The sequence below is a fragment of the Jaculus jaculus genome, chromosome 1 (genome assembly GCF_020740685.1).
Source record: "Jaculus jaculus isolate mJacJac1 chromosome 1, mJacJac1.mat.Y.cur, whole genome shotgun sequence".
Lineage (NCBI taxonomy): Eukaryota > Metazoa > Chordata > Mammalia > Rodentia > Dipodidae > Jaculus > Jaculus jaculus.
The window spans coordinates 110,266,690-110,338,778 of record NC_059102.1 but is presented as its reverse complement, the minus strand read 5'-3'; positions in this window follow the sequence as shown (position 1 = coordinate 110,338,778).

Genomic DNA, 72,089 nt, shown 5'->3' with positions numbered 1-72,089 from the left:
TATTTACTTATTTTTTTGTGGTACATTCTCACTCTAGCCTAGGCTGACCTTAAACTCATGGTGATCCTCCTATCTCTTCTTCCCAAGTGCTGAGATTAAAGGCATGTGCCGCCACTCCTGGATTTTTCAGATTTTCATTTCTACAATGTGAGATAATCCTTATGTCCAAAGAGCACTGGGGAGTAAAGAAAGAATCTTCTGGTGTTTCCTAAGGGAGATGGAAAACGTGTCCTGCAGTGGAGCGTTCACATCCCTGAGATCCCCAGGACACTAGCCTAGGTGTCTCTGTTGTTCGTGAGCAAGTCAGTCCTCGGTACCTCACACACCAGTGACCCAGCCCAACCTTACGTACCTCTCCGTGGTGCAAAAGCGCTGCCACAAAGGGAGCCATGAGCTGCTGATCAGAGAGACTTTAGCACTCACCTGATGTCACTTCACAGTGTCTTCTGGGAGGGGGGGTCTCACCTCTCACATCAAATAGTCAATGAAAATATCACTGTGTCACAAAAGTTCTCATCCTGAGAGGTGTTCCAAGAGGAAATATAAAAACAACTTCCCCTATTTTGCCATTTGCTTTAGATTATATCAAACCTGTAGAGCACTTAGCACAATACCTGCAAAGACTAGCGCTCAAAACAAGAGTTTGTTTATTGTTGCAGTGTGAAAGCAAAGCAGCAAGATATGTGCGTTTGATATATCTGGAGTGATTGCACTGCTTAGGAATCCATGTCTTTGTCCCTTAGTAACTAACATTCTGCTCGAAAAGATAGTAGCTTTACCAGGGATGTCCAAGGATTAGTAAATAGCCACCAGCTGCTAAAATCTGCAAGATATGGTCTGGCAGGTAATTTTACTAAACAAAACAATTTGACTCTCATCCTATCTTTTCCAACAAGGAAGTTCCACTGACTCAAATCTCCCACTTCCCTACCTCTTAGTCTCTCAGTGTCCCTCTGCGAGTAGTTACTGATGGCCACAGCTGGGTTAATGAGAATTGTCTTTTGGTGGGCCATCGTAAGTCTGCTCAGGCTCCAGTGATACCTCCACACTCTATATCTGCATAGCTCATTCCCATGATGCCCCACACCAGATATCTGCATAGCTCACTCCCCCACAATGCCCCCACACCTGATATCTGCATAGCTCACTCCCCCATGATGCCCCATACTAGATATCTACAGAACTCACTCCCCCATGATGCCCCCCCACCAGATATCTGCATAGCTCACCCCCACGATGCCCCCATACCTGATATCTCCATAACTCACTCCCCCATGATGCCCCATACCAGATATCTGCATAACTCACTCCCCCATGATGCCCCACACCAGATATCTGCATAGCTCACTCCCCCATAATGCCCCCACACCACATATCTGCATAGCTCACTCCCCCATGATGCCCCACACCAGATATCTGCATAGCTCACTCCCCCATGATGCCCCCACACCACATATCTGCATAGCTCACTCCCCCATGATGCCCCCACACCAGGTATCTGCATAGCTCACTCCCCCATGATGCCCCCACACCACATATCTGCATAGCTCACTCCCCCATGATGCCCCCACACCACATATCTGCATAGCTCACTCCCCCATGATGCCCCCACACCAGGTATCTGCATAGCTCACTCCCCCATAATGCCCCCACACCTGATATCTGCATAGCTCACTCCCTCACAATGCCCCCACACCAGATATCTGCATAGCTCACTCCCTCACAATGCCCCCACACCTGATATCTGCATAGCTCACTCCCTCACGATGCCCCCACACCACATATCTACATAGCTTACTCCCTCATGATGCCCCCACACCAGATATCTGCATAGCTCACTCCCTCACGATGCCCCCACACCAGGTATCTGAATAGCTCACTCCCCCATGATGTCTCACACCCAATATTTGCATAGCTCACTCCCCCATGATACCTCCACACGAGATGTATGCATAGCTCACTCTTCTGTTGCACTGGAGTTAGTGCTAAAATGCTACCTCATGAAGGAATTTTTTTCTGTCAACTACATAGTGATCTACAACAGTGATCCTTCCCACTGTCCCATTATTCTGGGTAGCCACCCCTGGTTTATCTGTGAGGAATATATTTCAAGGCCCTCAGTGGTTGACTGAAGCCCTATGTAGTACCAAAACCGTAGGTAAACTATTTTGTCCCTACATATGACATATGTGATAAAGTTGAACTTGTAAGGTTAGCAGGGTAAGAGAGTAACAACAATAAGTATTAAAAATATAATAACTAAGCCAGGCATGGTGGCGGACACCTTGAATGCCAGCACTCAGGAGGTAGAGGTAGGAGGATTACCATGAGTTTGAGGCCACCCTGAGACTACCTAGTGAATTCCAGGTCAGCCTGGGCTAGAGTGAGACCCTACTTTGAAAAAGCCAAAAGAAAAAAAATCTATCTATCTATCTATCTATCTATCTATCTATCCATCCATCCATCTAATAACTATACTAATAACCTTGAATTAAGTCTATTGACAATTTATGAGTAGTTCATTTCTGGAATTTTCCATTTAATATTTTTAGGTCAGAGTTGACCTCAATGACAGAAACCATGGAAAGTGAGACCTCAGATAAGGGAAGCTCCTGCGTATTGTCTTCATTGCACCTACTTCCAGCTGATGTTTCATGTTGATCTTATTTAATGGCCTGTTTCCTCCAGTATGTTGGCAAGGCTATAAAGGAAGGTAACTTCCTCATCTAGAATATGGCCTGGGTCACAGATATGTAGCCACTAACAGCTGAACAGGAAAAGGGGCATAGGAGAGGCTTGAAAAAGAAGCTGGGGTCTGACTCTGGGCCTGAGTGGTCCTGCTCCATGTCCTTCCTGCCTCTTTCTGCTGCTGCTGCTCCTGCATGGCATGCTCTTCTTTCCCAGCTCTGCTATGGGAGGTTCCAGGGGAGACCCAATAGCCTAAGCTTCCTTAGGCCACTCATTTACTTGCTCTTTGGATTCTATCAAGTGGAGTGCATGTGTGACTCCTGTTCTTACCCAGATAGCTCCTCATGGGAGGGGCCAGAAGGGGATTCGTGTCTGGCCCCTGTCTCAGCATAAAGCTTAGCCCTTAGTAGCACTCGGAAAAGTATGCTTTTCACCAAACAACAGGAAAGCAATTGTTGGTAAGAGCTAATCACCCAGGGCCTAGGGGCTGGGTTAGAATTACAGTGCGGTTTGAGGGCATTCTGAAACCAAGAGCTTTCTGAATTTGAATCCAGCTCTCTCTTACTAGCAATTTGCTTCACCTCTAAGTACGCTGGTTTTCTTATCTGTAAGAGTACCTCCTCTCTCCTAAGATCGTTATGAGATGCATGTTAACCACGATATGGATATGTTCAAAATATAACAAGAAACACAGTATATACCATGTATGTGTATTACTGAAATAAGCAAAAGTCCAGGATGTTGTGTATGGGCAAGAAAGGCCTGAACTTGACAGAGGGCAACATCTGGAAATGCATGTGGGGCTCGGGCTAGACAGTCAAGGCAAGGAGGTATTAAAGTCCAAATCCCCATTCAAACTGAAGAGGAAACTAAGTCCAGGAGAGAAAGAGTCCCCTCTGTTCCCACTATGGCAGGCGAATGCCAACTCTTCACGGCTCTGGCCCCAGCCTAATGCTCCCCCTGCTGTTTCCTCATGGTTTAAAAATGGAAATCAGTAATGTACTTCCCAGAGAATGGTTTATTATTTGCTTTCTTAGTTATTCCCTTCCTAGCTATCTCAGAGCAGTAAGGGTAGCTTATGCAAAGTAGAGAGTGGAAAGGCAAACTACGGATTATGAGAAGAAGATGAAGGAAGGTAGGTACAAGGGGCCAGATGTTTGAGAGGTGGGGAGGAAAGGCCACTGGTGTCGATAAACAGACAAAAAGGTCAGCACAGTTGAAGCTTCGGGATGCAAAGTCAGTTTTGATCTTCCTGGCACTTAAAATGAAAACAGGCACATGGTCAACTGTGTTGAAGACAAAAGCAAAATGTTGTCCTAATTCTTAGCCCTAGAGGAGTTTCTGTTTTGCATGCTTCTAGGGATGGTCAAAAGATGGGCCATCTTGGTTGATGGGTTGTTTAGATTTCTTCTCTGAGGTGGTTAGTTATAACTTCTAGATTTACTTGAAAAACCTTAGATCCTCATTCTGACTCTGCTGTAATGCTGGGGTTCCCCCATCAGCTACATTTGTCTTTCAACCTCTTAGAATGTCATGGTTTTGAAAGGCCTTAAAGGTCCTCAAGTGCAATATTCCCATCCCACTCACCTTCTGATACCTGAACCTTCTCAGCAACAGCTCCATCAAGGGGCCATCCAATTTTGGCTTGAATGCCTGCAGTGATGGGGCACTAACTGTCTTTCAGGTCATCTCATTTTACCTGCCCCTGAAGTTACCTATTCTATGCTGTTAGCATCTTAATCCTGGCCTTAACTGTTGAAAGAGGCATTTCACCACTGAGGAAAGAAATTGAGTCAAATTGGCCAGCAGGAAGAAACTCTTTGGGAATCCTTAGCTTCATTAGAAGTAGACTTTTGTTCAAATGAAGTGTTAAAATTAAAGCAGTATATATCTGAGTGGGGCCAATTGGCATAATCTCATCCCAGCATATGGTGTGCTTCCTTTTATATGCATGTTTAGCAGCTAGTGGGTACCAAACCTCACACAGCTCTCAATTGCGAGCACTAATGAAGGATCTGTTTGCCTTTGGGGATAAAGATGGTATCACTGATTCACAGTTGTTTTTCCAGGAGTGAAGAACAGATTTTCCTCCCTCATTCAAACTCTCCTGCTTGGTCCTTTCTTTCCCAACTCCTGGTGCCCTAATTCAGGCCTCACTGTCTCTTGCCAGGACTGTTCATTTACCTTTTCATCTCCTTGTCTCCAGCTCTGGACCAAGAGTACATTGCCAGAGGGCTCGTCAAAAAGCATGGATCTGCCACTGGTATTATCAAGCTCAAACCCACTCAGTGGCTCCACTTAGCTCCAGCATAGAATCCAAACATTTTAATATCTAAGACAGGCAGGGCCAGATCAGAGGGTCATTTGTGGCCATGCAGTAGGACAAAGCTCACTGTACCCTCATGGAGGGGCAGTTGAGCCTCCAAAGGAATGTGGTGTTCACATTCATAGAGCTGAAAATTTCACGGTTCATTCACCATCAAAATTTACTCTCTACTTAGAAGCAGCAGCAGAGATAGTCACAATACTATTACTAGTAATAGTATTGAACATTTTTGTGACATATATGTATATGTGGGGTGTGTATGTGTATGTGTATGCCTGTATGCATATGGGTGCATGTGCACATGTGTACATGTGTGAATGAAGACCTGAGGTTGATGTCAGATGTCTTACTCAATAGCTCCTCATCTTATCCCTTGAGACAGTGTTTCTCACTTGAACTCACAGCTCACCAGTTTAACTAGACTGGCTAGTCAGTAAGCCTTTGGGATACTCCTGTCTCTGCCTCACCCACACTGAGATAACTGAGTGGGCCTGGGCTCACTTTTATGTGGGTTGTGGGGATTCAATCTCAGGTCCTCATGCTTTCATAGCAAGTATTTTGCCCATTGAGCTATCTCTCTGGCCCAGTATTGATCATTGTTATAGCCACTCACTGTGCACCAGGCTGTGTTTCTAAGCATATTGTTCCAGACTTAATCTATTCATCATAGCAATATTATGGCACTTATATGACACTGGGTAAGAACATTTTGCACCTAAACCCAGGTATGGCAAGGCCTGTGTGACAGTGACATGTAGGACAGCCCTTAGAGTGGCCAGTGTAGCTCACAAAGACCTCCATTGCCCTGAGGGTTGTCCTGGGGGTCCAGGAGGACATTCCCACTACAGGAAGCAGTGGTGCAGCAAGGATTGTAAATCTGGGAACCATCCTCCTATCTCTATGTGTCCTTGGGGGGAGCCATGTGCAGCACTTCACCTCTGAGCCTCAGTTTCCTCCTCTGTACAACAGTAATATTAGCCTTCTCCCTCCTTCACAGGTCCAAGATACTGAGGCAGTGGAGGTCTAGGGCACAGTCCAGCTGGATGCCTGTAGTTTGAGGTGGAGAAGGGGTTGTCCAAGTGTGTGTGAGGTGCCCTGGATAGAGTCATCTTCACTTATGACCTGCTCCAGAAGCTTAGATTTCAACTCACTCTCCTGAGGGAAGACTTCACATCTTATGAAGGAGAATGAGGTGGCTGGCTTGACAAAGGCACCCAGGCCTCATGTCCGTATTAGCTTGCTCATGCAAGATACTTCTGACAGCTTCCATCCTCTCCTTCTAGCCATGAATAGCCTACACCCATAAGAACACAGCCTTCAAACCCAAGCCCCAGCCTCATCTTCTGCCCAGTCTAATAAAATGTCTCTTTCTTCTATGTGAGCTCAGGGCTGTGCTCAAGCCTGCTCATCCTGTCACCTATCCTTTCCCTGGGTCTTTACACATGCTATTTCTATGGACTCGGGACTCTGAGGCCCACCTAAGGACATGGAAGACCCACGCTGGTAACTAGCCAGGACACTAATTGAAAATATTTTGGTTTTGCATGTTAGCTCTGTCAAATCAAGTAAAAAATCATTCTTATCTACCATAGCCAGCAGTTATGCAAATCTGCCCATGGCCTTAATTAAGGGACTTCCTTACTTCTTAGAGCATTTGTCATAAATGAGGAACAGAAACATTGAGGGGCCTGTTTTATTCTCTTCAGCAGCAATAGCAAACTGCATCTGAATTAATGCCTTATGCGGGAAGTCTAACTTAAGGAGGGGGAAAGTTGGTTAATTGAGGGCAAATACTTGATTTCCATATTTGTGCAGAACTGTTTGTTTATTGCAGCTTAAATAGAAGAAATCACTCTCACTCCCGGGTGTGGATGCACCTTCATATTCCTCCCTCATCACCGGACACCTCAAAGCTCAATTGTCCCTTGTGGCAGGCAGGGCAGAAGCCATCTGTAGAGTAACATCTGCCTAGCACCCATTTTTATCTTCACCTCAGCAATGTGCTAGTTATTGCCCCTGGATTGCAGATGAAGCAATATACCCTTCCTTGTTCTAGATGAGGCCTAGATGAAGGTTTTGTAAAGAGCAACCCAGGAAGTATTTCTGCTATTTCAGGCTGTAAGGGCCCGATCTTGACTGCTCAACAAGGAACACTCAGTAGAGAATGCATGAATGGCCATACCTCACACTAGTGAAACTTTTCTCTTTTTTTTTTTCAAAAACAGATGGTGAGCCAGAGTTTTCTGATCTCTGATCCCTGAAATTGTTGAGGTGGGATGGGTGACTGGAGAGGTACATTTGGTGAAAACCTTACAGACTCGGTCAACATTCCTGCTTGTCTGCTGTGACTGGCCAATAAGAGATAGACATGCAGCCCAAGGTGCTGATGGACATCTGAGGGGACATGTCTGTGTGAACCACAATGCTGTAATATGAAGTCCCAGATGCTGAGGGCCACTAGAGAAAGTGACAAGAGTCAGAATTTAGAGCATTTGTAGGCATCAAAAAGGCATTTTCAGAGGAGGTTCAATCTTGTGTGGGCTCAGAAAACACTTGATGGAACATGAAGCCTTGCACATGGGTCTTGGTGGAGCATAACTGCTATAGGGTTGTTGCGATCATGTTTCCCCTCCTGGTTCCACACCCACTAACCAGCAGCCCAGGGCCAGCAATTGGCCAAGCAAAGCCCATGTAGTCACAAAGGGATCACTGAGGGCTAGGGCTTAGGGTGGTGATTTAAGCATGTGAAAAGAACAGAACTAAATTAGGCCAGGTGGTTATGGACAGCAGAAAAGGGGAAACTGGAGACAGAGGCATGCCACAGCATTCAGTCACAAGGAGGGGCAGTTCCAGGGCTGTAACTGCGTAGCAAGTCATAATGCTGCGGTTACAATCCCCAGGCTTGGGCTTGGGACCAGAAGGAGTTCCCCCACACCACTTATAATAATGAAGTCCTGACTTTGAGGTGCTGGGTTCTTTGATCTCAAGTCATGTTCATAGCTGTTACCTGTTAGTCTTCACAATAAATCATCAACCCCATTTTGCAGCTAGGGTATCTGAGGCTCAAAGTAATGTACTGTTATGCCCAAGGATGCAAAAGTAGAGCTGTGTGACCTCAAACCCAATGCCTTCTCACCATTCTGTCCTGCCCGTAGTGCACACCCCAGGGTTAGAGATAGAAGAATAAGTGTGTGTGTGTGTGTGTGTGTGTGTGTGTGTGTGTGTGTGTGTGTGCGTGTGTGTGTGTGTGTGTGTGTGTACATGCATGCGTGTTCTCAGAGCATGTCCCCACCGAGTGGTGGCAGCAGGTAGCCCTAGGGATGCTTTGAGGCTCTCTTGCTCTTTGTCATTGGCTTTTTTTTTTTTATTAATAAGTTTTGCACTCAGTGAATACAGTCAAGTTGGTACCATTGTAAGCCTCCTCCCTGTCCTCCCTCCTTCTCTTGGCCTCTCCTTTTTGGGGTATATGGGTCATGCATTGTGGGGTTAGCCCTCAGTTATGGATAGGAGGAAATGTCTCTGTGTATCATGACCCAACGTGTGGCTCTGACATTCTTTCCGCCCCCTCTTCCACAAACCTGAGCCATGTTGGGTTCATTTTAGGTCTGCTTCAGTGATGAGGTCTTGGGAGCCTCTGTGTCTCAGGATATCTGACTTCATAGGAGTTGATTGTTCTCTGTGTCAATCTCCTTCACCCTTGTGCTGGCACCAGGTTCACCAAGAAAACAGCACCCTTGCTTGTTTTGCCAATTCTTAGTTTCAGCTGGGGTCCTTTTGTGGTATGATGGGGTGGCTCTCTCCTTAGGATCTGTGTCTATCTGAAAAGAGAAGCGGATTCTCCAACAGAGAGTAAAGTTAGCACCAGATAAATGGAATAACCATTATTATTTTTTTTCTTTCTCTCTACTTTTTAAAAACTTATTAATTAGTTTTGTACTCAGTGAATACAGTCATGTTGGTACCATTTTTAGGCTCATCCATGTCCTACCCCCTCCCTTTAGCCCCTCCTTATTGAGGTATATGGGTCATGCATTGTGGAGTTAGCCCACAGTTATGGGTAGGTGAAATGTCTCTGTGTATCATGACCCAACGTGTGGCTCTGACATTCCTTCTGCCCCCTCTTCTGCAAAATTTCCCTGTGCCATGTTGGGTTTATTTTTGGTCTGCTTCAGTGATGGGGTGTTAGAGGCCTCTGGGTCTCTGGATATCTGATTTGGTAGGAGTTGATTTTTCTCTGTGTTGATCTCCTTCACCCTTGTGCTGGTACCCAGTTCACCAAGAAAACAGCACTCTTGCTTGTTTTGCCAGTTGTTCTTAGTTTCAGCTGGGACCCTTTTGAGATATGATGGAGTGGTTCTTTCCTTAGGATCTGCATCTATCTAAAAAAGAGAAGCAGATTTTCCAACAAAGAGTAAAGTTAGCACCAGATAAATAAGATGATCCTTATTTTTTTTAATAGAGAATTTAATAGGTGTAGGCCCTCTTGTAGCCCACGATTAGTGGTAGCTTGATAATGGAGAGTGGGCTTATGTTTGGATTGGTTCTGACTTGTTTCCCAGCTCCAGCTTTGTGTCCTGTTCTGATGAAGGGATCAATTAGCCAAATCAAGAGTAGTTGGTTTCTCACCATGGCTGTGTGCCACTATTGCACTTGTGTGGGCATCACAACAGGTTGTTTGCTGCTAAGTAGGTTAGACCATGAGTTGCTTGGACAGATGTTGGTCATTTTCCCCCACTCGCCCATGTAGCACCTTCTGGCACTAGACACGCTGACTGTCTGGGGACTGACTCTCTTCCAGCTTCCATCCATGTCACTCCATGTTACATGTCAACAGCATATGATGTCTTCAGCAGTAGGCTCTTACCACTAACCTTTGGTGGGTCATCAAGTACTCTGACAGAAATCTGTCATTCTTTTAGGAAACCTTGTAGGTCTCCCTGAACAAAAGCTCATTGTGGATCATAGCCACCTGCTGGTAATGGGAGTTATAGGCCAGTGCCCACAAAGGGGAGGAAGAAAAAGATAAGTAAGCCAGGTGTAGTGGCACACATCTTTAATCCCAGCATTTGGGAGGCAGAGTTAGGAGGATTGCCATGAGTTCGAGGCAACCCTGAGACTATAGAGTGCTTTCCAGGTCAGCCTGAGCTAGAGTGAGACTGAGACCCTACCTCAAAACTGCAAAACAAAGAAAAAGATAAGTAATATAAAAGAGAGAGAAGGGGGGGGGGAGAGAGAGAGAGAGAGAGGGAGAGAGAGAGAGAGAGGGAGGCAGTAGAAGATTAAGGTTAGTCTTCATCGTACCCTCTCCAGGGCCTTGTGACTCAGGTGTTTCCTCTATGGGCCTAGTGAAGGTTCAACCATTTCATTTGTCTTTTAGGAAGTAGAATCTTATGGTACCATTGCCGTTTGGGTCCAGATTTGTGTCCCCACCCTCTCCCGTGCCCCCCTCCTTCCCCACCCACCCTATTGTCCAGTCCTTGAGATGCTTACTGGATATGTCAGCATCTTGGGTATATTCAAGTTAGGTGCTGTAGATGAGTGAGACTATGTGGCGATTATCTTTCTGTGATTGGGTGAGTTCACTGAGAATAATCTGTTCCAGGCTTGACCATCTTTCTTCAAATTTCATTGTGCCATTTTTTTCTTACTGCCTTTGGCTTTTACTTTCAACCTGATCTCTCTGGCTTCTAGCTCTTTCCAGTTAGCCCCTTGGGATCATTTCTCAGGACAGCATTTCTGGGTATGCTTCTCATGCATTCACAGTCAGGCCTCAGTTTCTGTCCAGAACACCTGTAGCCTAGAGTCACATTTTTAACCTGTCTTCCAATGTGTATTTTTTTCATGTGTAGTCATGTGTGTATGCATGTTCATATATGTGTGTGAAGATACACATACCTGTGAACATGTGGAGGCCAGAGGTGGATGCCAGCTGTCTGTCCCAATCACTCTCCACTTTAGCACATGATATCTCATCTGCTCCTAGTGATCATTGACTAGGCTTGCTTAGCTAGCCAATGAGCTCCAAGAGTTTTCACTTCCCCAGCACTGGAATTACAGGCACACAGCAGGACATCTGTCATTTTGTGTGGGTGTGTTGAATCTGGACCAAGGTCCTTCTACTTGTGCAGCAAGCACCTTATCAGCGAGCCATCTCCCCAGCCCTCACCTCAAAGTCCATTTTATTTACTTTTATTTTTATTTATTTATTTGCAAAGAGAGGGCAAGGCAGAGTGAAAGAGAGAGAGAGAGAGAGAGATAAAAGGTGCTCCTGGGCCTTTAGCTGCTGCAAATGAACTCCAGATGTATGCATCATTTTGTGCATATGGTTTTATGTGGGTACTGAGGAATCAAACCACAGTTACTAGGCTTTGGAAACAAGCACCTTAACTGCTGAGCTACCTCTCCAGCCCTCAAAGTCTAGCTTTAACCTCATTTCTAGTCATGCGTCCTCAGGAGAGGCACAGCCAATCCTAGGACAAGACACCTCACTGGGCTGTAAATTAACTAGGACTGGGATACTGGGATGGTATCATTAATGAATTCATTCCTCAAAAGAGAGACAGAGAGAAGAAAAAAGAGGTTTATGATTGTCTTTGAAGAATAAACGTTGCATTGTGTCTGTGATTCTAAAGCCATCATTTAAAAAAGTAAATGTTTAAAGTATATCAGTTTATTTGTTCCCATTTTTACATTTCTTTCTTTTCATTTAAAATGCTAGAAGATTCCAAGAAAGAACTTTCAGAATTTTCTAGATGCCTATGATGACCTGCCACCCTAGAATTCCATGTTCTCCAGGAGCAGGAATCTTGTGGAGAATTCTAGCCCTTGTCTTGTGGCCAGCTTGGTTAGCAGAACAGCTCTCTGCTCAGTGTCCCAAGTCAGAGCCCCCTCTAGTAGGAGCTCTGCCCACACTGCTCTGCCTTCATCTGGTCTTTTCCATTTTTCTCTTGGACTGCTATTTCAACATTCTGGAACGTGATCCTTCTGTTACCAGTTTCTCCCCATCAACTCCACTTTCCACACTGCTATTAAAGCAAGCTCTATAAAAAGCAGAGAATCTGCCCTTCCTGGCTGCAAAGCCCTAGTGCCTTGATTTTGATCCTAGCTTGTTTGGGCGGGGTCTTTGCAGCTGTCATCACCCATGGAGATTTCTCTAGCATCGCAATACGGGATAGCATCCTTCCAGTCCCAGAGAACAGAGATGACTAAAGCCAGTTCCTTCTTGGTGTTCCCCCCTCCCCACACAAACTCTTCTCCAACCTCCAGGGTACCCATCAGCTGCACAAGTATCACTTGATAAGATCCTTTGACACATGGGGGGAAAGACTTACAGGATCATTACATAAAATCTGCTATATGTTTAGTTGTTCTCTTCACAGTCGCACATTTAAAGAGGCCTTACACACCTAACGGAGGTTTCTCTGCCTTTCTGATGCTTTGCCAGTCTCTCTGTGGCACCTCCTTGTCCCCCACAGTCTCCCCTTCAGTCCTTCAGAGTGGTGGCCTCCCCTCATACCTTTGCCCAGGGGCTTGCTCTCTCTGGCTTCTTGCTTCACAGGTATGAGGAACTGTAACTAATTCCTCCCGGGGCTCTGTTCTTGCTTGGGAATGATACTTCAATCCAAAGCAAAGAGAGAAGGTTGTTTCTGGGAGCTGTCTTGCAAGATTAAGGCAGCTTCTTTGCAGAAATATCTCAGACAAATGTCTTTCTCATGTCAGTAAACAGGATCCATCACTGTGGCAAGAAGTGGTGCTTCTGTTCACTGCCTTAGTTTAAATCATGAGAACTGTCTTTTTTTATATAAATTTTTTTGTTAATTTTTATTTATTTATTTGAGAGCGGCAGACAGAGAGAGAAAGGGGGGGGGGAGCGAGAGAATGGGCGCGCCAGGGCTTCCAGCCACTGCAAACAAACTCCAGACGCGTGCGCCCCCTTGTGCATTTGGCTAACGTGGGTCCTGCGGAATCAAGCCTCCAACGGGGGTCCTTAGGCTTTTCAGGCAAGCTCTTAACCGCTAAGCCATCTCTCCAGCCCGGGGAACTGTCTTTAGGTTGAAACTAGAGCCCTCTTCCTCTAAAACAAGTGAGCTTCTAGGTTTTAAAAAATTACCAGGCGAAGGGGAACACATGTTGGGAGATGAATTAAGTGTCATTTCTACAGACTCCTTTGAAGTGAAGTTTGTACATGAAGCAGAGCATCTGAGAATGAAACAATGAAGCGATTAAAAAAAAAAAAGGCTGATTACATGTGGCCAGGTCAGCTTCTCTGATAGAAATGGTGGTGGGAGCATCTCCTGCTCCTCTGTAACTGGGAGAACTGCTAGGTCCAGCTTTTCTGGAGCTGTTGTTGCATTGGATGGTTGGGACTTTCTCCAGGCAGAAGGGGTCTGTATTTGTTGCTCATGGTTATAATAATACCCAGGTGAGGTTCTCAGACCCTTCTAGAGATTGTGTGAAATACCTAATATGATTCATAAACTCAGTTCTACTTACATAAGTTACAATGTTATTTGTTGTTGTTGCTGCTGTTTTCACAACTAAGAGCCCTGACAAATACTGATGGTCTTGATCATGTTTAATGATTAAAAGTTACTTTCATGATAAAGAATGAGGCCTTTTATCACTTTATATGAAGAAGAATCAACATGGGCCTTAAATGAGAAAGTGGTGGTGATGAAACAAAATCTTATTCCATTTTTATTCCATCTCCTTGTCAAGGTCACTAACAACTTACATTTTTTTCCAAATTCACAAGTCACTATCTCCCTTCTTGACCACTATCTTCTCCCGGTTCACTTTGTCCTTTCTTCTAAAATTTATTTATTTATTTGAGACAGACATACAGACAGAGTGAGTATGGTCGTGCCAGGGTCTCTTTCACTGTAAATGAACTCCAGATTCACTTGCCACCTTATTCATCTGGCTGTATGTAGGTACTGGGGAATTGAACCTAGGCCATCAGGGCTTGTAAGCAAGTGCCTTTAACTGATGAGCCATCTCTCCAGTCTTCTTTATCCTTTCTTTAGTAGTCCATGGCTTCAAGTATTAGATGTAGGCCAGTGACTCAAATGGCTATCTTTAGCTAATGACTTAAATTGCTATCTCTGGTTCAAAATTTCTGTTTACCTCTGGATTTGTGTGTCCAGTTTATCAATTTGACATTTTCACTTATGCATCTAATGGATGCTTTACATGGAAATTATTCAAGCGGAACTTTTGTTTTATTCCCTTCTTAGTTTCCTTCAGTGACTCCACTCAGAATGGTACCACCATTCACTTAGTTGTCCAAGCCAAAACCCCAGACTTGTGCTCAATTATTTTTTTCCTAGCTTTTCACATCATCTCTGTCAACTGTCTGCCAGCTCTACTTCCAAAACATGCCTTGGTCCTGTTTATTTTCTTTTCTATGATAGTCACTCTTCCTCATTCTTTGGCCTCAACTCCTTCTGATCCCCTTTTCTCATCACCTCCCATCCTCCTGGAAAGCTTCATGTTCTTTCAACAACAAGAAGATGATGATGATGATGATGATTTTGGTTTTTCAAGGTAGGGTCTTGCTTTAGCCCAGGCTGACCTGGAATTAACTCTGTAGTCTCAGGGTGGCCGCGAATTCACAGTGATCCTCCTACCTCTGCCTCCCGAGTGCTGGGACTAAAGGTGTGTGCCACCATACCCGGCTGAAGATTATTTTTTTATCTGCTGAGTTTTCCCTTTGTTTTGCTTAGAATGATGAAATCTTGGTTTAACTAATTTTCTTCTTGTTCTTAAAGCCTTGGTCCAAATATGACCTTATCATCTACAGAATCAGTCCACCCAAGTCATTTTCTGTCCCCATTGTCAACAAACTTTGTTTTGTCTTCCATTTGTTACTGAGTACTTGCATGAAACAATCTTTGTTGGTTCATTCAACATCTTCTTCCTCCAGACAATGCCATGTGTACCTTGATCACTGGGCATTAACCATACCCAGGAAAGTGCCTGGCACACAACAGTAACTAAGTATATATTTGTGGAGTGATGAATATACTTTAGGAAAGTTGCTTTAGTGGCAATTTGGAAAACAGATTTGAAGGGAAGAAATCTGTGATTTGGAAATTTCTTTCTGGATAGAGTTGCTGAATGTGGATTAGACTTAGAAACCCTCGAGTTTCTTGCATACCAAAGCTGGGGGCATGGTTGGCAAGGTGAAGGATTCAGGATAACACTGGATAGCAATGACTGAGGCAATCCCTTTAGTGACTCCAACAGGTGGACTTCTGTTCCCATGTGGTTGCCTTTAAGTTAAGTATTTAAAATATGGCCAAAATAGCTTCCTGTATTTAAGTTGCTGGTCCCCATGACTCTGTGAAAGTGAAATTAGAAATTTACCCTGTGTTAGCTCCTCAAAAGCATGGACAAGGGCTGGGGAGACAGAGTCATTATCTAAGAGCATCATCTACCAAAGAATTTGCAAGGTGCTGAGCCTGTGGCAGGGTGTCCCTGAGTCAGAGGTCCTTCCAGCTGGCCTAGTGGGAGTGATGTGGAGGCATTTCTTTCCGTCTCTTCGTTACTACAGAAAGAAGCTTATGGAGCTTCACAAAAAAAGAGGTTAGCCAGGCTCTACAACTCTAGTACTCTTTCTCTCTTTCTCCCAGAGCCCGAATTTTCTTCCATTCTTTTCAAAGCACAGTGGAAGTAGAAAGGATGCTTAGAAAAGTAGATAAAAGGAAAACAGAATAGGAATAGGAATAAATAGGAATAGGAATAGGAGTAAACCTGCTAATTATAGTGATCTTTCTGAATTCCACATATTCAGAATTTATATTCAATAAATTTTTTTTTCAGGGCAAATAAAAATGCACTTGAATGACATTTATCTTTTCCCCTTCCCTCTTTTTTACTTCATGAAGTGATTTGAATTCTTAGGACTTCCTTTCATTGTGCCTACTGAGAAATTGCAAACCTCATAATTAGGAGAACTAGGTGACCTGAAAGAACAGACAAACCAGCCTTGAGTTGTTGGCATGGTCCCCACAGATCTGTGTGGAAGCCAAGCCTTGCCAGTCTGTGTGGACAGTCCCTTCTAAAAGGCATAGAATGTTCTACTTAGCAACAAAACATAATAGAAAAGTATATAAGTCAAAGTCAGGAAATCTGGACTGTGGACTTCCCAGGTTTAAGCAAATTGTTTGATTTCCTGAGCATGGAATTTGTTTCTATAATATGGGAGAAGTAATGCTTTCTTCCCCTTATTCAATGCTACTTGGGGAATTAAATTTTATGTGATAATGCTTTGTAAACTAAAGGTTTTTGCATACCTTAGTCACTATTGTGTAGCTTGTCAAATCAAGGTTTTAATCTAGACTGGGCAAATACATTCACAGCAAATGTTCATTCATTAGAATGATTGATAATGACTTGGGATCCTGGATTCAGACCAGAAGACAGAAATAAATCCACTCTTGATCATGTTTTCAACATCGCTCAATTTAACATGACTTAACCATCACTTTAGTATAGAACTTAAGTATTTGATGGGGCTAACAGTAGAAATATAATGGGAAGAGGCTGGTTTGATCCACTCACCATTTCTTTTCTCGATAACTTTTTGGGTGCAGGTGAAGTTCTCTTAGCAAGACATGATACATGCCAAGGACTCAGTGAATACTCACAATGGTTATTGTTGGTGGTGGTATTTATGAAGTCCTGAACTGGATTTTTGGGTTGAAAATATATGAAACTGTGGTTTTGTCCTTTGGAGCTCCAAAAGTAGTGAGGAAAGCAGGCTTGTGAGCCAATAACTATAGGAAAGTGAACTAAGTGGGGGCAATAACTGGAGGCTAACTCCACAATGCACGACCCATTTTCATCAACAAGGAGGGTCCAATGGGAGGGGTAGATCACAGATGAGCCTAAACAATGGTACCAAACTGCCTGTATTTACTGAAAAGAAAACTAATAAATTAAATTTTTTTTAAAAAAGGAGATACTAACTTGGGTCAGCCCATCTTTATTTGACTGGTAACTGCTCTTTTATCGGCAAAGTGACAAGTGGTTAAATCTTTCAAGCTTTATTCCCTTTATCTTTTAAATGTGAGAATCCTAGTATTGTTTAAAGGGGTTGTTATATGAGTGAATGTAGATCATTATTCATTTACTTCTCAGCTATTTATTGGGTGCTATGGCTGGTAGTAAAATATTCCCCCCCAGAGATATCCTTGTTCTAATCCTTATAACAGGAATATGTTAGGTTGTATGACAAAAGAAATTTAAGTTTATAGATGGACTTTATACTAACCAACTGATTTAAACAGGAAGATTATCCTGGATTATCAGTGTGGGCCTAGTAAGATTATAAAATTCTTTAAAAGTAGAAGAAGGGAGGAGAGAACTGAGAGTTAAAGAGAGAGTTGAAGATCCTAAACTCTAGGTTTGAGGAGAGAAATGGGAGCATTAAACATCAGACAGAAAGAATAAGTGGCATCTATAAGCAGCCAAAGACAAAGGAGCATTTTCTCCTAGAACTTCCTGGATAAAGGGGCCCATCAATACCTTGATTTTAGCTAAATGAGACCCATTTTAAACTTCTGACTTCCAGTACTATGTGGAAAATGATAACTTTTTGTTGTTTAACTGGTTAAGTTTGTGATATTTTCTTATAGCATCAATCAATAGGAAATGAATACAAGTGTCTACCATGTGCCCCCAGACTATGTTCCAAGTGCCAGGACTAAGGATACATGTGTGTATGCATTACATGTACACATGCACACACATGCACATACACCCTGTTCATTTTGCAGTTTAAACAATAATAGGGTGGCCTTGAATTCACAGTGAACCTCCTACCTCTGCTTCCCAAGTGCTGGGGTGAAAAGGCCCAAAATGAGGTCAGGGTAAGAGATTGATTAAAGAAAAGGTAGACAGAGGGCTAATCAAAATCTAAGAGGATATAAATAAATCATATCGAATCCTACTTTTTTGGACAATGGAACACTCCAAAGCCATAGATTGTTGCTAGAAAATTTTCAGTGCAAAGGATGGAATACCTTCCAGTGAATCATTGGCCAGGGAGGTCCCTGATGCCCCCAAAACATTATAGGCCATTGCTGAGGCCCTTGGTTTCCCACCAGGAATAGATGGTAAGACCCTATTTCTGAAGCCTCCACCTACTTGGGCTGCAAGGCCACTGAGAAATCCTGCTGGAGCTGAGCTGATAACCTCCTCTATGTAGCTGACAGAAAGCTCGGAGAAGCCATTCTGCATACAGTTCAATGGGAGAGAGAGAAATCACCAGTGAAGATACTCAACAGTGGACACTGCAAGCCTTATACTTGGACAGTCAGGCCAAATGAGCCAATGGGTGCAATAGTGGCATGTCTGTCATGGTGGAAACCAACTTCCCTCTAATTGGACTGGAGGCCCACTCCATGGGAGGGAATACATCCCTGATACCGAAAACTTAAAACAGGGGTAGTCATGAGCCCTAAGGGCATAACATCTGCTGCTGTCTGGCTAAAAGTATATGCTATGCTTATCAAACTTCCCAGTAAGCACTTCTGTTAATGTTCATACCCTTATATTTATGCTACTCTCACTTTTGGCAGAGAATCTTCTCTTTTCAGATGGCAGTGACCTTGGGATGACTCAAAAGGTATCATGGTGCTGGAAAGACGTGACCACAGTGCTCAGTACTGAAATATCTCTATCACACCTTCCAAGGCTCAGGGTCTAATGTGGAAGAGGTAGCAGAAAGAATGTAAGAGCCAAAGGAAGGGTAGGACTCCTTATAAGGTGCTCCCTGCAGACACAAAATGACCTGGATATCCATGACCTCACAGTGCCTGATACTAGCTACACAAGACCATCATAAGAGGAGGAAAAGATGAAGACATCAAAATAAAAGAGAGACTGAATGAGATGGGTAGGGAATATGATGGAGAATGGAGTTTCAAAGGGGAAAGTGGGGGGAAGGAGGATATTACCATGGGATATCTTTTATATAATCATGGAAGTTATTAATAAAAATTTGTAAAAAAAAACAATAGGGAAGAAAATTCAGTTAATAAAGTTCTTGCCTCACAGCATGAGGACCTGGTTGAATCTCCAGTACCCTTATAAATGCTAGGCATCACACACTTGTAATCTTAGTATTAGGAAGCAGGACACAGGACAATACCTAGACACCACTAGCTAGACATTCTAGACAAATGGGTGAGCTCCAGGCCAATGAGAGACCCTTTCTCCAAAAAAAAAAAAAAAAAAAAAAAAAAGAGGATGTAATACCAAGGTTGTTCTCTGGCTTCCATATGCACATATACCAGCACACATACACAACACACATGCAAACATACATGCTGCCCACACACATATATGTATACACATGCAAAAAAAGAATAAATATGTGTCAAAGACTTAAAATTATCTGAAGAAATACATGAAAACAGGGTAAGGGAGCTAGAGAATAAAGTGATTATTGTTTTGCATAAGGGTTAATTATGTTTTTGTAATTACATGGCATTTGTACAGAAATGAATTAAATGAGGACTTCCTACATGCGGGTAGATTGAGGGAAGAACAATCTTGGGTAAGACAATTCCTTTCAAGAGCCATTCTCAAGGAGGCATATGACAAGCCTTCAGCAGCCCAAGCTCCCAGCAGCTAGGGGAATGAATAATTCAATCCTGAAGGGGAATTTGATTAGTGCCTCACAGCATCCACGGCAGGAGGCTATTGCAATAGTCTGGCCAAGAGGTGATGGTAATTTGTACTTGGATGGTTGCAGGAGAGATGGTAAAAAAAAAAAAAAAAAAGATCAGATTCAGGATGTATTTTGAAAGGAAAGCTCATAAGATGATTTTCAAGTGTATTTGATAGAAAGGTTGTGATGGAGAGAGAGGTATCAACGTTGACCCCATGTAACTTTGTTATTTATTGACACGAGGAATACTGGGTGATGGCAACTTGAGGGGAGAGGCATGGAGTTTAGCTTGAGATATGTTCAATTTGAAATGCTTCAGCATCTCCAAGTGGGGAGATGTTTAGTAGAATTCAGAGATTGCCATGGAACAGATCTAACTCACTTTAGGGTGTAGATACAGGAAAAGTGGGAATCAACAATGAGCCCTGGGTCACTTTACCCATTAAAGATTGGAAAGATTAAAGAACCACCTGGAGAAACATAGGCCCTCAGTACATATCCAGTCTAGGTCATGCAGCCATGCAGATTTCCAAAGGCAGAGGGATCTAGGCAGACAGAATTAAGTATTGCTGGTCTTACTCTTCCCGCATTTCTAGCTGGTGCATATTCATCCATGTCTCACCCATAGTCTCATTTTCTCTGCCATAAGATAAGGGTGCCTTTCATTTCTAACACATGTTGTTTAGAAATTGATGGTAGAAAAGAAACAACACTAGTCATATGCACATTTTCTTTAGTTTTAGTTTTCACCATGGTGAAGGGTGCGTAACATAAAATTTATTTTTTTAGTCATTTCAAGCATACAGTTTGGTAACATTAAGTACATTACAAATACTCATTGTTCATTTCCAGAAGTTTCTAATCCTGTATACATCAGACAGTAAGCTTCCATTCCTCCTCCCTTTGGACCATAATAATTCCACTTTGTGCCTCTAAACTTGATTTCTATGCATATCACACACCAGTGAAACCCTAAAATTTTGCTCTTCTGTGTCGTTCTCATTTCATGTAGCATGTTATCTTCACTATCTTATTATGGCCCAAGTTGTAGTATGTGTCATAATTTCATTCTTTTTTAAGTGTGAGTAAATTAATTATGAAGATGTATGATTACAAGATCTACATCAAATCCTAGCTTTATTTTATGAGCTCATATGACCTTGGGTGTGCCCTCTACTTCTCATTTCTTTGTCTTTAAATAGTGGAACAGTACCTACATCACGGATATGTTGGATGGAGCTTTCATACGGATGTGAAACCTCTTTTAAAAGACTATGATGCAATGGTTATTTTTAGCTCTAAGAGGCCACTAGATTGGCTGCCAGGCGTTGATTCTTTTCTCTTGACCACCCTAATTATATCTTTCCAAGCAGTTCCTTAGCCCAGCTGCTGGGTTGATCCAACTCACTGATCATGGCAGTCAAATAAATGGACTTAGTGTTTTCCTGTCAGACTTTCTGAGTATCACATCAGCACAGCCTAAGATGAAGAGTCCCTGCCTGACCCAGACCCTATGGACTTGGGTGTGTTCTTTTGCATGCCAGGGGAAGTGTAATCCCTGAGTCTGGAGCAAAATATTCCTCCTTCAAAGCAACATTAAGCTCTCAGTGTCTGTACCTGACTTCACGAGGTCATCTCATCCTGGAGCAGTTGTAGGGGGATGCCCTAGTGGGAGGTGACACCAGCAGCATGACTAGGTAATCAGGGGGCCTGCGAACCAGCCTGGATCGCCTAGAGGTTTGATACTCTCTTCTGCATAATCAAGGCAGGGTTTAGTGACCTCCAAAATAATGTTTGACTCTGACCTTCTGTAAAGTGAATTATGTGTAAATTTCTCTCCCACTTCCAATCAGTGACTCCTAGCCTTCCCTTTTCCCTAATGTTTCACCTACTTTGCTTGTCCCCTAAAGGTACTTACTTCAGATACAAGATTAAATTTGATCCTTGCCCCTTTCTCTGAACCTTTTTCTCTTCTCCCCTGTCTTTGGTTTGATTCCTCTCTGGTCCAAACTTCTCATGTCTTTGGTGGCCGAGTTGAGAGCATCCACATTCCTTGATGCATGCTGGATAATGAATAGCACATTACGGATTTGACTTTCCCTTCACTTGTGTTTTAGGAGAAAAAATGATACTCGGTCCACCAAAGAATAGCACTTTTACATTAGAATCTAGACTCAGACGGAAAGATAGGTTCAAAATGCAAATAGGGCCAGATTACACAGGCTTTGAAAGGGAAAAGGAGTTTGGACTTCTTCCTCCAACAACAATAAGTGGGTGAAAATGTTATTTGTATCCTTAATAAATCATTCATGCCTCTTTAGAGGAGCAAACTAGTGTGGCAAGAGAGTCAGGGAGATAAGTGAACACATGATATAGATGACAGAACCCAGAAAAAGTGGCAGTAGAGATGAAAAGAAAGAGACCAAATGTGAGAGGTTCTACAAGGAGCAATTGGACTTGGGCTTCAAGGAACCTGAGGATGAAACAGGAAGTTGAAAATAACTCTCAGCAACAAGTATGCAAAACACATTTTGCCACTCTCCCTCACCTCATCTGCTGTGGTATGCCCAGATTTGCTCCTGACACAGGACTCCCTGCATTGGCAGATCCCCCAAGAGGCTTCTTAGACCATTCAGCCTAACACAGTCCCTCTTCGTCACTTGACCCTTTTCACAGACTCAGTCTCTTGTTGAAATGAGCTCATGCATCACTTTCTTACTTCCACTAGAATTTAAGTTTCACATGATAGGAGTCTTGTCTGTCCCTAGCTCCTAGAACAGGTCCTGACTCACAGTAGGTGCTCTTGAATGAAAAGGGAAAAGGGGGGAAGGGAAGAAGAAGAAATTTGAAATTGGTTCTGACTGGTTAGTTCTAAAGATGGCTGCTATGTCATCCCCCATCTTTGCAGCAAGTCTTACTACTCCTTTCATAGGTTGAGTCTTTTGTAACCACTAAGTTTCTTTCTTCTCTTTGTGCTTTTAGTTTGAGGAAGCAGTGGACATTGAGGTGGAGTTGTATAACAGGAATCACCTTGTTTTGTTTTGATTTTCAGATCCTAAATATGAGAGCAAAATACTTTATTTTTTCTTTACTCAGCATGATGCCTTCCATGATCATCTACATTATTGCAAATGGAAAGATTTTCTTTTCTAAGGCTGAGTAATATGCACACCTAACATTCTTTATCTCTTCATTTATTAAAGGATGTTTAGGTAGTTTCCATGTCTAGGTTATTGTGAATAAATCTGCAGTGAACACAGGAGGGAAGATATCTATACAAGGAGCTAATTTCATTTCCTTTGTGATCAGTCCCAGAAGAGTGGTTATATTATAAAATGGATACATTTTTATAAGTCAACGAATCTCCACAATATTATTTATTTATTTATATGCTTATTTATTTAACAGAGAAAAAGGAAGAAAGAGGAGAGAGAGAATGGGCATGCCAGGGCTTTTAGCCACTGCAAACGAGCTCCAGATGCATTTACTCCCTTGTGCATCTGGCTAACATGGGTCCTGGGGAATTGAATCCTGTATCCTTTGACTTTGCAGGCAAATGCCTTAACTGCTAAACCATCCCTCCAGCCCCTCCATAATACTTGACATAGTAGCTGCACATCCTCACAAGTAGAGTATAGGGCTTCCTTGTCTCTATGCCTTTGCCAACAATTACTATTTCTTGTCCATTGACAATATTCCTAACAGAAGTGAAGTGGCCCCTCTTTGTGATTTGGTTTGCATGTCCCCTATGATTAGAGTTGCTGAACAACTTTTCATATACTATTGGCCATTTTTAAGTCTTCTTTGGGAAAATATCTATTAAGGTACTTTGCCTGTCATTTTAATTAGGAGATTTGTTTCCTCAATATGTTATGTTTCTTATACTTTTGGATAGTAGCCCTTGAACAGACATATGTAATATTTTCTTACAATTTACAGGTGGCCTTTTTTAAAATTATTTTTTAATTTATTTGGGAGCAACAGACAGAGAGAGAAAAAGGGAGATAGAGAGAGAGAGAGGGAGAGGGAGAGAGAGAGAATGGGCGCGCCAGGGCTTCCAGCCACTGCAAAGGAACTCGAGATGTATGGGCCCCCTTGTGCATCTGGCTAACGTGGGTCCTGGGAAATCAAGCTTTGAACCGGGGTCCTTAGGCTTCACAGGCAAGCGCTTAACTGCTAAGCCATCTCTCCAGCCCACAGGTGGCCTTTTCATGTCAGTTATTACTTCCTTTACTGTGCTGGAGCTTCATAGCTTTTTCTGAGACCCTACATATTTATTTTTGCTCCTCTTTTTCACTTTGATGTGGTATCCAAGGAATGACTGACAAGGCCAGCATTAAGGAGCTTTCCTTTTAGGAGGTTTATAGATTTGGGTTCTATGGTTGGGCCTTTATTCCATTTTGAGGGGTGTGTGTGTGTGTGTATGTATGCATGCATGTATTTTTGTGTCAGAAGACATGGGTCCAGTCCACTCTTCTGCATGTGAATATCAGGTTATTTTTTTGGAGAAAACCTATGGAAAAGGTTTTCATTCTTATCCATAATACAAACTTTGAACTGAGGAGTATAGCTCCTAGAAGTATACCTATTCATAACCTAGTTCCTTGTTCTCTGTGATTTAAGGGTATTCAGAAATAAAAGTCCCATAAACTCCCAGTGGTAAACGATTATGGTTTGCATTCCTTAAATATGAGCTGTAAAAAATTGGTGTACTTGATGTATGCACATTCCAGAGAAAAGAGGTTAAAAAATGCCTATTCTCACATGCAGGGATTCACAAACATATTGGTTACCTGCTCCCAGATTCTGGCTAGTCTGAAGTCCAACCTTCAGGGAGGATCTGCCAAAGTGTGTAGACAAACCCCTTCTATGGAGAAACTGAGAACTGGGCACTCTGGACCATTCTGCTTGTACAGGGCACACAAAATACAGCATTGGAAGTGTCTGTATACCTGCTTGGAATCCATCTTTGTTCTCTGTGATCTATGGAGACTTGGGAATTTAGAGCCCTGTCCAACCCTAGATCTGTGTGATTACGGAGATGGTCGTCTAGGTGGGAACTATAAACATTAAGGTGTTATCAATGTGGCCTAAACATTTCACTTCTCATGGAAAAGTGTGGAATTGAGAATTGCTTTCTGATTTTAAGATACAGTGTTTGGAGTAGGGTTTTTGACTCAGTGTGCCTTGATGTTTCTTGTCCATTTGTATGTGCATATTTTCTCACTTGCTGACTGAGTAGGAGTCTCTAATTAGTTTCTGGTCTTCTCTCAAAGGAAGTCAGTCTGTGTGCAGATGTTAATTTGGTGCATAAATGAGAGACAGGAAAGTCAGGAATCTCTTTGTCATCTTGTTGATGTCACTTCATATAATATTGTGTGTGTGTGTGTGTGTGTGTGTGTGTGTGTGTGTGTGTGTGTAATTTGAAAAAGAGTGAGAAATTGGGAAGAAGAGAGAATGGAAGCACCAAGTCCTCCAGCCGCTGCAAACAAACTCCAGATGTATGCACCACCTTGTGCATCTGGCTTATGTGTGTACTGGGGAATTGAACTTGGGTCCTTAAGTGATGTCACTTCTAATCAGTATAATCTGAGGTGTTCAGGAACCCACTTTCCCAATGTTGTTATTTATTTATTTACAAGGAGAGAGAGAGAGAGAGAGAGAGAGAGAGAGAAGACAGACAGACAGAACCAGAGTGGGTGTGCCAGGGCCTCCAACCACTGAAAACAGAATTCTAGATGCATGCACCACCTTGTGCATCTGGCTTACATGGGTACTGGGGAATCAAACATGAGTCCTTAGACTTCACAGGCAAGCACTTTAACTGTTAAGCAATCTCTGCCTCTTCTTTTTAAATTTTTTATTTTTTTCCACTTTTGACATTTTCAAACATGTATATATTGTATTTTCCTCTTATTCCTTCCAATATCCATCCCTCTCCCGTTAACACCCTTCTTTCTCCTCCTCTCCTCATAATACCCTTCTCCATGTCCACTAATTCCAATCTTACTTTCATGCTTTTTCTTCTCCTAAGCTATTGAGTTAAATTAGGGTTGCTTATATGCGCAAGGACAGAGGTTATTTACCATGGGGTGGGAACCTTACAAGTGGCTGATGACTCTGACACCCCTCTCTCCTAGAAACTAATGAATGCTATTAGCTATCCTGGGAGTTGCAGGGTCTTATGTCTCTTCCCCCACCAAGGTGATATATTGACAGCTTCATTCTTATGCAGGAAAACACAACTGCTGAGAACTCATGAGTGTAACAGCCGTGCCATATCTAGAAGTTGAGGTTTCGTAGCTTCTTCCCCATCCCCTTGCTCTTACAATATTTCTTCTCCCTCTTCCACAAGGTTCCTGAGTCTTGGGGGAGAGCGTTTGAGGCTGAGCACAGAATAGTCACTTATTCTTGGCAATTCTGTCAGCTAAGTTCATTTACTACTACCCATTGTAGTAAGTAAAACTTCTGTGATTAAAGCTTCAAGCAACACTAACCTATGGGAACAAATATAGATATTTAGAAGGCTAGCTGTCATAATCATAGTAGTAACTTTTCCCTTAGGGCCTATGTCCCTAGCCATAGGTCTTTGGCCAGGTTACAATACCAATCATGAAATCCTTCCTATGGAATTGGCATTAAATTTAATAAGAAGGTGGTTGGTTGCTCCCATAATATTTATGCCACTATTACACCAGTGGTCACATCTTGTATGGAAGGTTAGTTGTGGAATATATAGAGTCTATATCTTAATAAAATTTTTAATGTTTTTCCCCCAGTAGCTCATATACTTCCTTCTGATATAAAAATAGTCAATAGGGAGGAAGCTTCTGGCTCAACTCCAGTTTAGTTTCTCTATGTCCTGAAATGGAAACATGTGGTATCTTTAGCAATGGGGATTTATCACAAGTTTTGGTGGTCAATCAAGAGCAATGGAAGTAGTCTGTATTACTATAGGGGTCTCTATAGCTTCCATGACCAACAACTAATTGGGAGGTATCACATACCTTTCCCAATACTTTATCCCTACTTCATTATGCTTTCCTGACTCCATTTGCCTCTAGCGTTACTGATCTTGCCTAGAGTTACACAACACTTTCTTAGCCACTGATTCCAGGCTACTTTAGTATTAACTAATATGTATCTAGTACTTTTCACTTTACAAGGTAATCCTCCTATTATTATTTCATTTAATCCTCATAGTAACTATATAACACAGGTTTTCTTTTTTAAATGGGAAATGAAAAATCAAACTTAAAGTCACATAGTGAGCTGATAGCAGAGTGAAGGGAAGCTCCAGAAGCCTTTGAACTGAGTCAGCATGCTTCCAACACTACCATATCATTCTAATAAAGCAACTATGTGAGCTTCATGGAAATTATCTAAATAACTAAGAGAATGAATGACCTTTCCTTGAGCCATTCATTGCATATCACTGGATATATAAGATATCAAATAAGGGCAAGGTCTTCACCCATCTTATAATTTAAATAAAACTTTCACACAGATTCCCCCTCTCTTCTAGTTAGTCCTGGCTCCTGGGAAAGGAAATGATTTCACACTTTATAGACAACCTTGGCTTCAAGCACATCATTTGCTCCATTTTTTTTTTCTCCTATGGAATATGAAAAAGCAGATGCAAAATCTTTTCTGTTTCTCTTTAAAGGAAAAAATAGTGGTTGTTTTGCACATTTTAATTTAGCATATTTAAAAGGGTTGAGACTTTATTTTTAATGGAAAGATTTATTTTGGATTAAAAATTAATGTAGCATAAGCTAAGCATACATTTTGAATATCAGAAAGTACAAGATGGGCTCTAGAGATCTCTTTATAACCTTTCAAAAACACCCATTATCTTCTTGTTACCAACCAGGCAGTTCATGACACAGTTACCCATCCCAATATCATAGGCACATGGGCTACCATGAGAATATTTGATATTGTGAGTGCTTCCTAGCCAGGCTTCTCTTCCAAATAGCTCTTTACATAAAATCAAAGACCATACCTGTCTCTCCTTTTCCTGACTCCTACCACCATTTATTTTTTTTTTAAATGCATATATGTGCAGGGTCATGAGAATATGTGCATGTGGAGGATAGAAAACCTCAGGGGTCATCCTCAGGCGCACTGCCCACTTCCTCTTGAGACAAGGTCTCTCATGGGCCTGGATCCAATTATGCTACACTCCCTAGCCAGTGGCGCCCAAGGATCCTTCTGTCTTATCTTCCCCAGTGCTGGAATTATAAGCATGTGCCACCATCCCCAGCATTTTACATGGGTACTGTGGATGGAACTTAGGTCCTCATGCTTGTGAGGCAAGCACTTTACCAGCTGAATTACCTCCCTGACATTTCTCCCATCATCATTTCTTGATTACTCTTAGCTTTTCATTACTAATGATTTCCCCAATTTCTTTCCACTGTGGTTTGGGCCCCTGCTCCTTGGAGCACAGTCCTCCAGCCTCATTTGCTTGCTGCTCCATCTATTGGAGGCTACTCATGCTCCCACTTTCATGCCCCATGGGGCTGGGAAGGAGGTACTATTGCTCTAGACCTTTCCTTATGCTTTGAGATATTACACTGTCTGCTGGTTAAAACTGCTATTTATTTTGACTTTAGACTCTGAGATTGGTCATCTTTTCATTCTCTGAAAATGTTTGGACCTTTACCACTCTCCCTGAGTTCATACACAATTCTCCATATTCCACCTTCCTAACAGAAAGTCACATCTCTTACCCCACTGAGAGAACAGATCCCTATGGACTCACTGCTTTCAACTTTCAGCAGCTGACCATTTATTATCACTTTCCATAGTTCCAGAGGACCTAGTTCCCAAATTCCACTTTCTTCTCTTCCTCCTCCCACACTTGCTGTAGCAGTCAACATGCCTCTTTTCTCTGACATATTCTCTCTCTAGGTATGGAAATGGCCACATTTTTCTCATCTTGAAAATTTCCAAGACTATAACTGTTTCACCCATATTCACCTCTAACTAGGGAGTTCATCTTTATCCACATATCTCTCTTTTCTTCCCTCCCACTCTTTCCTCCACTTTTTGCACTTTGACTTCTTGCCCCAAATGTTTTATTGAAGTAACAGTTGCTAAAATTTATAAGAGCTTCTTCTTTGCCAGCATTAATAGATTTTGTTTGGTTCACATCTGACTAAACTTCTTTGCTGCGTTTTGCATTGTTAGTCATTCTTTTCCTTCTTTGAACTCTGGGTATCCTTGGCATGTAGGATACCCATCCTTCTGATTTTCATAGTATCTCACAATTCTGTCTCTATTTAGGGCACCTCTTCCTCTTCCACACTGAAGGCTCCAGTTTCCAATGGTTATAGTCCTTCTCTACATAAGATTTTCTACTTCTATGACTTCTACTAACACCTGTAAGTCCCTACATTGAGACTGTCTCACTGCCATTCATGCTTGCCATGAGTTTCTGAGGGACAGTTTGAGCTACTGCCTAAACCATTCCAGCTCATACCTCAAATATCAGGTGTCCCAGACCAACTCCTCCACCTAAATTCTGCAATCAGTCATTTTGTCTCAGCACCAGACTAAAATATGGAAGCCACTTCCAACTTCTCTTTCTCTTTTGCACATCCTAGCATTGTAAAATCCTCCTAAATTCAGTCAAGCTTCTCTCTCTCCCTCCCTCCCTCCCTCTCTCTCTCTCTCTCTCTCTCTCTCTCTCTCTCTCTCTCTCTCCCCCCCCCTTTCCCTTCCTCCAAGCTTCTCTGCCTCTCTCTCACTCTCACCTGGCTTACTTCCATGGACAGGAAGGTTTTCCTGCTTTCACTCCTCGTTAATTCTAGTATATCTTTATAGCATAGCCCACAAAATCTAATGACATACAAATCTGATCAGGCCAACTCATGCTAAAAGCATTTAAATATTTCCCTGACCTATACAGGAACACATCAGGGCTCTTCACATGCAGTGGCTTCCATGATCTTGCACCAGAAGGTGACTTCAGCCTCACTGCACAGCTCTCCCTGTCCAACCTTTTCCGTTTCTGCAATGAACTGTACAGAGTCCACACTTACCAACATTCTAGCCAAGCAGGACTCTATGCTCTTGCTCATGGTTTTCCCTTGAATAGAATTCCTACTATGTTTTATATGGATGAATCCATTTCATTCTTTTTTTTTAAATTATTTATTTATTTATTTGAGAGCGACAGACACAGAGAGAAAGACAGATAGAGGGAGAGAGCGAGAATGGGCACGCCAGGGCTTCCAGCCTCTGCAAACGAGCTCCAGACGCGTGCGCCCCCTTGTGCATCTGGCTAACGTGGGACCTGGGGAACCGAGCCTCGAACCAGGGTCCTTAGGCTTCACAGGCAAGCGCTTAACCGCTAAGCCATCTCTCCAGCCCCCATTTCATTCTTTAAGGTTTATCTCAGCAGCCCTCTCTGCGTGCCTTTGTTATTGAACTTAGATACAAGAAAATAGAATTCAAATCTTTTCCCGGGGCTGGGAGAGATTGTTCAGTGGTTAAAAATGCTTGCTTGCAAAGGCTGTTGACCTTGGTTCAATTCCCCAGCACTCACATAAAGCCAGATGCACAAAGTGATTCATGCATCTGAAATTTGTTTACAGTCTCAAGAGGCTCTGGCTCTCTCTTTCCTCTCTGCTTACAAATAAATTTAAAAAAATATAAAAATAAAAATATCTCTAAAAAAGCCAAAACAATCTTTTTATTTCATGCATCATTTCAGTGACACATGTAAGTCATCTTACCTGTTTAGTCACACTTCTTTATTTATACTTTTACTACTCTTGTTTTAAAGAAAATCTGAAAAATCAAATTAGAAAATACATAAATATTCCTTACAAACTGCAAAGTGCTATGAAAATATTAGAATGACAGAAAGACATAGAAAAAAGATGCCTCACAATATTTTGAATCCTGCACAAAATTTGAGAAATTTTGTATTCATTCAAAAAAAAATTACATAAGTGTGGGCTGCTGGTCCAGGTTTGATTCCCTAATAGCTAAATAAAGCCAGATGTACAAATTCATGCATGTGTTTGAAGTTCATTTGCAATGGTAAGAGGCCCTAGTATACCCATACTCACTCTTTTTTTAATATTTTAATTATTTATTTACTTGAGAGAGAGAGAGACAGAGAAAGGAGCAGAAAGAAAGAGAGAGAATGGGCCCTCCAGGGCCTCCAGCCAGTGCAGACAAACTCTAGATGCATGTGCAACCTTGTGCATCTGGCTAATGTGGGTCCTGGGGAATCAAAGCAGGATCCTTAGGCTTCAAAGGCAAATTCCTTAGCTGCTAAGCCCTCTCCCCATCCTCCCCATACTCAATTTTACACTCACTCTCTCTCCTTACAAGTCAATAAATAAAACGTTTTTAAAAATCTAAACAAGAAATTTTGTACTATGGTTTGAATGTTTGTATCCCTAAAAAATCTATGTTGAAGCTGAATATCCAATTCAATAGTATTAATGGCTTTGGAAAAGTGATTAAGTCATGAGAGAGATCTCCACCCTCATGAATAAGTTTGATGTCCTTATAAAAAGCCTTCAGAGAGCTATCTTTCCTTTTTAATCCTGTCCTTCCAGGCAAGCATACATAGAGGGCACAATAAGAAATATATGAGAAAAAAGCTCTCATTAGACTTTGAATCTTTTTTTTTTTTTTAAATTTCAGAGAGAAAGAATTGGTACACCAGGGCCTCAGTCACTACAATCAAATTTCAGATGCTTATGCCACCTAATGGGCATGTGTATCCTTGTACTTGCCTCACCTTTGTGTGTCTGGCTAATGTGGCATCTGGAGAGTTGAACATGGGTCCTTAGGCTGTGCAGGCAAATGCCTTAACTGCTAAGCCATCTCTCCATCCCAGACTTTAAATCTTCTAATCCCTTTCTCTTGGGTTGTGATCAATATTTTTGTATAAATGATGGGATTGTTAATTCTCACTTCAGAAGATTGACTTTTTAAAAATGTAATTGATAGGAATGTAGGTTTTACCAACAGAAATACTGTTTATAGTTAACCTGGCTGGAAAATATCTCTTCTATTAAGTAACTCCTTAGGCATTCCCAGCCCATTGCTGTGCTACCCAAGTTCATTACATTTGTTTGCTGTTAGGAAAATGTTTGAATCCAGGCAAGATCTCATGCTATCACTTTCTTGCTAGTGTATTCTACTTCTCACTAGAACCAGCTGAAAACACAAGCAAGCCTGATTCCCATTGAACTCTGTTGAACAGTCTGTTCCTTCATTCTCTTTATCAAAGAACTAGCCCTGGACACAGAGGCTGAGCCTCTCCAGGGAGAGCCAGGCTGATACTCACTGTCACATCCACCTTATCTGTGTTGTACTAGTTTGTCCCTCTTACACTATCCTTTTGTTGTCCCAGTAGATACTGAGGTGGAGCTTAATAGTCTGTAATCCCCAAGTCCCCTGTGGTATCTTTGAGAAAGACTGGACATACAATAACAATTCCCTAGTTTTGGAAATAGCATCTTTTGGGGCATCCTGACTTTGTTGGCCATTTATTCCAGGTATAGTAGTTTGAATAGATGGCCCTTAATATATTCAGTGTTTGATTACTTTGTAGTTTGCATCTGCAGCCACTTGGCTGGAGGAGGTGTCACTGGACAGATCTTAAGGTACAGTGGTGGATTTGGGATTTCCATATAAAGGTATGCAAAGTGTGCCTAGCTGGAGTTCCTGAAGTGTGCTGTGATGTGTGGCTTTTTGCTTTTAGGCTTGTGCTTCTCTCTGTGTGTTTAGTCCTGTGAAAGCAGGCCAGCTTCTTCTGCCATTATGGAACTTCCCCTGTATCTGTAAGCTTCAATAAATCCCTTCTTCCATAACTGTGTCTGGTCTGGAAGTTCATCTTAGCGAACCTGAAGCTGTCCAGTGAGGAGGTCTTTAATGATTATTGCCAAAATTGAGGATTTATCTTCCTAAAGCAAGCTTTAGTGCATTGGTCAGTTTCCTCTGAAATTTATGTTAGGATTTATTATATGCCAAACCCTGAACCAAACAATGCTGGCGCCTCCTCACGATGAAAGAGACATGCAGTTTTACTTTGAAATGAGACCAGGATCCAGCTGGGAGATGGACATGAACACTAATGAGACAAGTGAGGTTGGGACATGAGAGCAAAGCATGAGCAAAACATGCAAGTTTGCAGCTGCCAGACCTCAGTTTTATGTTGAGGACAGGATACTATCTATTTTTCTGAAGAATGCTTGATAGTAGAGCCCAAGAAGACACAGTCAGCAGATGATCCATTTCAGTGCACCTCTATGGCCTATAAGGTATGGCGTTTCCTTCTTAGTTAAGAGTGGCCAAGAGTGCTAGTTAAAGGAGCTATTTTATTTAAGTGGAAACAGAGCAAACACATAAAAGAAGTCATTAAAGCACCACCCTTAATGGCATAGAGAGGAGATCAAGACAGCACACTGCTAAGGCAATTATGTTTTTGGTGTAAATCTAGAATTCAAGCAAGGATTCTGCTAACTAGCTAATTAATTAATTAATTTTTTTATTTTGCATTTTGTTTTGAGACAGAGATCTCATTAACTCAGCCTCTAATGGAAGACATATATATATATATTTTCCTCAGCTTTGGGAAAGTCATGGAGCTGTCCTTCATGGATAGGAATACATTGGTTATACAGTAAGTCAGTAACCTATGTCAGGTTTTGGGAATCTTGACAAATATTTCCATGACTAAAGAGGATAAGAAAAACAATATGTATGACTCTTGGCATTATTGCTCATTTAAAAAAGGTGGATGGGCATCACAATCAAGGATAAAGAGAAAAATCAAGATTTAAAGAATTTGAATGGTTATTGGGTTGGAACAATTTCCTAACTAGAAGGAGAAATGACTTCTTTTTATATTTTTATATAATTTAGGTATCCATAATGAATTTAGATGCAAAGAATATAAACAAGATCTTTGAAAACCAAATTCAACAACACATAAAAAGCATAATCCAGAACTTCTGGACAAGATGGTGTCAGCCTAACCATGACACACCTCCTGGGGAAGGAAAGGCAAGATGTTCAGGGTTCATTGGGCCTTCTAGAGATGAGCAGACTTAATAGACCTCTAGTGGGAGGGCACGAAGGAGCAAAATAGTGAATCTGCTGATTCCCATACTCTCCGGTAGCTCATCAGTCCCCCAATACCCTCAAGCAGCTGTCCTAGACATAGCCCTAGCCACAGGTTCCTCCTGCACTAACTGTAAGCAAGGAGACCCAGGCCAGCAGGCCAGTGTAGCTCCATGCTCGCCTCCAGTCTCATGAATGTCGTCCCACTCACTGCCAACCCCCACAGTATAGACCCAGGGCAGCAAGCTAGTTCCCCTAGGGGACCCCCATGCGGGAACACTTCCCATTCACTGTCAGCCCTGACCCCAGTGCTGCATCCCAGGTCAGCAGGCCAGAGTTCCTCCTGGGGACCTCCATTTGCAAACACTGTCCCACTTGCTGCCACCCCCCAGCTCCATACATGGACCCAGGTCAGCAGGCTAGCATTCCCTCCACCACCAGGGACCTCCACACACCACTGTCCCCCTGTGTGCAGACCCAGGCCAGCAGGCTAGGGTTGGCTCTCTCACCACAGGGAACCTCTAGCCCCCCCCATATCAGAAGACTAGTGAAAGCAAACATAAAAGGGAATAATCACTGAAGACACTTCAGGGATAGACTACAGCTTCCTCCTAAATTAAATAAGATGCCTACCCTGTGATGGGCAGACCACAATGGAAAAGGAATAACATGAAAAATCAAATAGCAAGTAAACCCAACAAGAATGCCCAGTCCCACAATGGATGTCTCTAATCAAAACACAGAAGAGCCAATAGGATTAGAACAGTAAAATGAAGATACACACTATGCAACCCTGAGCAAGCAAAAACAAAAAAAAAACCTTTCAAGAAAGCAACAAGCCGGGCGTGGTGGCACACGCCTTTAATCCCAGCACTCGGGAGGCAGAGGTAGGAGGATTGCCATGAGTTCAAGGTCACCCTGAGATGACAGAGTTAATTCCAGGTCAGCCTGGACCAGAGTGAGACCCTACCTCGAAAAACCAAAAAAAAAAAAAAAAGAAAGCAACAAAGGGCCAATAATCATATGAATGCTGTCCTCACTAGGTTAGCCATAATAGAAAAGAACCAGGAAGGGTTCCAAAGACAGTTAAATGATATGAAGGAGAGCAAAAAAAAGAGGACATCAATAACCAGCTGGCTAAACTCAATGAAGACATAACGAAATGCAAGGATGAATTTCAAGAGCATCAAGAACATCAGAAAATGATGTGAAAAGAGAACTCTACAGAGACATGGAAACTACACATTAAAAACTAGTAGAAAATACAAACCAAATTGAACTAGCCCAAAACTCTAGAAGCTCTCAAGAATAGAGTCAGCCATGTGGAGGATAGAAATTCAGCAGTAGAAAACAAAACAAAAGAAGCAGTTCGTGAGTACAAAAGTTTCAATAAGTTCAAATTTTTTTGTGAACAGAACATGAGGGGACTGTGGTATATATCCTTAAACGTCCCAACATTTGGATCATGGGAATACCAGAAGGGGAAGAAATCAGACCAAAGGCATGGATAACTTATTCAACAAAATTATTGAAGAAGCTTCCAATCCAAACTACTCTACCCAGAAAAAGTATCCCTCATAATAGATGGTAAAAGAAAAACTTTTCATGATAAAACTCAGTTTTACAACTATATGAACAAAAAACCAAACCAGCAGAGTACTTTAGTTCTCCACACAGAAGAATCAAATAACCAATCTTAAGTGCCTACAATAAGCAGATCAGAATAACCAAACTCAGAGAGGCACAAAAACCCACAAAGTCCAAGAAAACGCCAAACCCCATAAACCACAATAACATGGCAGGAATTGAATCAAACCTCATAATTGTTACTCTAAATATTAATGGCCTTAATTCACCCATCAAGAGACATAAGCTAAAAGGGTGGATCAGAAAATTAGACCCCTCTATCTGCTGTCTTCAAGAAACCCACCTCACCACTAAAGATAGACACCTTCTCAGGGTGAGTGGGTGGAAAATGATATTCTAAGCAAACAGAAATAAGAAGCAAGCAGGAATAGCTATACAAATATCAGATAAAATAGACTTCAAACCAAAAATAATCAAAAAAGACAAAGAAGGCTACTTCTTATTCATCAAGGGAGTGATCCAACAAGAGGATATCAGAATCACCAATCCTTATGCACCAAACACAGGTGCACCACAATTCATAAGACAAAACCTACTTGACAACAAAACAGAAATAACCACCAACACCATCAGAGTTGTAGACTTCAATATTCCACCATCAGCAATACATAGAACCCATCCAAACAGGAAATTAACAGGAAAATGAGAGAGTTCAACAAAACCATAGGATAATTAGACCTAACGGACATCTATACAAGATTCTGCCCAAGATCCACAGACTACACATTCTTCTCAGCAGCCCATGGAACCTTATCTAAAATAGATCATATACTGGGTGATAAAGCCTTCCTTCATATTCTTAGGAAGATTGACATAATTTCCTGCATTATATCAGGCCACAATGCTGGATTGATAGAAATTAACAACAAAAGATGTGCCAGGAATCCCATCAGCTCCTGGAAACTGAACAATACATTTTAAACAATAAGTGGGTAGTGGATGAAATAAAAAATGAAACTGAGACATTTCTAGAAATGAATGACAATGACAATGAGAACACATCCTACCAAAACTTATGAGACAAAATGAAGGTGACCCTCAGGAGAAAATTCATAGCACTAAATGCCTTCATAACAAAGACAGAGAGATCCCAAATCAGTAACTTAACCATACACCTAAAGACACTGGGAAAGCAGGAAGAACCCAACCTAAAAAGCTCCAGATGGAAATAAATAATATCAGAGCAAAAATTAATGAATTGGAAACTAAGGAAACAATTAAGAAAATTGATGAAACAAAGAGCTGGTTCTTTGAAAAAATAAATAAGATTGATAAACCCCTGGCGAATTTCATCAAGAGATAAAAAGAGACACTACAAATTTACAAAACTAGAAATGAGAGAGATCACAACAGACATAAATGAAACTGGGAGCCTCATCAGGACTTATTTCAAAAACCTCTACTCCATAAAAGTGGATAATATGGAGGAAATGGATGAATTCCTGGACACACCACCTACCAAAGCTAAACTCAAAGCAGATTAATCTCCTAAACAAACCTATCACACCCATCAAGATTGAAAAGGTAATCAAAAACCTCCCTCAAAAGAAGAGTCCACTCAGTGGAACAGAACCCATAGCTGGAGCTGGGAAGCAAGTCAGAACCATATCCAAAAATGAACCTGCTCTCCACTATCCAGCTCCCACCAATTGTGGGCCACAAGTGGCCCTACACCTATTAAATTATCTCTAAAATAATAATGGTTATCCCATTTATTTTGTGCTGACTTCACTCTCCGTTGAAGAATTTGCTTCCCTTTTCTCAGATAGATGCAGATTCTGAGGAACGAATAAGCCCATTGCACCTCAACAGGGCCCCAGCTGAAACCAAGAGTAAATGGGGAAAATGAGAAATAGTGCTGCTCTCTTGGTGAACCTGATACCAGCACAAGGGTGAAGGAGATCAACCCAGAGAACACTCAATTCCTACAAAAGCAGATATCCAGAAACACAAAGGCTCCCAAGACCTCATCCCTGAAGTAGACTTAAAAGTAACCCAACAATGCTCAGTGAAATTAATTTAAAAAAAAGCCTTATCCACCTTGATCAAGTAGGCTTCATCCCAGGGATGCAGGGATGGTTTAACAGAAATGGGTCAATGTAATATACCACATAAATAAACTGAATCATCAGAACTACATGATCTCAATTGGTGCAGAGAAAGCCTTTGACAAAATATTCAAATGTTTTCAAATACAATTTTTTTAGTTGATATTCATCTCTCCTCTTCTTCACAATCTTTCCCTCCTTTAAAATCTTATAAAGAGAAGCCTCAAATCATTTCGTGGGGCCTTGGCATACTTTCCACTCGAGTGGCCCACTGTCTCTTTGGTCTTGTATTCAAAACTCTTCTAATAATTGGCTCTTAATAAAGTGCCTTTCTGCATAGCTACTTATGTGTGCTTTTCTTCAGTTCTTTGAATATGATGCCAAGATCCTGGAGATACACAGAGACTACCCATAACACATTTAAAACAGAGATGAACTTTCTTGTAAAAGATTTTTTTCCTTGTAAATAAGAGAGAAGCCAGGGTTGGTGGTGCATGCTAGCAATCCCAGATACTTGAGAAGTTAGGACTGGAGGATTGCCAGTTCAAGGCCTGCATGGATTACATAGGGAGTTCAAAGCCATCCTGGGAAACTTAGTGAAATTCTGCCTTAAAAAATGAAAGGAGCTGGGAATATAACTCAGTGGTGGAGGCTTGCCTAGCATATACAAAGACCCAAGTTCAATTCTAAGGTTCACATTAGGAAATGAGGAAGGATGGAAGGAAGGAGGAAAGAAAGGAAAGAAGAAAGGCAGGAAAAGGGGAAGAGGAAGGGAAAAGGGATGAAAGGAGAAAAGAGAAAGAAAAAATATGTAAGCATTACCCAGTCTCTACCCAGTAAGTAGTACAAATCATAATTATTAGTAACTATTTTATATAAGGATGGCAAGATCATGATGTCCACAGGATATACTCCAATAAAATAATACAATTGGTTACTACTGAGAAACAGTAGCTAGGGGAAGGTGAAAACAATCAGGGGTTGGGCAGACTTCTTACTGCATGAATGAAATGGAATAATTTCTGTGCTTCGATAGTAGAAGAGTGCTATAGCTCGGACATCTACAGAGTTGATGGTAAGATCCTTATACCTACATGAGGAGGTGTTAAGAGTGTTGTCCTTCCACAAGGGACATGCTTGCATGAACATGCATTTGACCTGTGCATTAAGTCTTAAAAAAGGAAAAACAAATATAAATCATGGGAGTCTCCTGCAGTTCATCCATCCAGGTGGTAGAAGTGGAGCCTGACTAGGAAGTAGGATGACAGGTGTTTGAATCTTGAATGTGTATGTATAGGTTAGATCTTTTACCATCGCCTGATGCCCACTGCTCTAGATGATTTGTCCTTTCCTTCTCCCATGATCTAGTCTCTTCTGGTGCTCCACAATTGGCTTTGATGGGAGATGTCTTCATGGGGACTCACTTCTCCCCTCTATGCAAGGTGGACATGTCTGCCTGGATGGAGGAATCAGAGTAAAGATTCTCTATTGAATTGGAATCTCTTTTCATAGAGACCCTTAAGCTCTGTCACCGTCTGTCATCGTACAAAATACCTCTTCCTTAGAAGCAAATGAGTTCCAAAGTCCTCTTGTAATGTGCTTTCTACTATGTACCCCCTACCTTTTCAGTTACTCAATGTGCCACATATATCTAGGATCTCCCAGGAAGCTCCTCAATAACATATAATTCAAAAGGATATGCTAGACACAAGAGTGTCAGCCCTAAACAAACCAGGTTCTGATAAATTCTTACTTGTACTGCAATTATTTAGCCCAGCAGGTCAATGAAATGTTAAACCATATTTTTTTTTTCTGTAGTTAATTATGGTTAGAAAGGAAAGAAAATCTGAGAGATTGAGCTTGTGTTCACAATAGGTGAGGGAATAAATTTAGAGAAAAGATCACTACTGTGAAATTCAAAAGTGTCAGATGTCTCATGAGAATTGGAAGGTCACCAGGTTACACACTGTCTATAAATTGCATACAGTCCTGATGACGAGGAGAAAGTGTTATCTTAATAGATAGGATCTTGAGGCTTTACAGGAGCTCTGTGTGAGCTCAGATCTTAAAAGGGCATGGCTAAAAAACAATGAATAAATATGAAGAATTATAAATACTTGGGCAAATGATATAGGAAAAATCAAAGGTTCAGGATCGACTTTGACTTGTAAAAAATACTCAGAACATCATTCAAAGACATGAACTTCTCTTTGGAGCAAGCTGAATGTAAAATAGCAAAGGCTGTGAGTAGATGCTTTCAAAGCCATTCAAAAACTCTTGACATAACATTTGCTCAGCCAATGAGATTACCTATAAATGGAGAGGCAAAACATAGAATAAAAAGAAAGGAAGATTAAAAAAAAGACCATGGAAGGCTAAACTAGTAGCAGTGAGTCCCCAACTTAAGAAATTATATGTAAGCAAAAAGCCTCCTGTCTCCGGGCCTGGGATCACATATTCCAAAGAACTGCAAGGCTTTGCAGAAGAGGTTACTGAACCATTTTTGTTCTCTTGGAGATGCTGTGAAATGGACAGCATATTGGAAGACTATAGTCAACTAGGGATAAATAGTTACAATATTCTCTCAGGGAAAAGGTAGGTTTTGTAGAGGAATTATGAATATACATGTTTATGAAGACCAGACAATGACTAAAAAGAGTCAAGAATGGCCATGCCCTCTTTGGGAACCAGAGAGTGAAATTTAGATAGGATGTCAGTACTTCTCCAAAGAGTCTAGCTGACAATTAATTAAACCCACACATACAAAAACAAACAAACCAAAGAAATCCCAACAAACTATACCCCAGGTTTATCGATGGATCATTGCTGACCAATAAGAAGGCCAATACATTCTCTTTTTCTGGCCACTTAAGCTTTTAGAGCCCAGAAATGAACTTGGCTATGGCTTGATGCCCCACAGTATGGTGAGAGTAACAACCTCTCCCCTCAGTTATGCCTGTTGGCTGCTAGCACTGAGGCTTGGCAGACTAGCCATGGATGAACTGCGCCTGCCCCCAGGTTTCATTGTAACCCAGCCGCACTTCTTTTATATGGTGTCTCTGGATGCTTCTGCAGTCATTTTCAGAGCTGAGTACCACAATTATGGTATTAAGGTCTAAAAATCTCTTCTTTCTATATAATTTTTTTTTGTTGTTTTCTGATGTGGCAAAGCATCATGTTCATTATCTTAGTGATCTTATTACCCTTGAATAATACCAGATTTGTTAATACTCATGAATAAAAACCTAATGTCTCTATTATAAAATCTGCTGTCAAGCTCTAGATTTTTAAATTATAGATTGAAGCAACTGGTTTAGGGAACCAAAGTGCTAAGTCTGTTACTGCTAAATTTTATCTTGTTTTATAAGGTTTTGTGCAGCGTGCAGATAATTATTATTTCAGCTTTATGTCCAACACACTTTTGAGGCAAGCCAATATTAGCACCCATAATGATTAGGATTCAAAGGTCCTGAGCCCAAATGGAAGCCCACCTAATCAAAGGTAGATGTAACTCGGGGGAAAGCTCAACATGAGGTTCCAGGAGAAATGGTCCAAACTGGGCATGATGGCACATGCCTTTAATCCCAGCATTCAGGAGGTTGTGGTAGGAGGATCACCATGAGTTTGAGGCAAGAATGAGACCCCACTTGCAAGAAAGAACAACAAAAAAGTATCATTCCAAGAAGTTATGTCCAGTATCATTGTGGTTGTCAACAACAGAGTCCAGAGCAAGAGGCCGATCAGCGAGGGAGGGAGTGGATTGCAGAAGCTGACTGAAAGTGAGATCAGTGTGAGAAAAAGAAAGAGTCCTGTTTGTAAAAAGGAGAAGGTTACTTGGAACTCTTTATTCTAAAATAGTATGAGACGGACATGCTAGAAATAGAGGCTGAGTGGCAGGAGCAAACACAATAGCATAGAAGTTCACTGTCTAGGGCTTTTTAATGCGTGTCCTCAATAGCCTATGTGGAGGCTAGAAGGTCATTAAGTTCACTTAAAAAATATTTTTGACTAAAATACAACATAAAATGCACCACCTTGATCATTTTTAAGTGAACAGTTTAGTAGTGTAATATATCTTCATGTTATGGTACAACAGAACTCCAGAACTTTTTCATCCTGCACATCTGAAACTATGCATATTAATCAATTTGCCAAGTCCTTAAATTTCATTTTTTGAAAGGAAAATTTACCAAAGCAACCAAACAGAGACACTATCAGATATTTAGGAAAGAGACACTGTGAAAGCAAAGCCATTAAGAAGGGTGAGATGGGGCTGGAGAGATGGCTTAGCGGTTAAGCGCTTGCCTGTGAAGCCTAAGGACCCCGGTTCGAGGCTCAGTTCCCCAGGTCCCACGTTAGCCAGATGCACAAGGGGGCGCACGCATCTGGAGTTCGTTTGCAGAGGCTGGAAGCCCTGGCGCACCCATTCTCTCTCTCCCTCTACCTGTCTTTCTCTCTGTATCTGTCGCTCTCAAATAAATAAAAATTAAAAAAAAAGAAAAAAAAGAAGGGTGAGATGCATGTTGTTAGACTTATTAAAAATATTATTTATTTAGTTATTTAAGAGAGAGAGAGGGAGAAAGAGGGGGAAGAGAATGGGTGTGTCAAGGCTTCCAGCCACTGCAAATGCACTCTAGACACATGTGCCACCATGAGTATCTGACTTACGTGGGTCCTGGGAAATCGAACCTGTGTCCTTTGGCTTTGCAAGCAATTGTCTTAATGGCTAAGCCATCTCTTGAGCCTATTGTTAGATTTTTCTTTATTGTTCATTGCTATCTTCTTTTTCATTTATGTCTTTGAAGAGAAAGAAAATTATTGCCTTCTGCCATTTGCCTATCTCAGCATTGGAGGCTTCAGGAGCCAGGACTGACTTTTAACACTGGAGGGTCCCAGTTGGTGTCCTACACAGCTATGCCTGTGCATGGGACAAACTTCAGAAGATGTGTTTTCTCTGGTGCATCAAAGGCTTGTTTTAAAAATAACCAGTCCTGAGATAGAGAGATGGCTTAGCAGTCAAGGTACTTGCCTACAAAGCCAAAGGATCCAGGTTTCATTCCCCAGGATCCATGTAAGCCAGATACACAAGGTGGTGCATGTGTCTGAAGTTCATTTGCAGTGGCTGGAGGCCCTGGTGCACCCATTCTCTCTCTCATTGCTGCAGTCAGGTCCATATTGGTACGCATCTGTCTTGGTCTATTCAGTGACTATAACAAAATGCCTTACACTGAGGAATTGAGAAGTTAGAAGAATTTATTTCTCACAGTCCTGGAGGTTGAGAAGGCCAAGATCGAAGTGCCAGCAAATTCTACATGTGGTAAATAATTGTCCTATATTTCATAAGCATTACCTCTTATGGCATGCATAGTGGGAAGGGTAGGATGAGTGAAGAGTTCTCACAGACTTCTCTTTGATAGACTAATCATACACATGAGGGCTCTGCTCTCATTATTTAATCACCTCCCCAATGGTCCCTCTCTTAATATTATTGCACTGGTGATGAAATTTCAACCTATAAAATCTGGGAGAAACAGACCAGAGTAGCACCATATCCACCATCCATCACCACATTATTAATTATTATAAGGCTCCTATGAACTGTCCTAGAAAAATAAACACATGATTTATCTCTCTCTAGTGTGAAGGTTTGTCAGAAGAGGTTTCTTTGTGTCTCAAAACCTTTGCCATCTATGTGTAGCTAGAGTTGGAAAAACCTTTCACATGATGTATTCAAGACATCAGACGGATTCTAGTGTTATCTAATGTTCAAAGCTGTCGAGGTGGGTGCTAAACAGACCTGCACAGCTACTCCAGGGTAAAATTAATTCTCAAACACCCTCTCTGACACTTTACAGTGTCTTCCCCAGCAGACTTTGTGACTGCTGTCGGCCCAGGCTCTGCTAATGGAGGCTTATAAAGGCCTTCCCATTCCTATGGTAACCCAGGAGAAAGGCTGTTGCCATGGGGACTTGCCAAGCCTATATAAACCTTCCATCTCCCTCAGACAGCTGAGAATGAAGTGAGAATGAATTCTTTGCTAGTTCACCTTCAGAAATTGCTAATAATTATCTCTGTTTTTGGAAAAGAATTCATTTCCTTCAGGCTGAAACTCATTCACATTTTCGGCTCAAAACGAGGATTATTCAAAAGCTTGCTTGCTGATCTTGGTGTCAACTAGTCATCCAGAGAATGAAATGGCTGGTGATTGAACCATTCCCAAATCTCTACAGTGTTACCAACCACTGAATAACATTTATCACAAGCATGTGAACTTCACACTGTTTTCAAAGAATGCTGTATTTTGCTGAAGTGAATGAACTCTAAGCATATGTCTATTAATGTACTAACATATCACTTTACAATTGTAGCCCAAAGAATCAGAGATCTGTTTTATTTACTGTTCAGTAGTATCTCCAAGTCTACTGGAAGATACCCAGGTAAAATACAAATGACTATGTGGGATGTTATGTCAGGACACCTTTCTGGTGGTCTTAGCACATGGCTGACTCTTAAACCATGCTTGAATAAATGCCACCAACTTGATAACTTATTTGCTGTTTGGGTTTAGGGGTGAAGGAGTGTGCATACATGTGCTTAGAGACCAGAGTTCAACACTGGGTGTCTTTCTCAATCACTCCTCACCTTATTTTTTGAGTCAGGTTCTCTCACTGAACCTGTAGCTCACCAGTTCAGCTATACCAGCTAGCCAGGAAGCTCAAGGGATCAGCCTGTTTCTCTACTTCCCTAGCACTGGGATTACAGGCATGTGCCACCACACCCAGCTTTTATGTGTGTGCTGGGGACCCAAATTCAGGTCCTCATGCCTATGTTGCAAATTCTGTACTGACTGAGCCATCTCCTAGCCACTAATCCTTCTGAATGCGGTTTCCTTCCCTGTAATCTAGGGAAGAGTAAGTAGCCTGCTTCCCTCACAGCGCTTTTGTAACATGAAACATGAAAATTCTTTTTGTGAAATACATCAGCTGAAAGTTGATACCGTTATTTAGGAAGCTCACTTATTCAAACATAGTTCTTCTGAATCTTTTTCAAATAATGTGCAAACATGACACCTTGGGCCTTTCCCTAAGTTGAGGCTATAGGAGGGCGCATTGTGATGACCTTAAGTAGGAAGAAGGGGTACAGATGTCTATATCTTTCTTGGACCACATCCACTCAAAAGGCAGACAATTAATTTTTTTGTGTTTTTTTTGAAGTGTAATGAATTAAAAGCCCTTAACCCAAAGGTCATACATTGACGGTATAATTGAGATTTGTGGAGGGAAGTAAACTACCAAAAGGCAGATTTTGTTCACTAATAAGTCACTTATTGTTACCTACATGTTTTTAAATTAGCTTTCAAACCCATTTTCCTTTCAGTGCATTTTCATTGAATCTCACCCACATTTCCATAACCATTATCATTGAATATATGTTCTAATTTATATGATCCCAACTACATTTTGGACCCAGAGATGATTTACAATAATATTGTTTAGGAAAGGGAGGGAAGACACAGAGGAAAGGAGAGAGAAATAACCAAAACTAAGTACATGTATTCATAAAAACAAAAAGAATAATACTGCTTAATCTCTAAATATTGGAAATTATAGTCATATTTTTATAACTGATAAATAAATTGATTCCACTATGATCATAAACCTTACTTAAACCAATAATTTGAAATTTATTCTTTGTTTAATACCCAATATATATTAATATTAGTAATTTCTCTGTGCCTTTAAAAGAACATGTGTTTCATCTTTATCTATAATGTTATTTTATTTTTTATTTTTTATTTTTTTTGTTCATTTTTTATTTATTTATTTGAAAGCGACAGACACAGACAGACAGATAGAGGGAGAGAGAGAGAATGGGCGCGCCAGGGCTTCCAGCCACTGCAAACGAACTCCAGACGCGTGAGCCCCCTTGTGCATCTGGCTAACGTGGGACCTGGGGAACCAAGCCTCGAACTGGGGTCCATAGGCTTCACAGGCGAGTGCTTAACCGCTAAGCCATCTCTCCAGCCCAATATAATGTTATTTTTTTAAATGAGAGAGAGTGAGTGAGCAAGAGAGAAAAAGAGAATTGGTGTACCAGGGCCTCAGGCACTGCAGTTGAACTCCACATTCATGTGTATGCTCCCTTGTGTGCATGTGTGCCCTTTAGTGTGGGTCCCTGGATCCTCAGGGCCTTGGTTAGCCATTCCTGGCAGCTCAGGCCCATCTCCTGAAGGGTCCAGCCTGTGCCTGGCAATGCCTGACACTTTTGTGCTTGTGTCACCTTGTGGATCTCGCTTACGTGGTACCTAGAGAGTCATAGGTTCTTAGGCTTCACAAGCAAGTGTCTTAACTGCTAAGCCATCTCCCCAGCCAGTGTTATTTTCATATGTATTGGGTTTGCTTGCTAGTTACATTAAGTGGTTTTTATTCTTACTAATGTTTTCCCTGTGTATTATCATACTATGTTGTACATTATTACCAGAAATATGTTATCATCTTCCAAACTGGTACCATTAACTTTATTTTTATTTTATAAATTTGCATTATATATTTTAAAACTGTATTGTTGAATGAATACAAATTTATAAAGTAAGATAGCTTCTTGGTAAATATTTTCTTATTGTCAAGTGTATCTTAAAATTTACTTTGATTAATATGTGTATAGTTCCAGAAACTATATTTTGGCTAATACTTGAATGGTATAAGATGTGACTCTTAGGAAAGCTGTGACTTAGTTCAGCAGTATAGCTGCTATGTGTCTTTGAATTTATACCTTGTTTGGAAGTTTGTCTTTATTTGTCCCACATGTTGTACATGTTCCTTTTACTTCCCTTCTTTTGGATGAAGTTATGTATGTTATTAGCTTTGCCATCCTATTTCCCCTCTCTAGTTTATTATTATTATTATTATTATTATTATTATTATTATTACTATTATTATGTCTTCAATGGCTAGCCTGACAATGAGAACATGACTTAAGATCTAATGTAAATTAGTACTTCTGTTGCTTCACTGACAATGGTAAGGCTTCAAACACATTAACCATTCCTACATTTTGTTTTATTCTATATATCCTATCACTACATTAGAAATTCATGCACATTTACACATATTTATTCTTTCCACTGGCCTCCATTCTTGTATTTCAGTGTTTCAGAAAAAAATATCGGTATTTTTTCTGGGGAGGACCCTTTATTATATCTTTCAGTATGGGTTTGCTGGTGATAAGTTCTTTTAGGAGTTTTAAATATAAAATGTTACCTTAGGGCTAGAGAGATGGCTTAGCAGTAAAGATCTTGCCTGTGAAGCCTAAGGACCCCAGTTCTAGGCTCAATTCCCCAGGACCCATGTTAGTTAGCCAGATGCACAAGGAAGCATACACATCTGGAGTTCATTTGCAGTAGCTGGAGGCTCTGACATGCCCATTCTCTTTCTCTCTCTGTTGCTTGAAAATAAATAAATATAAATAAATAAATAAGCAAAAAGTTACCTTACATTCACTCTTTAGAAAGTTTTCTTAAAGAAAATTTAAAAATTTTGAAATATTTTAAACTTGTGGAAAATTTTAATAATAGTATCAGAAACCCTATATATCCTCCCTCTGCTACCCCCAAATGTTAACATCTTACCACATTTGCCCATCTTTATTTCTGTATATTATTTTGAATAAATTGAGAGTGAGTTATGAAATGATGTTCCATTACTCCTGAACATTTCAAAGCATGTTTTCTAGAAACAAAGACATCTGCCTATAAATCCATAACACAACTATCAAAATCCACAGTCTCAAGTAGAAATCTGCCAGCTGTCCAGAGAATACTCCTTCTGTTGCAGTAGTGTGATGAAGGACCATGTGTGGCTTTTAGTTATTGTGTAGTGTTAGTTTGGACCAGTTCTTGATGCTCTCTTTATCTTTGATTATATTAGTATTTTGTAAAAATATAATGCTATTGCTTTATAGAATTCTCTCAGTTTGGATTCATCTATTGTTCCCTAATGATTCTATTCAAGCTAAGCATCCTTGTTAAGAATATTGCAGAAGTTATGACATGTCCTCAGTGTCTCCCAACAGTGCCTCAAGTCAACACAATGTTCATTTGCTTTGCCACTGGGATACCAAGTTTTGTCATCTGGTAAAGATAGTGTCTGCAAAGTTTATTCACTGTTAACAACTAAACTATTAAGAAATGGCAATAAATAAGTATTTTATATTCACTAATAAGTAGTTCATGGGGCAAAATTTAAGATAATGTAAATATCCTATTTCTCATCAAGCTTTTATCCATTAATTTAACACTTATTGGTGAATTTGCCTGAACAAACTATTAATAAGATAGTTGCCAAATAACCATTTCCTAATTTTATCATTTATTTTCTACTTACTAGCTGGTATTCCATTTTATGGCACAGCTTTTCTTTGAAATTTAAAAAAAAAAAACATTTATGTATAGAAGTATTCCTTTATCATAATTTTAATCAAGAGATTGTGTTTTATGACTGACCTAACTTATTTTGCTCTATTTTCCTTGATTTAGCATAATCTGACTATAGTTGTTTCCAGATAGAATAAGGTATCCTTTCAAGCTAGACTTACAGACTTTATTTTTGTCGAGGTGATTTTTTTTATTGTTTTATTTTTTTTCAAAATCTCATTTTTCCAGTGCCTAGCAAACACCATTTTGCTATCAGCTTCTCCAAGTCACATGTTTTTAGGTTGTACATATAATAAGATCATACAAAGGAACCAGTTTAGAAACTGAACATGATTTTTGGTCATAGTTGAGGCTTGCCAATTAATAATATATGGTGTCACATACGAGTGAGTTAGGATAGTCACCAGGAACAGTGACTAGGTGTTTCCGGCACAAACTCAATGTGTTTTAAGTGACTTATAGACTTTTAAAAATATATCTTATTTATTTGAGAGAGAGAGAGACTGAGAGAGAGAGAGAGAGAGAGAGAGAGGGTGCTCTAGAGCTTCTAGCCACTGCAAACGAACTCCAGATGCTGGCGCCTCATTGTACATCTGGCTTAAGTGCATCCTGGAGAATCGAACTAGGATCTTTTGGCTTTGCAGGCAAATGCCTTAAGTGCTAAACCATCTCTCCAGCTCTAGACTTTTGATTCAAGATTTTTGAGCATTTAAATTTTTGGTTCACAAGACACTCCTTGTTTATCTTATACTTCCATTATACCAGATCTAAGAACTTTTGTCTGTTTTCAGTGGTTTCTTTGAATGGAGAATGATATTTTAGAAGCCAAGATCTGAGTACTAGGTATAACCATGGCCATGCATACATAATAGATTCTAAATTCCCTTGGCAGAAGGAGCTAGAAAACATATCCATTATGCATCCACATATTCTCACTAATTTATATCTGTTTATCTTCAAAGTCATAAGTTTATATTGGTACCTTCAAATAATATTGCAATACATTTCCAATTTGAAATCCTTTCTCTGAAAATAAAAATCTGGGTCCCACTACCTTCACTATATTTATTTATTTACTCAACCCTCCCACATGTAACCCCTGCTAGCTCATAGGGTGTCACTGGGTTACAAGTAGGAAATATGGCCGTTCTGAGTAACTATGGAGAACAGGCTGGATGTGAGGCCTCACACCCCTCTTAGCTGAGCGCCTGTGCATAGCTGACAGTATCCATAACCTGCAGCCGCCTGCCGATTCTAGTCTGGGCTTTTGACAGTTATCCCATAATTCTTCTCCTAGTATGATTAAAATTAAAGTGTGACTTTGACAGGAATGGCACAGAGATAAAGTAATTTGAGTCCCATAAGCCATTTCATTTTATTTTTGCTTAACTGAATTCTCATGTGTAGCTTCTATAAAGTTGATTATATTTTTAGGACTAGAAAGCTCAAGGAATTTGGATGTGTTACCCTGCTCTGCTAAGCCCTGGTGTTACGGCAGCTGGCACATAGCATTCCTTTGGGTTCAGAAAGTTTAAAAAAGAGAAAGTGAGGGAAAACTCTGAGTGAGAAAGCACCATGGTTAGGAAGATGTGACATGTAGGAAGAGAGAGCTCTAAATATACTGGTCTGATAATACAAAGACAGAACTCAAAGAGAGCCCAACTGGCCCATAAAGAATTTGAAGGGGATTATGCATTGCATTGATTTTCTCATGATCTAATTTTCTCAAACAGAAAAAATTTCCATGTTCAACTCAATGTCATTGGCTTCGTGAAATCTTTCCTAATGTCTAGTGCATTATTCCCATATTCTCAGCTCTAAATCATGGCAGAAATTTGGGTGTCATGTTTCACAAACCTGAGCCAGAGTGAAGGAGAAGGAAAGATTCATTGAGAATTATAATGAATATACAGGGACTAGTGGCTAGAATAATACCTAATGTATGTTAGATGCCTGTATGTGTCAAGCATCATTCTACATGCTTTCCATAGGTTCACTCTTTTTCCTTAGAGCTATGCATAACTAGTGGCCCTGCTGTTTAGATAATATACTCAGACAAACCCACAATTTCATGCTTACTGAGTGGCCATGTGTTATTGAAGATCCAGGAAGCAAACCCTGTACACAGTACAGTTCCTCTGGGCATGAGAAAGATAATGGAGGCCCCCAGCAGTCATTATCCCTCCTGCCCACTAGAACTTGTCTTGCAGAGACATGAAGAAGGGTGCATAGGGGATTAGAGGTCAGGGGACAAGATGTTTGCAATGATAGACATGTAGCTAGACAGAAGCACATGAGAACCTCTGGAAAGAATATTTGTTTAGTACTTAGGTAGTAAATTCTGGAAGTAATTGCTTTTCTAGCAGTAAAAATGTGCTTCTTGGGCTAAAGAGATGACTTAACAGTTAAGGCATTTGCCTGTGAAGCCTAAGAACCCAAATCTGACTCCCCAGAACCCATATAAACCAGATGCACATGGTGGTGCATGTTTGATTGCAGTGGCTAGAAGCCTTGACATGTCCATTCTCTCTGTGTGTCTGTTTCTTTTCTCTCTGTCTCTCTCTGCTTGCAAATAAGTAATTTTTTTTAAAAAAAAAACATGCTTCTTTATGTAAAAAAGAAAAGATTTGTTATGTCTACTTAATATATCACAACACTTTTACTATTGGGAAATTTCCTAGGAATTGGGATTTTCAGGATCAGGTAGTTTTTGGAGGGGTCTAAGGAAGAGTTTAAAGCTCAGGTAATGAAATGAATCATTGCCAGTGAGGAATATCACACTGTGTAATTTCCAATTTTGTAGTATTAACTGGATGTTCTAGAATTGGTGGCATATTCTTGCCATTAGTTGTACTATGCACTTCAAACACACAAAGAACTAAAAAACTCCCTTTAGACTGGACAATTACAGATCATAATATTAGAATTTCGATTCCAGTATGCTCCCTATGTCATTGCTGGGTATTTTCACAGGAGTCAGTTAGAAACCTGAGTTGGCTGGGAATATAGTTCTATTTATTCCATTAGCATTTTGTTGTCCTTTATAGATTGACATGCCAACAGCTAGAACGAGAATAGGTTATAGCTAGCTGTAGAGAGCCTGAATACTAACCTCATCTAGAGACCTAGCAAAGCTTAAATCCTTTTCTTAGACATCATTTGTAGGCTGGGCAACCTTAGTGGATATAGTGCTCTGGTTTGCATGGGTCCCTTAAAAGTTCATATATTGTGAACTTAATCCCCAAATACATATGTTGATGGTATTTAGGATATTTAGAGGTGACACTTTGGAAGAAGTAGTTAATATGAACTGAAGTCATGAGGATGGGGACCCTAGTACAGTGTTAGTAATTTTAGAACAGGAAGCACAATCCAAACTAGAATTCTTGCACTGTCTTTCCATACAATGCCCTCCGCTATGCTATGATACAGCAACAACACCCCTACCAGATGCTGAGTGGGTGCCAGCATCATGTTCCTGGACCTCTTAGCCTCCAGAATCATGAGCAAAAATAAACTCACCTACTTGATAAATTACTCAGTTGGGTTATTCTTTGATAGTCACAGAAAATGGACTAAGACCACAGACAACAAGGGAAGTGAACCTGTAAGTGAGCCCTTGAGCTTGCTGCTGCATCCTCCCGTGAAGTAGCCTTTGAGAGCCTATGACTATGCATGTGAATAGTGCAGAACAAGAAAAGTCTCAGCACTTCCCAAGCTTAGTTCAGTTTCAATCGGTGCTATGATCGTTTCTTAAAATCACATAATTGGGATGAAGAGACAAACAAGGTAATTCTGCCTTCAGGGAGGTCACACTCTAGTCATTAAGTGTGTGGATGCCACAGGCAAAAGTAAGGAAAGAAATGACTTCCCAAATAGCTAATCTAGAGATGATGGTTTTATCCTCAAGTACCCTGTAATTCTTCTTGAAACTTCTCACCAAACCATCATCATGATCAGCTTCATCACCAGCACCAGGATTATAAGAATTAACACATGTTGTTCTTCTAATATGTCTGCCTGTATTTAAGCCTCAGCTTATGACTTATTTCATAGTACTTTGGAGTTTATCTGTCTTTTGATCCCAGATGTATATATTTTTAAAATTTATTTTCAAGGAGAGAGTGGAAGGAAGGAAGGAAGGGAGAAAGGAAGGTAGGAAGGAAGGAAGGAAGGAAGGAAGGAAGGAAGGAAGGAAGGAAGGAAGGAAATAAGGAAGGAAGGAAGGGAGAGAGGGAGGGAAGGAGGGAGGGAGGGAGGGAGGGAGGAAGGAAGGAAGGAAGGAAGGAAGGAAGGAAGGAAGGAAGGAAGGAAGGAAGGAAGGAAGGAAGGAAGGAAGGAAGAGAATGGGTGAGCCAGGGCTTGTTGGCACTGCAAATGAACTCTACACTCAAATGTCATTTTGTGTATCTGGCTTTACATAGGAACTGGGAAACTGAACCCAGGTTGTTAGGCTTTGCAGGCAAGTGCCTTTACTTCTGATCCATCTCCCCAGCCCCAGATGTATATTTCTAAAATGCTTATTTCTACATGGTACAACATATATACATTGGAAATAGGGATAAACATCAGTGAATTCCAGCTCAGTATGCCATATTCTGGCTTTCCCCCTTAGATATTCATTTATGCACTTAATTATTATCTGTTATATGGTAGGGAGTACTTCTAGATGTTAGGAACACACCCAGTTTTCCTCTTGGGGAAAAAAAAATCCTTGCCTTAATTGAAGCTTAAATTCCTATGGAAACCTACTCAAGACTTTCTATTTGTCAGAAAGCCATTCTAGGATCTACATACCTTTTTTTGAAATATTTTTATTTATTTGACAGAGAAACAGGAGAGAGGGAGAGAGGGAGAGAGAGAGAGAGAATGGGTGTGCCCAGGCTTCCAGCCAGTGCAGACAAACTCCAGACACGTGTGCCCCCTTGTGCATCTGGCTTACAAGGATCTTGGGGAATCAAACGTGGGTGCTTTGGCTTTGCAGACAAATGCCTTAACTGCTAAGCCATCCCTCCAGCCCAGAATTAATCATACTTAGCTTAAGTATCAGATACCTCTTGTTGCTGGAACAAAATACCCAAGCAGAAATAGCTTAAGTAAGGAAAGAGTTGATTTCAGCTTACAGGTTTTTCTTCTTTCTTGTTATGAATATTATTATTAACAAGATGTTCCATATGGATACGTCATGAGTTGGTACTCTCTTTTTCCTCGTCCCTGCCCCCATTCCATTGGGGATACTACTCAGTAGGGATGCAGGTATTCCCCATGGGGTCATAGTTTATGTGTTGTGGGAGCATTAGTCAGTTGTTTTGGGTGAGAGGGAATGCCTCTGGGCATGATGTCTCAACCTGTGGTCCTTACAATCTTTCCAACACCCTCTTCTGAAAAATTCCCTGAGTTGTGGTGGGTGAGTCTTAAGTCTACTTCTGTGATGAGCTCTTAGGAGCCTCTGAATCTGTACTTTAGTAGTTCTTAAGTATCCTCAGGGTCTGTTTCCTATACCCTGGTGCTGGTTATCAGAAACAGCATGGAATCAGTACTCTTACTCACCTCCCTGTTTCTCTGTGGTTTCAGCAGTGGCTTGGCTGAAGTGTGAGGGGTACTTATCTCCTATGGCCTTACTGCCTTCTGAAAAAGAACAGATTCTCAAATGGAGAGTGAAGTCAGCACAGTTTAAATGGGATGAGCCTTATTTTTTTAAAAAAATTTTTTTTGTTCATTTTTATTTATTTATTTGAGAGTGACAGAGAGAGAAAGAGGCAGAGAGAGAGAGAGAATGGGCGCGCCAGGGCTTCCAGCCACTGCAAACGAACTCCAGACTTGGATGAGCCGTATTAATTTAGGGAGAATTTGTATGTAACCCCTTTTTTAGCCAATGACTAGTAAGAGCTTGACACTGGAAAACAAAATCTTTGTCTCCATAGGATTCTGATCTGGTTCTCAATTCTAGATATGGGTTCCTTTACACTGAGCAGATTGCTTAGCTAATCAGAAAGCTATTGGTTACCCACTGAGGCTGTGTGTCACTGTTGCACTGGTGTGTACATTGTGTCAGGGTGTTTGCTTCTGAGTAGCTCAGACCTCTGGTTGCTCAGGCCGTCATTGGCCATTTTCTCCCAGTAGCTCATGTAGTGCTTTCCAACACTAGACAGGTTGTCTGGGGTCTGGCTCTTTTCCAAATTCTAGCCAGGTGTCTCTGTGTCAGCAGTATATGGTGTCTTCAGCAGTAGGGTCTTCAGCTTACAGTTTTGAGGAAAAGTTTCTATCATGGCAGGAAAAGCATGGCAAGAACAGACAGTTGGCATCACATCATCATTTCAGCATGGAAGAAGTTAAAAAAGATAAAGAACACAAAGCAGGGGTGAATTATAAAACCTTTAGGCCCACCCCCAGTGACACATTCACTCCAGCAAGATTCTTTCTTCTAAAGGCTCCACAAACTACTCAAAATGTGGTGGTTTGATTCATGTGTCCACCATAAACTTATGCATCCTGAATGCTTGATCCCCAGCTGAAGGCAATTTTGGAATTGGAACCAGCTTTCCCTTGCAAGTGTTTGATACACTCTCATGCTGCTGTTGTCCAGCTGATGTTGGCCAGGAAGTAATTTCCAGCCTCTTCTCATGCCACATTTTATCCTTACATCATGGAGTTTCCCTTCAAGTCTGTAAGCAAAAACAAACCCTTTCCTCCTACCTAGCTGCTTTGGGTCAGATTCTTTGTGCGAGCAATATGAAGGTAACTGCAACAGTAAATTGGTACCAGAAGAGGTATTGTTGATGCAAGAAATCTGACTGCAGCTTTTAGAACTTTTAGAACTGATTTGTGGGAGAAATTGGGAGGATTTGAAACTTTTGTCTAAGATATAAAGTTCAGGGCTAAAGTCAGAGTTTGATGGGCCATTGTAGTCAGAGTTTAAAAATCTGAATGCAGTAAGAACCATAGACTTGAAGTCTGGTTTATGAGGGAAAGAAAGAGCTTTGCTTGGACTGAGATAGAAGCAGTTTGTGTTAATGGTTTCCTGCATCTGCCTGTGTAATGGAAACCAGTGCAGGGTTGTGTTATATAGAAATGGACTGGTGTGAGCAGATTGATATGAAACAGAAAGAAATGAAATCTTAGGGCTGAAACTGCTGCCTGTTCAGCTGCAATTGTTTGAGAGATTGCAATTATTAAGACTGGGACAGATTAACTACACTGGGACAGCAGGAAGAATGCAGAATTTTTCTTCTCTTTTTTCTTTTTGCTTTTCTTTTCTTTTTTTTTATGTAGGGTCTGTTCTAGCCCAGGTTGATCTGGAACTCACTAATTCACTATTTAGTTTCAGGGTGGCCTTGAACTCATGAAAATCCTCCTAACTCTGCCTCCCAGATCCATGTCTGGGTCTAAATGCAGACTTTTGAAGTAAGAAGCCTGAACACTAAAGGAGTATTCTGCTCTCAAAGTTAGCTTCATTCCACACCCCCTGGTTTAACAAGTGACCACCTGGTACTATGGAATATAACAAATACAGGAAACAGAGGGTCACTGAATTTGAAACATAGTTTCATTTTTTGGAAATGGTCATGGGCAGTGTGAAATGTTTGTTAGATTACCTGTATGGATACCCAGTGGAGCCATGAGGATGAACTGTGGGTTGCAGTAGTGATCCTAGGACTTTTGTGAATGCCAAAACTATAAGATTGCCACTAAGGGAAGCTTTTGACTTGAGATACATTATTACTCAGTCTGTGAGGACTCCAGATGAAGGGGTGGAATTTGAACTCCAGAGACTCATCATTGGTTAGAATTACTTGACTTGGAAATTTATCGCTGGTTAGAGTTGTGGGATTTGGAGTTACAGAATCTGCTGTTGCCCTGTTTGTTGTAAATCTTGTATTGGTTCAGTTTTTCTTTGCTATTACCAATGCCATCTTTTGCAGTATGAATATTTACTCTGTGCCATTATGGTGTTTATCAGTTCAGCTAAGAGACTTAGGGCTATGGGAATGTTTAGATAGTATTGGGATTGGAAAAAACTAGGTATTTTTTAAAGTTGAACTGAATGCATTGCATTTTATATCTTACATGGTCATAACTTTATGGGGACCAGGGGCAGAATGTGGTGGTTTGATCCAGGTGTGGCCTGTAATCTTATGTGTTCTGAATTCTTGAGTCTTGGCTAATAGCAATTCAGGAATTGGAACTTTGTTGGAAGTGTGTTGTTTGGGGTGGGCTTATGGGTATTATAGCCACCTTCCCCTTACCAGTATTTGGCTCATTCTCCTGCTGTTCAAGTTCCTGATGTTGGTCAAGAGGTGATGTCCAGCTTCTGTTCATGCCACATTTTTCTCTGCCATCATGGAACTTCCCTTCAAGTCTGTAAGCCAAATAAAACCCTTGTCTCTCGTCAGCTGCTTTTGGTAAGGTGCATTATACCTGCAACAAGAAGGTAACTGAAACACAAACAATGTCACCAACTGGGGATCAAGTGTTCCAACACATGAGTCTATGGGGAATATCCTATAGTCAAACCACCACACATTATAAAAGAGGTGCCATTATTTTGTCCATTTTATGAACAAGGAAATGGAGGGACACAGAAGTTATGTCACTTACCCAAAGTCACATAGTAAGCAGCAGAGCTAGAATGTAAATCCTGGCACTTAGTTTATTTGTTGTTATTGTATATGATGGTATTAGTTTCTTTTTTTTTTTATTCCTGTGATAAAAATACTTGACAAAATAGCTTAATTTAGAAGGGAGGGTTTATTTTGACTCATGGTTTAAAAGGATATCATGTAGGAGGAATGTGAGACAGCTAGTCATATTGTGTCTACAATCAGGAAGCATCAAAAGATGAATGCCTTACATACCCAGCAAGCATCTCATGGATTAGACACTAGGATGGATGAGGAGGGAGGGGAGGGCATCGAAGGTTGGGAAGCACTAATATAGACCCAAACGGCAATGGTACCATATAATTCTACTTCCTAAAAGGCAGACCAAATGGCTGAACCTTCACCAGGCCCTTACAGGAAACACCTGAACCACAAGACACTGGAGAGGGTAGGATCAAGTCTAACCTAAATCTTCTACACCTTCCCTCCCTCCATCTCTCTCTCCCTCTTCCTTTCATCTCTCTAACTCTTGTATATTAGTTATCTTTTTCCTGGTTTTCTTAGTGGGCACTGACCTATAACTCCCAGTACCAGCATGGGGCTATCATCCACAATGAGCTTTTGATCAGAGAGACCTACAAGGTTTTCTAAAAGAATGACAGATTTCTGTCAGAGTACTTGATGACCCACCAAAGGTTAGTGGTAAGACCTTCTTGCTGAAGACACCATATGCAGCTGACATGTAAAATGGAACAGCATGTCTGGAAGCCAGGAGAGAGTCAGTCCCCAGACAGTCAGCGTATCTAGTGCCAGAAGGTGCTACATGGGCGACTGGGGGAAAATGACCAATATCTGTCCAAGAAACTCATGGTTGAACCTACTTAGCAGCAAATAACCTGTCGTGATGCCCACACAAGTGCAATAGTGGCATACAGCCATGGTGGGCAACCCACTGCTCTTGATTTGGCTAACTGATCCCCTCAGTGGTATGAGACCCATACCTGGAGCTGGGAAACAAGTCAGAACCATATCCAAACATAAGCCCACTCTCCAATATCAAGCTACCATCAATCATGGGCTACAAGAGGGCCAACACCTATTAAACTCTCTATAAAAAAGTAAGGGTTATCTCATTTGTCCTGGTACTAACTTACTCTCCATTGCAGAATCTGCTTCTCTTTTTCAGATAGATGAAGATCCTAAGGAGAGAGCTACCCCATCATACCTCAAAAGGGCCCCAGCTGAAACTAAGGAAAACTGGCAAAACAAGCAAGGGTGCCGTTTTCCTGATGAACCAGATACCAGCACAAGGGGGAAGGAGACAAACACAGAGAAAAATCAACACCTACCAAATCAGAGAGCCAGAGACCCAGAGGCCCCCAACACCTCATCACTGAAGCAGACCAAAAATGAACCCAACATGGCTCAAGGAAATTTTGTGGAAGACGGGGTGGGGGGGGGGGCGGGGGGAAGAATGTCAGACCCACATGTTGGGTCATGATATGCAGAGACAGTTATCTTACCAATAACTGTGGGCTAACTCAACAATGCATGACCCATATACCTCAACAAGTAACATATATACATACATACATACATACATATATATATACATATATATACTCTGATTTGGTATATATATATATGTGCGTGTGTGTGTGTATATATATATATATATATATACATATATACATACATACATACATATACACATACATACATACATACATACATACATACATACTTTCTATCTATAGTGCAAAGTACAGGACCTGGATGGAGAACCTGTTTTAGAGTGAGCTATGGAAGGCTTCCTAGAATGACAGTGCTACTCTATTTTGGCATAAAGAGAAGTCACCTGGGAGCCTAGGAAAATAAAGTGATATGCACAGGTACTGAGGGGGACACACCACCTCCTTCAGGCTGCTCTGTCAACAACAGAGCCAGAGGGCAACTGTGGACCTCCTTCCAGGTCAGGTAGGTAGTGCCGAGGGAAGAACCAGGCCTGCTGGTTCCTCCCTAGGGGTTGAGGAGGAGGATGAGCGTCGGACGACCCAGAAACCTCTCCTGGTCACCAGAGAAAAACCACACTGAGTTGGGAGTCTTTTCAATGCAGGAACTCACAGAAAAAACTTGCTTTATTACTCTGAGCAGTTGCCTATATCATGTTGGGTATGAAGGTGGGGATTTTAGGATGGGGGAAGAGGTAAGGGCCAATAGTAAACTTTAACTATTGAAATGGTAATTACAATTGCCACCTGGAGGTGGCAGGCCAGAAGCCATTAGGCGTCTTGCTGAGTCCTAGCTGGCCAGAGACAGGTCACCAAACTTTAGCTAGGCTCAGGAAGTTCCACTAGGCCTCACACCTGGGCCTTTCAGAGCCCAACAGGCAACATGGGCTATTGGTAGGTCATTGATATCTTGAAGTTTAAAAGGCTTGATGCCTCAGTTTCCAGAAAACCCTTGAAAATCTAGAAGGATTGACTTACTCCCTAGGGAACCCCCAGGAATTTCTTCTATATATAGACTAACATCTTTGGAGACTAAAGGTCATTATCTCTCAGATTTGATGTTTCATACTTTGTTACCAAAACCTGCATTCTGTCAAGCTAGATCACTGAGTAAGGCACCACCAGGCTTGTTTGAATACATCTTAATTGCTGTTCCAAGTGTTGGTCTGGATAGCAGCATTGACTTGGGTGAAGTTTGTCTTCATGTCCAAACACTTGAGACATCAGAAACTAAGAAAGCAGTGGCTATTTATGTAATAAAATGAACACTGGGTAAAGAATTCTTCATCTTAACTAGTTCTCAATAGTGTTTTTATCTGCTAGGTGAGAAGATAAGGGTAAATAATATCTAATGGTATTTTCATGCTATTATTAATAATAGGTAACACAACACTATTTGGTGACACTATCTTCATTGTTTTTATTATCAGATTTCCAGAACAAAGTGACAGTTTAGTCATTATATTCCCAGAGAGATGTGATAGTCATTCATTCATTCATAGCTACTTGCTGAGTTTTAGGCATTATGGAGGACACTGGGCACTTTTCCAAAACATATGATTGGATCATCAACGGCCCTGTGTGACAATAACGAGACAAGGATCAACCTCAGTGTTGTTAACTGTAGAGTGAGATCTTTTCTTCTCCTTTTCACATTTTTATAAGATCTTATATTTACAAAATACATGTAAGGTCAGATTTTTCTGTAATTCTGAGGTAATGATCCGTAGGTTAAACAATAGAACCATTCCAGCTCTCACCTCACGATAACTAAATGGGCATCTAAAAGGCAAGTGAAAGGGAAGTACATGTTTCATTTGAATAATTCCATAGCTCATTCAAACGTGCTATAAGAATTGAAATCAAATTCTACAGGGCCTAATTTTTGAACTATTTTACATTTCAAATCGTGTCAAAATACCCATAACATAAAATTTACCACCTTAATCATCTTTACTAATTTTTTTGTGTGTGTGTTTTCTCAAAGTATGGTCTCACGCAGGCCTTGGCTGAAATGGAATTCACTCTGTAGCACAGGCTGGCCTTGGACTCATGGTGATCCTCCTACATTAGCTTCCCAAGTGCTGAGACTAAATGCATGCTCAACCATGCCTGGCTTAATTTTATTAAAGTTTATTGGTAAGAGACAAAGAGAGACAGAAAGAAAGAGAGACTCTACGGGTGTCCCAGGGCCTCTTGCCACAGGTGCCACTTTCCGCATCTGGATTTGTTTGAGTACTGGAGAGTCTAACCTAGGCTAGCAGGCTTTGCAGACAAGTGCCTTTAACCCAGCCCCATCTTGGCCATCTTTAAGTATATAGTTCAGTAAAAGTTAGCAGACTTGCAAAATTATGTAACCAGTCTTCAGAATTCATTTCTGCTTCCCAAACTAAAGCTCTGAACTCATTAAAAAAAAAAAAAACACCACCAAGAACAACAAAACCCTCCTATCCTCCTCTTTTTCCACCTTGTTATGCTTTCTTTCTTAAAGACATGTTATATACCTGTAATCCTCACACTCTGCAGAAAAGTCTAGTGGGAGAATCACTTCAAGTTCAAGGCCAGCCTGGTCTAGCTAGTACAGGCCAGTTAAGATTACATAGCAATACCCCATCTCAAAAGAAAAAGCCTCTTAGTACTTCATACAAGTAAAATCATGCAGTACATTTTGGGTGTGTGACTGACCGACATATCCCTCAGTATAATGCCATCCTTTGGGATCATCCATTTTATAGTGTGCCAAAATGTCTTCCCTTTTCAAAGACTCACAAATATTCTATTGTATGTATAGACCACATTTTGGTTATCCACCAATGGAAATCTGGATTCTTCCAACTTTTATCTATTTGTCCTGCTATGAATACAAATAGCTTGTTGAGAGTCTGCTTTGAATTGTTCTTGAGATATACCAAGAAGTAAAATAATTATATTAGATGATGACTCTATTGTTAATGTTTTGAGGAGCTCCCACATTCTTTTTCACAGTGGTTGAATCACTTAACATTCCCATGAACATGTAGAGATTCTAATTTTCCACATTATCTCCAACACTTGCTATAGTTTTTCAAGTTTCTTCTTGTTGTACCCATCCTAACAACTGTGAGGTTGTAGAGTCTAGTTTTAAATCCATTTGTACTTATGTTAGAAGCCTTATTTTATAACATAGTTATTTGTAAATATTCTATGATTTCACTTTCACTTTGCATTACTTTTTGTTACTTGGAGACTCACCTAAGATTTGATATTGACCACTTATCTCAGAACTGAGAGGAGTGGTTGATGCTGAGGAGATATTTGACAGGATCTCTGATTGTAAGTTGATTGCAGTCCATCTGGGAGTCTGCTTGAAATATTGCTGCTTTTCTCTTTGGCTCTCATCATGCCTGAACCTATTTGTGACTTACCAAATTGCTCAAGTTCTTAGAAAACAGACATGACTGAAAGCACAATTCAACCTGTAGTAAAGGGTGAGAAGATACCCCAATTAGAAAGAATAAACATGGAGCTGGGAATGGAGTTTGGAAGAAAGATGGCCTGATTAGATTGTGTTGAAAGAAGGTAGGAAATAACATAAGATTGCCTGAGCCAGATTTGGGAGGATCTTGTAAGTCAGGTGGAATGTCTGGAATTTCTGGGACAGGATGTATGGTTTGTCATGATGCAATGCACAAAAGAGACTCTGGGAAGTGTTTGTGTTGGTGGGAAGGAGAGGAGAGATGCTGTTCTGAGTGAGTGGTCATCCTGGAAAGAACTTCCCCAAAGATGCTACATTAACTGGGTGAATGAATTTACTAAAATTTAGCCTTAAGAGAAAACAAGACCAGCCTTGGGAACAGATTGAATATAGGAACTTTGAAAAAGAGAGAAACTTCTTTCAAATCCCTGTAATATGCTGGTGATGAAGGAGTTACCTTCTCATGTATGGAAGATGAGAAGCTTCAGTATTGGGCTTAGTTAGGTTTATGTTGGAGCACACAAGACAGACATATAAAAGATCAATGATTTAATAAAATGGAAGTTGGTATTTATGACCATAAAGCCAAGTCCAGAAATAAACAGACCAGTGTGGCTGTAGTTCCCATGACTTGAAACCTCAGTGTGTCCAAAACCCACTCATGCTCCCGATGACCTTTGCTCTTTCTCTTCCTCTCACTTTTATTGTTAAAGTCTGGGTGTTCTCCCTTCTTGATTTCCCACAGCCAAAGCCAGTCAGTAGCAAACACCACTGTGTCTGCAGTGTCTTTAGCAACCCTCTCGCTTGGCCTCTCCTGTTCCAGCCTGGCCTTAGCTCTGTTCTTTAGAGTTTTGCCTCAGATGCCTCAAATGGTCTTCTGGTCTCTTCTCTAATCCATACTTCTCATGATGCCAAGTCAGCCATTTTGCAAAGTACATCACCCCTGTGTCACAGACCTTTGATGATCTCCTACAGTTTCTAGGACAGTTAAACTCTTCATCCTGACAGTCCAGGTGCTGGGTCAGTTACCTACAATCTTGCCACCTAAGACAATTGCTTCATTTTAGCATTCTCATTTTAAACTCATACAGTGTTCAGGAAATTGAGTTTTAGGTAAATTTATCTTTGGGAGAATGAATGAATAGGAACAATCACTTTCATTGAAATATTTTCACATTCAAAGTCAGTAACAGATGATTGCACACTACCTTTTCAAATGTAGTCTAATTTTGCTTATTAGAATAAGAATGCTCTTCTAGTTTACAAGGATCTATGAGTTTCTTTATTCCATTTCATTGTCCACAAACCCAACTTTGGAAGTCAAGTCTGAGAAGGTTTGATGAGCAGCCAGGAGCAGGCATAGCCAAGATGGGGTGGGTGGGGGGGTAATAAGAGCTGGTGGTTTTGGAGATCTGGACACCCACCTTCCTTCCATCCCTCCTTCCTTTGGTGTGTCATAGTATGTGTGGTATGGTATTTGTGGCGTGTGTTTTCTGTGTGTGGTGTATGCCTGTGTATGTGTGTATGTGCTGGCGTGGTGCCTCATGGGCTCACGTGTGGCCGCTGGAGAACAGTATCAAGCAGCCCCCTCAGCACTCACCCAGTTGATTTTCCTTGCAACAGAATCTCTCACTGATTCTGGAGCTCTGCCATTTTGAGCCCCAGAGATTCTCTGGCCTCCATTCCCTACCAACGGAGGCTTCAGACATATGTGTCCATGCCCAGCTGTTTATGTGGGTTCCTGAGCTCCTAAGTAGGGTGATCTTGGGCCCAATAAAGCTCTCATGCTTGCATAGGAAATAAAATTAACCACTGAGCCATCTCTCCAGTCCCTGGATGCTACTTATTTATTTACTTATATTTTACTTGGCATGCGGAAATTGGAAATTTAGCTATCATTCATTTTGGCATTTGCAAATACAACTGGTTTTAGTTGATTTTTATCCCTCTTTCTATCCCCACCCACCTTCTCCCTTAATTTTCCTATCCCTTTCAATACTCTCCCCTCTTTTATTAACATGTCACATATGTCCTTTCACCCTTTGCTAACCTCTCTGAAGTTCATCTCTTTATACTTCCTTTTTGTTACTATTCTACTTTTTTAGTTTTTTTTTTTTAATTTAATTTATTATTTTTCTTTTCAGTAAATACAGGCAGTTTGGTACCATTATTTAGGCTCATCTGTGATCTACCCCCTTCCATTAGACCCTCCTTGTTATTGAAAATGGGTCGTGCATTGTGGAGTTAGCCCCCAGTTATTAGTATGATAAATGTCTCTGAAAATCATGACCCAACATGTAACTCTGACATTCTTTCCGCCCCCTCTTCCGCAAGATTTCCCTGAGCCATGTTGGGTTCATTTTTGGTCTGCTTCAGTGCTGAGGTGTTGGGGGCCTCTGAGGCTCTGGCTCTCTGATTTGGTAGGAGTTGATTTTTCTCTGCATTGATCTCCTTCCCCTTTGTGCTGGTATCCAGTTCACAGGAAAACATCGCCCTTGCTTATTTCGCCAGTTGTCCTTAGTTTCAGTTGGGCCCCTTCTGAGGTATGTTGGGGCAGCTCTCTTCTTAGGATCTGCATCTATCTGGAAAAGAGAAGCAGATTCTCCAACGGAGAGTAAGTTAGCACCCAGAAAATTGAGATAACACTTACTTTTTTGATAGACAGTTTGATAGGTGTAGGCCCTCTTATACCCCGTGATTGATGGTAGCTTGATATTGTAGAGTGGGCTTGTGTTTGGGTATGGTTCTGACTTGTTTCCCAGCTCCAGCTAAGGGTCTAGTACCACTGAGTGGATCAGTTAGCCAAATCAAGAGCAATTGATTCCTCACCATGCTGTTCTATATTACAGATGGAGGAGAATACTGGGGAGAAAAAGAAAAAGTGAGAACAAAACCAAGAAAATTATACATTTACAATTGCTACCAAAAAATAAATACCTAGCAATAAGCCTAACAAAAAATGTGAACAACTTTTGTAGCAAAAACTTCTAGACACTAAAAATAAGAAAGACATCATAGAGGATACTAGATGTTGGGAAGACTTTCTATGCTCCTAGGTGGGCAGAATTAATAGTGTATGTGTGTATGTATGTATGTATTTTTTGTTTTTTTGAGGTAGGGTCTCACTCTAGCCCAGGCTGACCTGGAATTCACTATGTATTCTCAGGGTGGCCTTGAACTCACGGCAATCCTCCTACTTCTGCCTCTTGAGTGCTGGGATTAAAGGTGTGTGCCACTACACCTGGCTTGTATGTATGTCTTTATGTAGGTAAATATAGTAAGATAAGTTTCACATATCAGAGAAAACATGCAGTTTATGTCTCTGAGTTTGGGTCACCTCACTTATCATAATTCTTTCAAGGTCCATCCATTTTCCTACAAATTTCATAATTTCATTTTTCAGTACTGCTGAATAGAATTTCATTGTGTATATCCACCACATCCTCATCATCTATTTATTTGTCTATGGGCATCTAGGCTGACTCCAGTTCTTTGCTATTGTAAACAGGGCATCAGTAAACACAGACACACAAGTATCTCCGCTGGAATGTGTGGAACCCTTAGGAAAGTTCTTGCCTATGCCTGTGTCTTTATCTGTTCCCTGTCTTTTCCTCTAGTCATTTCAGGTTTTAGATTAAAGTCTTTTGCCTACTTTTGAAGTGATATGCCCAGGAGTTGTATACCTGGGTCACATGGGAGCTCTATTTCTAAGATTTCGGGATGCCATCATACTGATATACATAAATGGCTGCTCTATCTTGCACTCCTACCAACAGCATATGAGAGTTCCTCATTCCCCACACCCTCAGCAGCATTTGCTGTCAGTGTTACTGATGCCAACCATTCTGATCTCGGTAAGGTGGTATCTCAAAGTGGTTTTAATTTACATTTTTCTGGTGGTTAGGGATGGTGAACATTTTTTAAAGTACTTATTGGCCATTTTTGCTTCTTCTTTTGTAAACTCTGTTCATTTCTTTAGTCTACTTGGTGCCTAGCACTTTTATTTCTTCTGTGGTGCTTAATTTTTGCAGTTCTTTAAGCATTCTGGTTATCAGTCCATTGTCCGAAGTATGGCTGACAAAGATTTTCTCCCACTCTTGACTGTCAGTTGGCATAGCTGATGGCTTTTTCAGCTGAGCAGAAACTTTTTAATTTTATGTAGTCTTATTTAATTCTTGAGGCTGTTTCTTGTGCTATTGGTCCTGTTCAAAAAATTCTTGCCTATGTTTATATCTTGAAGCAGGTTTGATATATATATATATATATATATATATATATATATTTATATATTATATATTTATATATAAATATATATTTATATTATATTTATATATATTATATATTTATATATATAAATATATAATTATATATTATATATATATATATATATATTTAATCTAGCAGTTTCAGTGTTTCAGGTTTCTGATCCACTTTGAATTAATATCTGTGCAGGATGAGAGATAATGATCTTATTTCAGTCTTTTGTAGGTGTATATCCATTTTTGCCAGTACCATTTGTTGAATAAGTTATATTTTTTAATGGAATCTTCTTGGCTTGGTTGTCAAAAATTAGGTGGCCAAATCAGCGTGGATTTATCTCTCTGACTCTCTGTTCTGTTTCACTGGTCTATGTATATGTTGGAGCCCGTCCCATACTATCCTTGTCAGCACTGCATTGTAGTGTAATTTGAGGTAGGTATTGTGACATCTCCAGCTATGTTTTTTCTCTTTAGGACTTTTTTGACTATTTGTGTTCTTTTGTGCTTTCATATGAAGTCCTGGATTATTTTACCAAGCTATGAAGAACACCATTGGTCCCTTGATGGAGATTGTATTGACTCTGTGGGTAAGTTTTTTGCAAGATAGTCATCTTTACACTATTAATTCTGCCCACCTAGGAGCATAGAAAGTCTTCCCAACATCTAGTATCCTCTATGATGTCTTTCTTATTTTTAGTGTCTAGAAGTTTTTGCTACAAAAGTTGTTCACATTTTTTGTTAGGCTTATTGCTAGGTATTTATTTTTTTGGTAGCAATTGTAAATGTATAATTTTCTTGGTTTTGTTCTCACTAGCTCATTATATGTAAGCTACTGATATTTATGTGTTGGTTTTGTACCCTATAACTTTGTTAGCTCTAGTAATTTTTTATATGTTCTACTGGGTCTTTCACATGTAGAATTGAATCATGTCATCTGCAAATAGGAATAGTTTCACTTCTGTCTTTCATATTTCTATTCCTTTTATGTCTTCTTGTCTTACTGCTCTAGCTAAGACTTCAAGCATGATATTGAGTAGAAGTGTGAAAGTAGGCATCCTTGTCTCATTCCTGATTTTAGAGGAAATGGCCACAGGTTTTCTGCACATACTATAATGTTGGCTATGGGCTTGTCACACATGGTCATTATTATTTTTAGGTTTGTTCTATATATTCATACTGTCACCAGGACTTGTATCATGAAGGCATGTTGGACTTTGTCAAATACCTTTTCTGCATCAATTGAGATAATCATGTGATTTCTATTATTAAGTTTATTTATATGGTGCACTACATTTATCAGTTTATTTATGTTGAGCCAAACCTGCACCCCTAGTATGAAGCCCACATGATTATGATAGATAATCTTAATGTGTTCTTGAATTCAGTTTGCAAGAATCTTGTTGAAAATGTCTGCATTTATGTTCATCAAATAAATTCTTCTAGAGTTTTCTTTTGTTATTTTGCCTGTCTGGTTGAAGAATCATGGTAATACTGAGAATGAATTTGGAAGTGCTCCTTTCCAATGTTGTGGGACAACTTGAGGAGAGCTGGTATTAGGTCAACTTTAAAAGCTTGATAGAATTCATCACTGAATCCGTTGGATCCTGGACTTTTTCTGTAGGGAGATTTTTAATTACAGCTTCAATCTCATTGTATGTATTGGGTTTAAGTTTTTGTTATCTTTTAGATTTAACTTTGGAAGGCTGTATGTGTTCATAGACCTTCCCATTTCTTCCAGGTTTTCCAGCTCTTTGAAATACAAGTTTTCAAAGTATCCTATCCAATGATTTCTTGTATTTCATTATTATAACAACTCCCTTTTTCTTTTTTTGTCCTTTTTCTCTGACTTTATTAATTTTGTTCTCTCTTTTTGTTAATTTGGCTAAGGATTTGTCAAACTTAAATATTCTCTCAAAGTAATTTTGAGTTTTGTTCTTGTAGTGTCTATTTCAATAACTTTTGCCCAGGTCTTTATTATTTTTTGCTGTCTACTGGATTTGGGATTGGCTTGCTTTTTTAAAATTTATTTTTATTTATTTATTTATTTTATTAATTAGTTTTGTATTCAGCAAATACAGGCAGTTTGGTTTCATTATTAGGCTCATCCGTAACCTATACCCTCCCCTTGGCCCCTCCTTGTTGAGGTATATGGGTCATTCATTGTGGAGTTAGCCCACAGTTATGGGTAAGATAAATGTCTCTGCATATCATGACCCAACATGTGGCTCTGACATTCTTTCCGCCCCCTCTTCCACAAAATTTCCCTGAGCCATTTTGGGTTCATTTTTGGTCTGCTTCAGTGATGAGGTGTTGGGGACCTCTGGGTCTCTGGATATCTGATTTGGTAGGAGTTGATTTTTCTCTGTGTTGGTCTCCTTCCCCCTTGTGCAGGTATCTGGTTCACCAGGAAAACAGCACCCTTGCTTGTTTCACCAATTTTTCTTAGTTTCCGCTGGGGCCCTTTTGAGGTATGATGGGGTGGCTCTCTCCTTAGGATCTACATCTATCTGAAAAAGAGAAGCAGATTCTCCAACAGAGAGTAAGTTAGCACCAGGACAAATGAGATAACCTTTACTTTTTTTTATAGAGAATTTAATAGGTGTAGGCCCTGCTTGTTAATGGAGAGTGGGCTTATGTTTGGATATGGTTCTGACTTGTTTCCCAGCTCCAGCTATGGGTCCTGTACCACTGAGGGGATCAGTTAGCCAAATCAAGAGCAGTTGGTTGCCCACCATGGCTGTGTGCCACTATTGAACTTGTGTGGGTATCACAACAGGTTATTTGCTGCTAAGTAGGTTAGACCATGAGTTGCTTGGACAGATATTGGTCATTTTCCCCTAGTCACCCATGTAGCACCTTCTGGCACTAGACGCATTGACTGTCTGGAGACTGACTCTCTTTCAACTTCCAGCCATGTCCTTCCATTTTACACATCAACCACATAAGGTGTCTTCAGCAGTAGGGTCTTACCACTAACCTTTGGTGGGTCATCAAGTACTCTGAAAGAAATCTGTCTTTCTTTTAGGAAAACTTGTAGGTCTCTCTGATCAAAAGCTCATTGTGGATGATAGCCACATGCTAGTACTGGGAGTTACAGGTCAGTAAGAAAAGGAGGAAAAAGATAACTAATATATAAGAGAAAAGAGAGAGAGAGGAAGAGGGAGAGGGAGAGAAGCTGTAGAAGATTAAGGTTAGTCTTCTTCATACCCTGTCCAGTGTCTTGTGGTTCAGGTGTTCCCTCTAAGGGCCTGGTGAAGGTTCAACCATTTGGTCTGCCTTTTAGGAAGTAGAATTTTATGGTACCATTGCTGCTTGGGTCTAGATTTGTGTTTCCCACCCTAATTAATTTTGTACTCAGTGAATACAGTCAAGTTGGTACCGTTGTTAGGCTCATCCATGTCCTACCTCCTCCCCTGGCCCTTCCTTGTTGAGGTATTATGGGTCATGCATTGTGAAGTTAGCCCACAGTTATGGGTAGGAGAAATGTCTCTGCATATCATGACCCAACATGTGGCTCTGACATTCTTTCCACCCTGTCTTCCACAAAATTGAAAATGAGGTGTTGGGGTCCTCTGGGTCTCTGGATATCTGATATGGTAGGAGTTGATTGTTCTCTGTGTCGATCTCCTTCACCCTCATGCTGGTACCCATTTTACCAAGAAAGCAGCACCTTTGCTTGTTTTGCTTGCTTTTTTTGTTTTTGTTTGTTTGTTTTCTAAAGATTCAGAGTGGATCATTATCTTGTTTATTTGAGATCTCTAGAATTTCTCAGTAGGGGCGCTAATGGCAAACACTTTCCTCTTAAGACTGTCTTGGCTATATCTCAGAGGACCTGGCATGTTGTATGATCATATTCATTTATTTGTAACAATTTTAAATTTTTCTCCTTAGTTTCTTCATATTTTCATATTATTTTTAAAAACTATTTTATTTACTGACTTAGTTATTTATCAGAGAGAGAAAGAGGCAGATAAAGAAGGGGCATTCCAGGGCCTCCAGTCACTGCAAACAAAATCCAGACACATGCCCCACCTTGTGCATCTGGCTTATGTGAGTACTGGGGGATCTAACCAGGGTCTTTAAGCTTCACAGGCAAGAACCTTGACTACTAAGCCATCACTCCAGCCCTCCATATTCTTGTTGTTAATTTCTACTTTTATTATGCTGTTGTGTGATAGGATACAATAGATTACCTCATTTTTTTATTTGTTAAAATTTGGGTTTGGGCCTATTAGGTGGTGTTTTGGAGACGGTTCCATGTGCTGCTGAGAAGCAAGTGCATTCCCTATGTCTTGGGTAGAATACTCTGTATACATCTGTTAGGTCCAGTTGATCTATGGTATAGTTTGTCTCTGATGTTTCTTAGCTGATTTTTAGTCTGAATGACTTACCTAAATATGAGAGTGAGGCATTAAAGTCTCACACTTCTATTGTGTCTGGACCTATGTGATATTTTATATCTTTTAGTTTTTGTTTTATGAAATTAAGGGCCCTAATATTTGGTGCCTAAATGGTTACAACTATAATATTTCTTGATGAATTGTTCTTTATAATAATATGGGAATTTGGGGTGTCTTTGAGAGCATTAGAACCTTATCTCAGCTCTTGGTGGGCAATAACTCAGGAGCTAAGGCCCAGAAGATGAAGTAACACAAAGCTTACATTGCCAGTGGCTTCTGGATTCTTGTCATAAGAATTTCTACAAGTAAAATTCATAGGCCCAGAGAATAAGATTTATAAAGATTTTATTAGGTTATGAATAGAACATAAGAGAAAGAAGGCAGGTAAAGCTCCCATATGACAAGAAGAGGTTTCTGTAAATGGAAAAAATCCACCTAAAGACCTGTATTGGTATTTTTTTAATTTTTTTAAATTTTATTTACTTGTGAGCAGATTTAGAGAAAGAGAGAATAGATACATCAAGGCTACCTTTGTCACTACAAATAAGCTGTAGATGCATGTGCCATTTTGTGCATCTGGCTTTACAAGTGCACTGAGGAATTGAACCTGGGATGTCAGGGTTTGCAAACAAGTTCTTCTAACCTACAGGGCCATCTCCCCAGCTAGTAGTTACAATTTTAACCCATGCGCATATAAGAGATTTACGGTATACATATGCAGTGATACTTACAAGTGATACTAACCAAGAAGGACATTCTCCCAAATTCTCAGAGATATTTCCACTTGGCATGAAGGCTGTGACTCCAGGGATAATGATCATTGCTGGAACGTAGAACTGAACTGAATAGGTCATGAAAATGACAAAGGAATACAGAATCTTCACTGATTGATACACCCACACCTCCTAGGGATGATTTAAAGTTATGCTGACTTTGATTTCATCATGAAAACACATGTAGCCTAAAGTACCCAGAGTGACGTACAGAGCCATGACAATTTCCATGCCAGTATTCAGTGCTTCAGGGAGCCATTTGGTTTTCCAGTGGGAGGACCACTCCTCTGCCTTATGTGTTTAATTTTAGTTATTTTAGGGAGAGTGAAAGAGTTAGATAGAGAAAGAGAGGGAGAATGGGTGTACCATGACCTTCAGCCACTGCAAACAAACTCCAGATGCATGTGCCACCCTGTGCATCTGGGGTCCTGAGGCATCACACCTGGGTCCTTTGCCTTTGCAGGCGAGCAAGCACCGTAACCGCTGAGCCATCTCTGCAGTCCTGGACTGGTATCTTCTATGCGAGGCTTCCGGGTGGGCAGCTATGCTAGTCACTTTAGTCCTGAAACCAGGTGTCTGGGGGGCATCAGGCTCTGGGACAGGTGCTAAAACCCTCATTTGTTCCTCTCCTAGGAAAGGAAGAGATGAGAATGGAGGCACTTATTTACCTTCTCTGATGAAAGTTTAGGAGGTAAGACAAGAACAACAGTCTTCATTATAAACCCAAAGACATTCTTGGCTTCTATTTTTAAGGGTGGGGAGGAATCCCTTTTACCTGGCTCACTTATAGTAATATAAATTGTCTTGTTTTGTCCATTCTGAGTAGTTCTGGTTTAAAGTCTATTTTGTCTGATAGAAGGACATCCACTTTTGGTTTTTTTTTTTCATCTTTTATTTGCTTGATAGTTTGATTTCCATCTGTTGATACTCTGGTTTTGAACAACTTGCTGACTAGGTTGCTTGGAGACAGTAAATACTTTGGTCTTGTTTTTTAATACAGGCATTTAGCCTGTGTCTTTTTATTGGTGAGTTGTGACTATTCACACTTAGGGTTTTTATTGAAAGAGAATATTGTTGGGTGATATTCTGATTGGCTGAATTATTGGCATTCTTTTCCTATTCTCCCCTAGAGTTTGCTGATTTGTTGTATTAAGGATAACTCTTTGTATTTTTA